General features: G+C 35.2%; 5 protein-coding genes and 2 long non-coding RNA genes across 21 annotated transcripts in view; 2 read left to right on the forward strand and 5 right to left on the reverse strand.

Annotated features, from left to right (window-relative positions):
- Positions 1-737, reverse strand: part of LOC105167445 (uncharacterized) — a 1233-nt gene extending 496 nt beyond the window's left edge. Inside the window, exon 1 of the mRNA XM_011087164.3 lies at positions 1-737. This exon is cut by the window's left edge and continues 496 nt beyond it. Within this exon, the coding sequence (XP_011085466.1) occupies positions 1-737 (737 nt within the window).
- A 2134-nt stretch (positions 738-2871) lies between these two features.
- Positions 2872-15366, reverse strand: LOC105167446 (histone acetyltransferase HAC1). 8 transcript variants are annotated; one of them, XM_088883323.1, is made up of 19 exons: positions 14707-14766; positions 13783-13860; positions 13534-13690; positions 12709-12820; positions 12216-12492; positions 11586-12104; positions 11073-11431; positions 9600-10928; positions 8770-9066; positions 8410-8688; positions 7637-7765; positions 6982-7182; positions 6729-6871; positions 6318-6630; positions 5900-6039; positions 4929-5007; positions 4430-4819; positions 3649-3866; positions 2872-3514 (listed from the first exon to the last, which is right to left on the reverse strand). In XM_088883323.1, exons 1-19 carry the CDS (start codon positions 14750-14752, stop codon positions 3403-3405), a joined length of 5178 nt encoding a protein of 1725 aa, XP_088739449.1. In that variant the 5' UTR covers positions 14753-14766; the 3' UTR covers positions 2872-3402. The 8 variants fall into 8 exon arrangements, with proteins under 8 accessions (XP_088739449.1, XP_020552151.1, XP_088739448.1 ...); XM_020696492.2 differs by lacking the exon at positions 14707-14766 and adding an exon at positions 15215-15366 and having other exon boundaries at positions 9600-11431; XM_088883322.1 differs by having other exon boundaries at positions 9600-11431.
- Positions 15367-18461: 3095 nt separating this feature from the next.
- LOC148787099 (uncharacterized) lies at positions 18462-21335 on the reverse strand. Its single transcript, XR_016066676.1, has 2 exons — positions 21004-21335; positions 18462-20883 (listed from the first exon to the last, which is right to left on the reverse strand). It is a non-coding gene; the product is annotated as an uncharacterized LOC148787099 (long non-coding RNA).
- A 2117-nt stretch (positions 21336-23452) lies between these two features.
- On the forward strand, positions 23453-32148 carry IBR5 (indole-3-butyric acid response 5). Its single transcript, XM_011087176.3, has 5 exons — positions 23453-24040; positions 27599-27698; positions 28544-28601; positions 28959-29065; positions 31469-32148. Exons 1-5 carry the CDS (start codon positions 23795-23797, stop codon positions 31789-31791), a joined length of 834 nt encoding a protein of 277 aa, XP_011085478.1. The 5' UTR covers positions 23453-23794; the 3' UTR covers positions 31792-32148.
- A 271-nt stretch (positions 32149-32419) lies between these two features.
- LOC105167449 (zinc metalloproteinase-like protein) lies at positions 32420-39140 on the reverse strand. 6 transcript variants are annotated; one of them, XM_011087180.3, is made up of 12 exons: positions 38982-39140; positions 37989-38251; positions 36538-36747; positions 35448-35528; positions 35254-35340; positions 35022-35117; positions 34848-34901; positions 34399-34629; positions 33675-34288; positions 33516-33564; positions 33406-33445; positions 32420-32721 (listed from the first exon to the last, which is right to left on the reverse strand). In XM_011087180.3, the coding sequence occupies exons 2-12, from the start codon at positions 38223-38225 to the stop codon at positions 32573-32575; spliced, it is 1848 nt and encodes a 615-aa protein (XP_011085482.1). In that variant the 5' UTR covers positions 38226-38251; positions 38982-39140; the 3' UTR covers positions 32420-32572. The 6 variants fall into 6 exon arrangements, with proteins under 6 accessions (XP_011085482.1, XP_011085479.1, XP_011085481.1 ...); XM_011087177.3 differs by having other exon boundaries at positions 33675-34324; XM_011087179.3 differs by having other exon boundaries at positions 33675-34324; positions 37989-38228; positions 38982-39133.
- A 19103-nt stretch (positions 39141-58243) lies between these two features.
- Positions 58244-62980, forward strand: LOC148787100 (uncharacterized). Its single transcript, XR_016066681.1, has 3 exons — positions 58244-58586; positions 61338-61431; positions 61537-62980. It is a non-coding gene; the product is annotated as an uncharacterized LOC148787100 (long non-coding RNA).
- A 203-nt stretch (positions 62981-63183) lies between these two features.
- Positions 63184-67071, reverse strand: LOC110012402 (G2/mitotic-specific cyclin S13-6-like). Of its 3 annotated transcripts, none has more exons than XR_016066689.1 (5): positions 66793-67071; positions 65239-65371; positions 65078-65137; positions 64815-64953; positions 63184-64177 (listed from the first exon to the last, which is right to left on the reverse strand). XR_016066689.1 is itself a non-coding variant. In XM_020695799.2 (4 exons), exons 1-4 carry the CDS (start codon positions 66827-66829, stop codon positions 64902-64904), a joined length of 282 nt encoding a protein of 93 aa, XP_020551458.1. In that variant the 5' UTR covers positions 66830-67071; the 3' UTR covers positions 64682-64901. The 3 variants fall into 3 exon arrangements, 1 of the variants encoding a protein (XP_020551458.1); XR_016066690.1 differs by lacking the exon at positions 63184-64177 and adding an exon at positions 64520-64691; XM_020695799.2 differs by lacking the exon at positions 63184-64177 and having other exon boundaries at positions 64682-64953.
- Between the last annotated feature and the right edge of the window lie 4313 nt (positions 67072-71384).

The following is a 71384-nucleotide window of genomic DNA, read 5'->3' on the forward strand; positions in this document are numbered from 1 at the left end:
TGCGCTTTTGGCGGTGGTGGTGGTGGACATGGTGTTTCTGGTGGTGGTTCTGGCACAGGTGGTGGCGGTGATGGTGGTGTTATTGACGGTGGAGATGGTACTACAGGAGGCGTGGGAGTGATGGGAGGATTGGGAATGACTGGAGGGTAAAAAACAGGAGGTTTGGGTACTGGTGGAGGATTGGGAATAATTGGAGGGTACACGATAGGAGGTTTGGGCATGGGAGGATTAGGTGTGGGCGGAGGGTGCACAATAGGAGGATTCGGCACATGAGGTGGCTTCACTATAGGTGGTTTGGGAATAGTTGGAGGGCGCACGATGGGAGGTTTGGGAGGGTGCACGATCGGAGGTTTGGGGACGTGGGGTGGTTTGGGGGTGACAGGAGGATGCACGATGGGAGGTTTGGGAATAGTTGGAGGGCGCACAACGGGAGGTTTGGGAGTGTAGGGTGGCTTAACTACGGGAGGTTTGGGGATGTGGGGTGGTTTGGGGATGACAGGAGGATGCACGACGGGAGGTTTGGGTGCGTGTCGTGGTGGTTTTACAACCGGAGGCTTTGTCGGGGGACAAGGTGGCTCTACCTTTGGTGGAAATTTGTGGGGTGGTTTGAGTTTTGGTGGTTTGGGAGGAGGGGTTGGGTATGGACAATATGGACATGCTATAGAAATTTGCAGTATCCCCAAGTGGAGTAGAAGGATTAGGAGTTGGGTGATGGTATTGAGCTTGCAATTGCCCATCTTATCAGATGTGAGAAATGTGTTTGGAATTGGCCTTTTTATAGAGATGGGCGATGGAGAGTGATTGAGCAAAACTATGTGCTCTCTCCCATGTGGGGATATTTTACTCGGTGTACAATTTCAGAAAAACTAAAATATTTTTTTTCATATTTGATAAACTTACTTAAAAAAAAATAGTTTTAAGTTAGATCATCTGTTTATTTTGGAATGCTGTAAAAATAAAATATAAGAATCTTTACTTAAAACATATAAAATACAATTCATGAATCGGGACAGTTGTTTTATATACGACGTCGTACAATTCAAATTTGATAATCAGCATTAGTCAAACGTTAGCAAAACAAAGTATGTCATCGAGTGTCTGTTAAAGCGCCAAATCCCGCACAAATATTTTCAAAGTATTTTCTCGTTGATACCATAATCCTGCATCGACAATCACCGTTTACCCAAAAATATTATAATTATAATTAATCAACACTATTTTTTTTTTATTTATGTTTTTGGTAAATGATGCATGCCCTAGTGCATAGAGTGATAAGTGGGGTAGGATTGAGCCTTTTAGGCCCCAAAATTTCAAACTTGCAAGGACAATTGGAATGGAGCAAGTTTTTAACATGTAGTGGCTATTTTCACCCGTGATTGGCCCAACATACTTTTCAAACCTGCTGCATGTGAATGTGAATTTAATAAAACTAGAATTCCTCATTGCCCAATCACAAAACATTACAAAGATTTCCTGTCACAAAACAACATATACTTTCACAAAGATTCCTATCTTTGCTCAAAGAATTGCAAATCTAGAGAAATAGGTTGTCGCCTTATATGATTTTGGCTTTGACTAAATCCCAGATAGACTCATCAATGTATGCCCAACTTGCTGTTACAAACATACTCCAAAGTTTCACCTAAATGTTTGACAGCGAATAATATCTGATTTTATCACCGATAATATTCAAATAAGTTCGATGATGAAGCTATTTTTCTGAAGGAACAGGTTTGTATTTAGTTTTATCAGGCAGAAACTACTGCACAAAATTTACTTTTTGACTTGACGATCATTATTTTACGCGATAATTATACTTTCCTATGCTGAAATTTAGTATAATTATACGTATACTTTGTAAAATTACATCTAGTACCATTAATATTTGTTTCTGTAGATTCATCCATCAATAAATTTTTTTTGAATTTGTTGATCTTAACAAAAAAATTAAATGAAACAAATTCAATGAAAATTGATACTTACCCTTACCCTCGATCACTTATGCAAGCCAAAATAATTTTTTCTGACTAAACTACCCTTATAACGTTGAGTATACATCGTCATATGAATTAATATATAAAGATGTATAAGGATAATTTAAACATAAAAAAAAAAATTATTTCGTAATAAACCAATAACAAGTCAACTTGAGGTAAATAAAAACTTTATCCAATTCTTATATTAATATCAGCATATTTGGTGAATTTTAACTAGTGTGATGACTTATTTGTTAGATAAAAACAACCCCCATAAGTACTAAAAGTAATTTTTCAAACCACAAAAATTTTACGTATAATTATACAAACTTTATAGAAGGAAAGTGTCATTATCCCTTATATTAATATGTGATACAACAAAAATTGGTACTACATGCTATTGTTCGATAAATTTGAATATGTACATTCTCCGACAACTTTTTATCAAGAAATTTCGACATTTTTGTAATATATTTATTTCATATGGTACAGTTATCCCAAATGTCATAATCGATGTGAAAGAGACCTAACTAAATGCTATATCCAATGATAGATGTGACTCTACACTATACTCGTACATACACTCAGTAATGTGAAATCATGTTTCTTTCATTTTGACAGAAAACCAACACATGAAATCAAATATGAATGGATTTAGCTATTCACAAAGAACCAAAACTCACCAAGAATTTTCCGTAAACAATAAACATGGAACCTCAAACAAAAGACAACGAACAAGACCACGTTTGTCGCTGTTGGAACGAATAAGCGTTACAGTGGTCCCAGAACAACTATCCTCATCCGCAATATGTGTCGTAAAAAAACATCAAACAGGTGCAGAGAACTGCCAAGTATCAAACACATAATAAGTCGAGAAATGGGAGAGAAATAGATATAGCTAATTCCAAAGGCATATATTCACAAAGACGATGAACGGGACTGAGATGAGAATTTGAGAAAAACTGAGCTTCTCTTGTTACTACTTTGGCAAGAAAAATCTTGACAGGCAAAGGTAACTATAGTACACTCGCCATCAAACATTGATGGCAACAGATGAAATACAAGAAAGAAAATCAAAGAATAACTTATCTAGACGAAGACATAAATTCTGAACCTTTTGCCCCCCTAAATTGTGAGTTCGCCATAGTAGAAGCAAGCAGTGGACCTTCTATCATGAACTTCCCTAGCAAGCTTATCTGGAGAAGTATGAACCCAAAAAAAATGTGTGCCCAGTGATGGTAAAAGCAAAACTCCCACAAATTTGTTTTGTTATGGAGTCCTCCAACCATAGTAAGAAGCCCGACTTCCTTTCTACCACTTGCGAGTTCAAATAATGCATCACTTGTCAAACGATAACTTATCTGGCTCGCTCTGGAACAGTTTTTTCCTCAAAAAGCTGCCACTAGTGTATATATACAACTGGACATCAAGAATTGCCAGCAACCTCTGCAGCGCGTTGCCTCATCATTTCCATAACAGCAGCCCTTCGTCGAGAATCGGACTGCTGTTGCAGCCTTCTCATATGCTCCTTCAAGTCTCTGCACCAAAAATGCTTGAATTGATGAATATGATCATTTCCATGAAAATATTAGTTTTTTTCACGAGGATGAAAGTAAGTTAAGATATGTGGGAAGACGCATTTGTCAAAGTCCAAAGAGATTCCTGAACAAACCTGCATCGTGGGACGCTGCATTCAGATTCCTTGCACGCTCGAGCATGAAGCTGAAGGAGATACCACATTTTCTTACACAGTAGACAACCTCCAGAAGCACGCACTTTGCACAACATACCATGGCGGAAAAGTCCCTTCACCTTGCGGCAATTTGGATATTGACAATGAGGAGAGCGACACTGAGAGGCGTGAACCAGGAGATCAAGCATCTTTCTCAGCTGCAAAACAAATAACGGAAGTCATATCTCATCCAAAGAAGTTGAGCTTCCACAGAAAATGTGTAGTGCTTAGTTCAACGATAAATTATTTGATGGATCATGATCATAACCACGTAAAGAAACGAGCATTCCACTTGGACTGCAATTGTTAATCCACTTCGGATGCCTTTTACATATTAATCATCTTAAAGAATTAAACGTCACTCAGTAGTGCTTTAATTAATTATTTTAATGTAGAAGTGGATTTCAACCAACTGAAAGTTAAAGTAGATGAGTTGTCAGTATTAAATGTTCATCCAATTTACATCTGTACTCCAAAATTATCACAGCCAGCATTTCATGCAAGATGCTGCTTAGAACATCATGGATGAGTATTCTTGAGCAATTAGATTTTTAACCAATTATATACTTTATTACCTTTCTTTGGTTAAGGAGAAAGAGTTATGAAGAAGCAACAAAATAGCAGACTGGAAATCCATATTCTTGAGGGCAAACAGATAAGGTTATAAAAAATAAAAGTGGGCGACCTTAAATGCTTGAAAACAAAGATAAGTACTAGATACCTGCATAACTCGTAATTGCCTGGCTTCTTTGTTCTGTGCATCACGATCATTTGATGGATGATTAGTTAATTTATGAGGATGATCGATTCCTCCATCCTTTTGGTAACATGTGTTGCATACATCATAATCAGGGCATGTCTCGCAGCGCCAACCTTGCCCAGTTTCTATATCAAGGTGACATACATTGCATGTTGTCACAAAAGCTGGGGCAGTAGGATTGTGAAGATGATAGAGGACCATCATGGAGGAATGCTTAGCTCGACGCAGAGTATCATACTGATAATGGTTTCCTTGACAAAGGCTGAGAAACGCCTGTCTGGTGTCAAAGAATTCACTCTCAAGTATCTCATCTTTGTCTTTGGTATCGTCAGGGACACCAGTGATTTCAACCTGCATGTTCATCAATTACTTACTCCAAAAGCTAAATCAATTTGAAACGCACGAGAAATGCAAAATTGCGAAAACCAAGTCAACCAAAATTGTAGTCCTACAGACTTACAGGATAAAGCGTATGTTTATCCTTCTGGTTGATAGGATGTCTTTCTCTGTCCTCGCGTTTTCTCTCAGCATCATAGCACCTGAAACAAAAGATAGGTTTCATTAGTGTACTGCAGGATGTACATATTATTCAAGGACATGACTGATGAAGCCTAGACAAATCTATTTGCTCCATCAACTTTTGATCAGCTAACTTGGAAGAGTTCCATAAACTTTCAAGCAACAAATTATCTTTATATAGTAATATCAACTGTAGCAAGGAAAACTACAAAAAATAACAAGTAGAAAGTACTCAAACATAACAATTATTGCAAGCTGATGCAACTAATCATACTTAACATCATATCATATGCAAAAAGGGGGATTTTTGAAGGCACTGTTTAGCACTTCTCTTTTCATTCTTACCAGCCGTAATTATATTAGAAGCAAAAGGAAATCTATATATAAACAGAAACATGGTCCAATGTGATAGAATTTTACATTTAAGAGAAATAAGTATCGCTAAGGGAGTATCAGAATTCATAATAGTTATTACATGTATAAAGACCGATCCATTTGACCACAATGTTAATCATACTGCGGTGAACTACTAAAAGTTTAACTAGCAACCGTTTCAATTATTTAAAACTCTGCACCTTCGATTCTGTCTCCTAATTCCCTTATCTCATATTGAAGAATCAGCTCACTCGCAAAACCATTAATTGTGAGCAGCTTATAATGGTGCACAAACAACGCAAGAAAAAAGATTCTCTCAAGGATGCATGAAATAATATCGCATGGCATAACCAACTTACTCCACTTCCAGCCAGTCGATGGTTGTCGATTAAACTTAAAAAGCACTACTATTTAATAACATAAAAGCTTGATAACACTACTAAATCACCAAAACTAGAAATAGAATAGTATTTAGGAAAATGACATACACATGAAAAGGATTTACTATGAACCCCAAAAAGTTAGAAGAATCCTTACTTGTCACATAGCTGAAAATTTTTGCATTGTTTGCAAACCCAACGATTTCCAGAGACCATCAGGATGCAGCAATGCGTACATGCATGCTGTAAGTGTACCATGATGAAGTCCTCCTTCATGGGAGATATTGTTTCACCGAGCTACATAAACAAAGTAACCTTGAGAACCAAGAAACGGAAGCAGCAGCAACACTTCTACTTTAATATGTGCCGGGAAGAGAGAAGCACAAAGAATGAAATAAAGGCGTAAGGCGCAACATAATAAACTAAAAATTGTATATGTAGGTAATCCACTTAAACTTGTGATATTGCAGGATAATAACAACAATATCAAAATTGATAGATGCTAAAATAAAATTATCCCTGCTTATAGCACTGGAAAATACAAGCAAACTTTGAGAATTTGACAGCAAAATTACTTTGTGCATTAACAGCAAATCCTTTGATGCATTTCCAGAAAGATCAGTTTGGCCAGATGCCTTCAGAGCTCTTTTCGTGATCGTCTTCTTCATAGTTCCCTTCTTATGCTGTTTTCTCCCGTCCTCTTCTTGCTGTAGTTGATAAATCATGTCCTCTGCAGCACCAGGCCAATAATCTCCATCAAAGTATGGCAACCGAGCTGCAGTTACCTTTGCTTTACATTCGCCGGTAGACACAAAGAAATGGTCATAGAGATTAGTGAGGTCAACTACAATATTTTCCTTTGCAGCTTTTCTTAGCATGGACAAGTACCTGAAACCACCAAAGCGACAATTCAAGTGAAATAGTGGGGCATATTAGCTCAGAACTCATAACCAACAATCTCATAATCAAACAACCACCAAACTTACCACTCCCTAAGTTTATCTGACTTTGGTGTCTTCTGAATTTCTGGGTGGCAATACAAAATGTAGTCTTCCCCTTTCAATGGAGGGCAAGCCCATATATAACAGCTAGTGAAACCACGTTTTTTGCAGTATTCTAAGTATCCAATCTGAAAATAGAAGAATATTATGGATACTTGCACCAGAAATTGCAACTCAATATCTTGCCAATACAGAGGATGATAGCAATAGCAAAAGAGCAATGGGTCCAGAAACTTGCCAAAATTTCATGGTACACAAATGTCCGCAGAGCTTCTCCAGTCACTGCTTTAACCTCCGGCCTGAAATACTTAACTGAGTCCAGGTAAGATAGGTAGACTCGGCGATGATTAGGCTGCTGACATTCGGATCCAAATTCTTGAACATACATCCCAAATAGGCAGACTTCAACACCTTCAATTTTCTGAAATAATAGTACTACCTGGAAGATAGAAACCATTTGTACTATTACATAAACTAGATTTCCTTTGTTAAACACAAGATATCTAAGGAGGCATTTTAAGAGAACAAATCTCCAGTTAACTATTTACTGTTTGGTTACTCAATCTTCTGCAAACCTCTACCCACCCCATGACAATAGATAACAATATAAACGACAAGAATACTAATAATAAGAGGCCCAACCGGGAGACCTGATAAAGTTCAACTCAGTTTGTCTAGACTTCAATTCTCAAATAGAATCACAAATTAACAGCTTCCCCATTGATACAACTTTTGATATGCAGGTTCACATTTTTTTCTAGAATTAGAAGCAGCACCAAATGTAACTTATTCACACTAAGACTCTTCTAGATTCTTTCACATAAAATAAACTGAATGAGGTACTAGACTTCCAAGTTTGGTGGTCTTAATTGATATATGCACATAAGACGGACCTTAGATTTATATGGGTATTCTGCAGGATAATTTTCCTCTTGGAAAATTTCAAGAAACCGCGGTTTAACTTCCAACTTCTTGTCCACTGATGACACCACTCTTATAACAAGTGCTTCTGCTCCTGGCACCTGCCAAAGTTCATATAATAATAACAACAATCACATAAACTACAATACTAAGAATGAAATGAATAACATTACTAAATACGCACAGAATCAGTTAAAAATACTTGGTTACAACGGAAAAATAAATCCCAAAACATCTTATCCAATTTGGTATGCAAATGCACCTGGTATAACCATTTGATTTCTCACCTGTGTCTAGCTTCAATATTATTCGCAACTGGTGGAACTCTTCTTAATAGTTTCAATTCCAAAGTTTTTAAAAAAATGTGAAAATAATTAATGATATAACTTACAAAGTCAATTGCAGAATCCATTAATCATATTTAGGATAGGAAATAGGAAAGAACACAAACTATAATAGTTTGTGTGTAAATATTAAAGGATAAAATAAGAAAACGATACTTCATTAAAAAGCAGCAGACTTGTAAATAATTTTTAAGAAGCGATCCTTCGCAGAATTGGAAATCTTGCAAGTTTTACCACAAAATATCAGCTTATATGTTTCCTTAGCATCTCTCCAACGCATTGATAACAACTCTCAACATTGAAAAGAAACACATCTAAAGCAAACACCTCAGTTGAACTATCCTTCAAGAAGATCACAAAAGGAAAATGCATCACATAGTGCACACGAGTAACGGGGTCACCTCATCATAACTTTTGCCTTGAAGCCTTGCTCTGTCCTGCCTTTCTTGCTTGAGCTTTGCAAATAATCGCTGCTCCATGTGATCACTCAAAATTGTTCTAGGCAAATCCTTTGCTCCTAGAACAGCACTCTGCGGTAATGGCACACGTTCACCTCTCTCAACTTCTTCTATATAACAATTTGGACAAGTGTACTCAGCTTGTCCACCATCATTTCTTCTACCATTGAATAATGCACAAATTTGATGCTGCCACGCTTCACACTTGTCACATTGGACCCACTGCAAGAAAATAAATATTAGTATCTCAGAGGACTATGTGTCATGGGCAAAACAACATCTGTATATGTTAAAGTGGCATACCCATTCTTCAGTTTCCTCATCATTTTTCTTTTTCTCCATCCTTGCCTTTGGAAGAGCACTTCCATCAACTACAATGGTGTCGCCACGAGCCTCATTATAGCACGGAATGCAAAAGTAATGACGAGTTTCACCAGCTCCAACGGTATAATACATAGCATTCCTTTTAATGCGAGCACCACAAGGTGTACAATATATAGGGGGTGGTTCAAAGGTAAGCTTCTCGACTGCACATAACTGGCAAGAGTTTTCACTCATTGAATGCTCCATCGCTTGATTCTTTTCTGCTTTTGCTTTGCTCTGTGTAATACAACATGTAAATTTCATCAAAACGGTGAATCATACCTAAGAAGTGACTTTCTTGTACATCAAGCTTCATGAGAAGGTGAAGGCATAACTAGAGAGATAAAAAGAACCCAAAAGGAGCTTAAGCAAGAGAAGAAAGAAAATAGATAAATCATAACATAAAATGCTCCAACAACTTTCAGGAAATAATATAAAAATAAAAATGCCTGCTCGCTTCTACATCTATCAACTCAGTTATGTAAAAGCCAGAAAATGAAACTTGACTAAATTTAATGTGAGTTCATAAATTGTCTAGCTTTCTGGAAACAAATGCTTCACTCCAAATTTTCCATTCCTGGTCGGCTGCATGTTAGACTTATAGTTTATGTTGATGATAAAAATATTTGATGAAGATGCTTTCACTTTCACATGCAAATACTAACATACGGGGCCTTCTATGGCCATGAACTGCATACATGCATGTCCTTATCAATCAGAACAAAAATGCAGCCATCAACCCCATAAAATAAACAACACATAATGCTAACCTGGCCTACCCACTGTCTAAGACCTGTAATATGCTGCCGGACTTGTTCAGGAGTGAACAACTCTGTCAATGATACTCCCTTTATTTTCGGCTTGCCAGACTTGGACGTGTTCTCAGAATGTAATGGTGGATTTTCCATCTTAGACTGTCCCATTTCCTTCTCGGCTTTAATGACTTCCTGTATTCCAAATCCAGTAGAGTTTAGTTTTGCAGTAGGATCACCTTCTGGCCTCTGGATGTAGGCATCTTCCAAGCTATCCTTCTTCATTTCAATCATTTTGGAACTTAATTGTCCAACACTTCCTGAAACTTCCATTTTCACTTCATTAATTTCAGATTTTCTTGGAATATGAGGATCATGATGCTGTTCAGAATGCTGGGCATCCTGGATTGGAGGTTCTTTTATAGTGGACTTCAGTGCAACAGAAGCTCCACTTTCAGAGACAACAGACTGAGCTCCCTGTTCAATTTTCATGCGTTTAATAGAAGGCTGTAGATCTTCAGGAGTTTCAGCTATCATTTGGCTCGTCTTCGGGGTTGATCTTCCAGAAATTTCAGCATTCTCATATGATTTACAGGAACCATTGACAGAACCAGGCAACCCTGAACTGAAATCAGGACGAGCAAGTGCCTTTAATTGCGCCTGTTGCACATAATTCTTAACTGGAATACAAACAGGGCAGCTACCATCACGACAGCGCCTATGATGATTTACTAAAACTCTAGTAGCGCAGCAACGAGGATAAGAACACTGAAATACATTGCAATGTTCCATATGTCTCAATAGTTTTTGAACCGTCAAGCAGTTCGGCTCTTGGCATTTCCCTTCTGGAGCAGGACATCGACGAGCATGCCGCAAAAACAAGAGCCACCGCTGTTGGTTCTTGAACTGCCTTTCACGATTAAGGTTATTAGATCGAGATATGGCATTACTTGTTTTCGGAGCTTCTGCTGATCTGGGAGCATCTGATTGACCAATTACTGATTCTTCAGAGGATAAATTATTTAGCTGAGCTCCATCTTGCCCTTGCCCTGTTAATCTGTGATGAAATTCATCTTGCACATTTTGATCATGTGGGAGTCTCCCTGATACAAGAGATACATCTTGGGAATACCATTGACCACGCAATGTGTCATCTGGTTGCATGCCACTAGCAAGACCGCCAAAATCACTTTGAGGGTTACCAACAAATTGTTGCGGATGCAACAACTGTTGCATCTGATCTGAAGTCTGAGTTAGTGATGAACTCACATCCTGTGGACCAACTGGATGCGGCAGCAACTGAGTACCTCTTGACCGGTCCTCCATAGGGTTCTGTTGGAACTGACTCTGCATATCAGAGAACTGGAAGGGGTCAGAGACTTGTGAATGTAGAATTTCATCACGATGCTCAATCCCATGGGCAGACTTTGCCTCAGAAACTATATTGGATGACAGCTGAGATTGACCAAATGTATCATTCTTTAAGAAAACCTGGTTTTGAGTTTGCTGCCTTTGTGGGACCTGGTGCTGGACAAGTTGCTGGCGCTGAAACTGGTGAGACGGCTGTTGAAATTGTTGTTGTTGATGAGGTTGTACAAGATTTTCTCTCACTGAATACTGAGGGTGATAATTCATTTTGTCTGATTGATCAATTGGTTGAGGCTTCATAGTCGTTACAGAGTGTACATTAGGCTGATTATTAATCATCAAGGGTGAGGTTGCTTTTTGCATAGATTGCATTGATATCACATTCAAGCTCTGATTGTTCATCAGAGACCCAACAGATGTCGCAGAAGCATACAAGTTTCCAGACCCTGAAGCATCGGCAGCACCCATTCCATATCCATCACCTGTAAAGTAGAACAACTCCAGTAAAAATAAAATGTAAAAACCTCCATTGACATAAAATACACATATTATTGCACATTGTCTATTCTGCATTTGCATTTGCAACCACACACATGCACAGAAGAAAGGTTAGGGTCTTCAAGAAAGAATCAGTACCCTGCATTACTGGTCGCTGATGCTGGTCAAAGTGTTGATGCAACGGTTTGGTGGAGTTTCCATACATTGTTCCAGATAAATAGCCTTCGGTTGTTCCTGGACCATTCATCATGGACATATTGTTTCCCACCATTCCCAGCCCTCCGTTCAAGGGCCCATTTGATAATCCATAAGACTTTTGCTGCAATGTAGATCTTATTTCACCACCCATATGCCCACCAATATTGTGTAACATACGACTGTTTTGACCACCAACGTGCTGCTTTTGTTGCATAGGCTGTGATACAATTGAAGAGTCAACAGCTGGAAATGCACCAACATTACTGGATGACTCCATATTCATGAATGACTGGTTATCAGCATTGTTATTTACGTCATTATTACTAGAACTACTAAATCCAGGAGTAGGGATCATCTGACTTGTCATTCTCTGTCCACCCATGGATGTCATCATGTTATTTCCACCAGAATTGACTGAGAAAGCAGAAGATGAGTGCTGATATCCACCGGCCAAAGCTCCTGAAAGAGATATTCGTGAGGCAAGAGAGGAAGGGCAAATCTAATCAATGCCACAGCAGAAGACTAAAAACCTACTATCAGATGAACTAAAAGAACCCCCATATACATTACCAGAAGACCCATTTCCTGTAGGCAAGAAGTTCCCTGAATTCGCTGTGGAGGACGCAATTGTGTTTGAGCTATTATTGACAACCAAAGAGCTGTCCACAGATGGAGTCCCAACAAGGCTAGAATTTCCAGTTTGTTGCAATCCAGGGGTCGGAATCATTGTACCAATAGACACAGAGGGGTTAGCATGTGAGAACTGCTGGTTGTGATTACTCATAGGTAGACGTTTAATTAGAACATGCAAGCGACTTTCGAGAGTTGCCAGGTTTAGATACTCCTCCTGGTAAAAGAAAAATCAAACCAAGTAAGGGCCTGATGGAAAGTAATCCTTTAATACGACTGTCTGTTATAAGCACTTCAACAATCCTATAGAATTATAAAGCTAGACCTCATGAAAAAGTATAAATTCAATTAGAAACACTTTTATGTATACGTTCTAGAAAAAGAGCATATCTTATTCATAAAAGTAGAATAACAGAATGAAAATCTATCACACCGTTGTCGTGGCACTCTTGAACAAAGCCTCTTCTAGACGTTTTACTAAATCAATCATTTTTTTGTTGGGCACCTCATGAGATTGTTGGCGCCGCTGCATAAGAAATTCCCATCTGCAAAACAGCAAAGGTAAAACTTTAGCAGCATTTACCACATATGCAATCATAATAAAAGCAGTGCTTCTATGAAGTATGGCAGGCACTTAATTCCTGAAATATCAAAAACTTTACAAAAGAAAGATAGAGAAGAGGGAAGTTAAAAAAAATTCAACCAGGATAGCAACAGAGGAATGTTATATATAAAGCTGCAGAACTTGGATGCACATATGCTATATCGTGTTTTATAATTGACAAAAAATGTCTTAGTATGGTAATTACATAAAAGGAATGCCAAAACAAGGGTAGACAAGTCAAAGCTTACCATGAACAGGACTTGATAGTACATCAGGTATTTTATTCCTTAATATTGTTAGTAACAAAGAAAAGGTGATTATATTAAGGTCAAGCAAGACAAGTCAAAGCTTTCTAATTAATGTAACTTGGTGCCCTTTCAACATCCAGTTTTGTGTAACTTCAATTGAATTAGACAAGAAGAACACATAAATCCTTTTAAAGCGGAGAAACTACCAGGAGAAATAAATACTACTGCATCTTTAAACATAGATTTTTACAGAACTTGGTTTGCATTAATTTTTTCCTTTTTCTATTACATAGGAAATCGTAAATATGGCTGAAAAAGAAGAATCATGAATTAGTTATCTATAACAATCATCACATGACCATATGCCATTGAAGGCCATAAATAACAAGAAGACAAGAAGTCGTACATCTTTTCTTGCATATATCTGCGTGTTTTAACGTATTCAGGGTCAGTATTCAGGACACCACGATGGATACTGGGATTTTGCATGGGATTTCCATTCTGCTGCGGCAGCCCAGGCAACATAGTACCAGCTTGGTTTGGTACTTGTCCAGATATCTGCCCTGAATGGTGCGTTTGCAAATTCATTTTTAATGTGCGGTAGCAAACATGCACTTCGCAAATTTGAAATCAAACTTCCACCATGTAGACGTACAAACCAAATTAGCTGGACCAGTACGTCTCCATCCAGTCAAGTCCTGCCCAAAGTGCACAGGGAAAATGGTCCAAATACCTGTAAAGGCAAACCATAAAATATGAAAAAGAAGGAAGTTAGAATGAGAATCCACATTCAACTGAAAATTTCGCAAATTTCATTATGCATGCAGGCTTCTTCTGAATGTTCTGGGCAGAAAAGGCAGCAGGACAGTTTTACTGAATATGTTTAAACCAAAGGGACACTGATGCTAAATTGCAAATTTAAACATAATCGCATACTCTTTAGTCTGATGTGCACTGTTCAATTAGCTAGTCTCATATTTCCAACTGTCAAAGGTCGCACAAAATCTCTGTAAGATGAGAATTCCACCAATCATCCATAGAAAATTTCCCACTTTAGTTTCAAGCAACTCTTGTCATTCCGTTTCCAGGAAAAATACTAACTATACCATTCTCTGCCTCGTATCAAAGAAACACAGGATGTTACAATACGAAGTCGTATTTGAAGAAAGATTTTAATTTGAGGTAATATTCATCTGAGACCAGCTTCAGACAAGGTAAACCCACATTCATATGTTCCAAACAAAATAGAATGCTTCTAGGTGTCAGAACTCAAATAATAGCCACAGAATCAAACAGAAAACCAATCCTATCAAATCATTCTTAACAAACTGCTAACTACAAGCCCTACAAGTTCCACTGTCAACTCATCATATCCTCTCACCAGTCAGAAGTACAAAAAACAAACTCCCTAACTTAATATAGAAAAGACAGGTGATTTTGAAGAATATGGGACATTGGACTAAAAATGCAGTTCACAGGCATAAATGCAAATCCTGCCAGCACATTAGCAGCTACATCAGTTACACTGTCGAAGGATCAATGAAATAACAACAAATACTCCAAAAAGTTTTCACTTTACCAAGCAGGTCTGATGTCCATCTATTTCTGAGCAAACGAACTAGCATTTGATCTCCAAAAACTACACAATAAGAATACAAAAGAGTGCTAATTTCCTTACTAGAATCCTACATTTTAACTTGTCCAACATAAAACGAATACTAAACCAAAATGCTCATAGCATTGAATCACCGAGAATCTTGATCACATGCATAGCAAAATATAGAGAGTGCAATCAAGCCCGCCCACAAAATGTGCTGGGTGAAACTAATTGCACAAACGCGATCAACCCAAAATCGTGTAAATTTAAACATGCTAGGGTTCCATCAAATTGGGGGAATTCAATCTAAGGCATCATCAGTTCAGATTAAATACAAGTTGGATTCTCAAATGGGGCTAAAAAAAATTCAATTAAGGATTGAATCAAACCAAAAGGGCAAAATCCAGTGACCCACACAAATCAAAGACAGCCCAAAACTGAAAAGCGCAACGAATAGGCACCGAGATGAGCAGAACGAGTCAGGAACGACCAATAGATAAGCCGTGAAGAGCTCAGCAGGCAGCTAATGGCGGCGCCGAAGCTTGAACGGCGTCGTAAGCAGTTCTCGTTGGAGAACGATGATTTGCAGAAGGAACGGGGTTGATTTAGGAATTGGGCGTTTTGTTAATTTCTGAGTATAGTGGACCGTATTTAACTTGTCTTCTTTTCCCCTTTATTTTTAGTATACACTTTTGTAATTTCAATTATTACCAATGTAACACCTTTATATTGAAGAAATAATTATACTTCCTTCCCTTAAGGTTTGGTATAATTATACGTAAACTCTGTGTAATTTAAAAAATTACATTTAGCATTTTTGAAATTTGCTCTAATATAACAAATAAGTCCCTTCATTAATCAGGAACTTGAGGATATTAACAAAAAACCCGAAAAAATATATAAATATTAACTTCTGATTAATTTATACTGACTTATTACAAGTCAAATAAAATTTTTTTATAACCAAATTACCCTTATACATCTTCACACGTTAATGCATGTGAAAAGGCATATTTTCACCTAAAGGTAGTTTAATCCAAAAATAAATTACTTAACCAGCAATAAGTTAATAATCAGTCAATTGATGGTAAATATCAATTTTTTTGTTAATATCAGTAAACTCAGTGAATTTTGACTAACGGAGAGACTTATTTGCTAGGCGAAAACGCTATATGTAATTTCTCAAACTACAAGGAGTTTATGTGTAATGACACGAATTTTAGGATAGTTGAGTGTAACTATCCCTATTATGAATTGGCCCCAAATTTGAGAACTTATATCATTTTGACCCCTTTAAATCTCTATACATATTTTCAAATGCCCCCAATGTTGAGACACTTTTTTTAGTTTTACCCCCCATAAATCTAACAAACAAATTATCCCCCCCTCCCCCCTCCTCAATTATAGAGATTGACAAGTTCTCTCAATATGTAAGCTGAATCAAATAAAATCGTATAATAAAATCATCTTTCAATTATAGTCGAGTAAATTGATTTTGTTTAGGTATACATTATATTTGTCGTTCTCTTTTTATATATATTAGGCTCAAAAGTGTTCGAACTTTTGCTTAAAGCTCGAGCGTCATTTGAATACTTGGAGTTAAGTTTGAGTATACTCAAATTATAATTTTCAAGAAAATAAATAGTATAAAATCTATGGCTCAGTTGATGCCACCCATTCGAGTGCCCACCTAACTCGATGGGTGCTTGACATGTGGTAAAAGCGCACTTTAATTTTACTTTTACCTTTTTTTCTTCTTTATTGTTCTTCAGCCACAATAATAAACTTTTTATTCCAAACTAAACTAGTAAGTTTCTACGATTTAAATTTGTTTTTTTATATATATATATCTTATATCCATATTTTGTTTATATATTTAACTTTTCACAATGAAGACACATATTTATTTTTACCTAACACATAAATTATCTCTATTTTTTATTACCAAAATTTCACCAATGGAAGTTATATCATTTATTTTATGGTGCGTAAAATATATTATTTTTTTATGATGAGGAATTATTAAAATTGATAAAATACTTCATATGCATTTATTAAATTCCACTGAATATTTCAATAAAATATTACAAACTCCTTAAAAGTTATTTTAACTTGATTTCTTATCTAAAAAGATAAAATAAAAAGGAAAGAAAAATTAAGAAGACTCTCAGTTTCTTTTTTCTTAATCTTATTTTCTTTTTAATTTTGGATAAAAATAATGGATACAAAATATAGATATAAGATATATATATATATATGTATACAAATTAAATATTAAAATCAAAACTTTACTTCTTGTTTGTTATTTTAAATTATTGATAAGTAACAGAAAAAAAATAGTACAAAATTAATCAATAAATACATGTATGTAAAAATAATATTTTTGTATTTTAGGTACAATTTGGTAATTGGAAGCCAAAAATCGAAAATGAATTGAATACCAAATGGGATATTTTCACTTTTCATATTCGAAGTATATACCCCCTTTTCAATTTTAATACCCCATGTTTTCAAATCATCAGATTTGTTACCCAAAGTATTTTATTTTCATCCACCTGAGTATCCCCGTTTATTTTATTAAACCCAATTTTGGATGAAAAATTTAGGCGAGACCTCGCCTATGTAAAGACATGTTTGGCTTTCATTTTATTCAATACACAAACAAAATTCTATTTTGATTCATTTCGATTTTAATTTTATAATTGAGGACAATAATTTAAAAACGATACATATTTAATTGAATTTCTATAAAAAGTTACCAATTTTACTGGAAAAAGCACATGTTTTATTTTTCTCTTTTCTTTTTGCATGGGCACAACCCAAATATTGTCATACTCAATTTATCGAGGGTTTACGATATAATTTTTCATACTTTTCTTTTAATCATTTTAACAAATGATTTTTTTTTTTGGCTTTTTTTGATACAAGTTTTTTTTTTCATGAATGAACTACAGTGGCCTATTTATAACTTTAAATTTTGGGATGAACCAATTGAATATAACGCAAGACCGAACAGAAGCCAAAAAATGGTAATAAAACGAATTAATTGAATCAAGAATATTATTTCTGGTATTCTCATTCAATTTTCAGAGGCAGATATCTCTGACGAAAGTCGTAATAAACAACTTTCGATAGCAAGCTAAAAATAATACTAGAAAGAAAATAAGGAGATACTAGATTTGTAGCGAAACAGACCACCTTGCAAATAGTTGCAAAAACAAAAAGCTAAGAGATTAAAAAACAAGATTATTTAATTAGAGGAAGAAAAAAAAGAAAATATAATTAATATAATATTTTCGAAAGAAAAAGAATCCTAATCAGAAGGGCAACCTGAGGAAAAGTCTAACTTCCAAGATAAACTTAAAAATATCGAAGAATATTTTGAATATTCATCAACCTCTTTTTAATCGGAAGAAGAAGAACACTCTTGTTCATGTAAACAGGAAAAAACTAAGAAAAATCCACATCAAGAATTTTATGAATTAACGTCTAAATTCAAAGAAATGAGAACGATTCATTGATAATCATATTATTGAGTTACTTAGACAAATCAAAGATCCTGAACTCAAGTAATATATCCATGACATCCAAAAAGTTGTATTACTTTTTCCTCATTATCAAGTGCAATAGATTTTTTAGTAGTTTTTACTATCTACTTAATTTTCCAAAAGTCAAATCTTCCAAAATTATAAATTAGTCAGGGATTTACTTTAGGAATTATTCATTTATTTTTTAGATGCAACAATAAAAAAATTATAAATAACCAAAAATTGTCAGAAAACCATCCCTCATAACAAACAGAGCACTAGCTTAACTTATACCAATAGAATTAAAGCAAGAATCCTGATGAGCTTGAAACGAACCTTCCAACACCAAAATAGCTTGGGCCTCTGGCGAAAAGTTCCCCTCCATGCTCCATACCCGTTCAAGGATTTCCTGAGCTGAAGTAGAAGAATTTTCGAATAACAACCTATTACGTGCCCCCCCCCCCCCATAAAAACCAACAAATAAGCAACGCATGGACGAAGCCCAAATCATCAAAATTTCGATACAGACCACGAAAGCAGGCCTTAGGATCAAACTGATCGACAAATATCACGGACTAAGGGAGATGTGAGAGGGCCCAGACAAGGCGGGTGAAATGGCATCGTAGTAGCAAATGAAGTAAGTCAATGCCCTCAACTCAACACCAAAGATACACCACGCCTTTAGAAACAACTTGTCGTTCGAGGTTGGAGGACGTAGGAAGCGAATCTCGACATACCCTCCAACCAAACAACTTGACTTTTGGGGGTACGACACCGCTCCAAATGAATCGCCAACTATCAGATTGTAGTTTCGATACATACGGGCAAAAATAAGAGTACGCGCTTTTAATCGAATATCGCCCTTGCTTCTCATAGTGCCAACACAATTGGTCTGAGTTACCATCGGCTCTGGTGATCCTCGACAATAGCCTCAACATCATCAACCCAAAAACAGTGTGAATCAAGAGCACAATCCATCACCCATCCACGTCCAATAATGTATCCACCATAGTTTCCTCGCGTGGAGTATTGGGCGTGGGAATCACCTAGAAAGACAGGGTCCGTAGAATCCACCTATCCTTCCAAATGCGAATGTTGCGGCCAAACCCAGGATATCACCTTGACCCTGCTACAATCAAATCTCACGCCTCAAGGATGCTACGCTAGGTGAACGAACTCCTTGGACCTGCCACCGCGTTAAGAACATCTGTAGAGGGGAAGTATTTTTGCTTAAGCATAGAGTCCGGATTCATGATAATTCTCCGCAATTGTTTAGCCAACATTGCTCGATTAAAATCCCCCAATACCTAAACCCAAGACCTCCCTCATTCTTACTAGCACATAACTTCTCCCATGAAATCCAGTGAACCTTCCTAGAATCTCTATTATGCCATAGAAAATCAGCCATCATGCTCCCAAGCTCTTGACAGACGATCGCGGGGATGAGAAAACAACCCATCACAAATGTTGGCATAGCCTACACCATGGATTTAAGCAAGCCCACCTTTCATCTTGCCATAGATTCTTGCACCGCCAACTCATTGCCCACACTTTATCTTTAAGATTTTCAAAAACTTCTTTTTTGGAACATCTAGACCCCAAGGATGCTAGCAAGGTCTTCTTGAAGTTCACCAAGGACGTTGCCATTAATACAATCGAGGACTTTTCAAACTCACCATCAAACCCAAAGCCGCCTCAAAGTCCCTCAGGATCCGCCCCACACATTGCATGGCATCATGTGTAGCTTGGCAAAAAAAAAAAAAAAAATAACGTATCATTAGTGAAGAGTAGATGAGACACTCTAAGGTCACGCTGACCGGCAGCTACACTACGGATCTCCCCAAGCGTTATTGCCGCGGAAATGAGGTGACTGAGAGCCTCTGCACAAAAAAAGAACAAATATGGGGAAAGGGATCCCTTTGACGGAGGCCCCGTTGGGGGTGAAGATAGCCAAACTTTTGACCATTAAGTATAAAAGGATAAGACACAGTAGACACACACAAATGAATAAGAGAAATAAACCAAGTGTGGAAGCCTAATTTAGCTAGATCCCTATCAAGGAAAGTCCATTCCACGCGGTTATAAGCTTTGCTGAGATCCAACTTGAGCGATGCATGACCCTTCCATACCCATATCTTGTATGTGAGGTAGTGATTCAACTCGTAGACCACAAGCACGCTATCAGTAATGAGCCTACCAGGAATAAATGTTGACTAGGACTCGGATATAATATTAGGGAGAATAGGTTTCAATATATTAGCAAGCATTTTAGAGGCAATCTTATAAGTAATATTACAGAGGCTAATAGCGCAAAAAGTGGCTCATATTTTCAGGAAAAACACACTTAGGAATCAGATAATATAAGTGTAATTAAACTTGTCATCAAAGCGCCCATGATTCAAGAAGTCAAGAACAAAGGAAATAACCTCCGGCCCTACAATATGCCAATATTTCTGATAAAGGATTGGGGACATCCTGTCAGGCCCTGGAGATTTATAAGAGTACATTTCAGAGATAGCAAGCTTTACCTCTTTAGGTGAGAAGGGTTGGATAAGCGTCTCATTCATATTCTCGCTAACTCTCATCGTCCCCCTAAAACCTTGTCAATAGCCTCCTCTAATGGCTTAGACATCTGGAATAAATCAAGAAAATAAGAAGAGATAATATGTTGAATACCTTACCAAGAGCAGCACTGGTTACCATCCTGATTTTGAATATGAGAGATGGAATTCTTTCGTTTCCTAGCACTCACCCTCGCATGGAAATAAGGAGTGTTCATATCCCTCTCATTAAGCCACTGAGCCTTTGGTTGCTGTTTCCATAGAATTTCCTCTCGCGTTAATAGCTCTTCTAACTTACGATGCAAGCGCCCCCAAATGACTCCATCCCCTTCATAATTTCATTAAACGGATCCTTAGTAAGAGTCGCTAATCGTGTTTCAAACTCATTGACACATCTGCTCACATGGCCGAATCTCATTTTGTCCCACCTAATTAGCTCCTCAAGTACTCCTCGCAAGCGCTGCAAGATTCTAGCCCCAACATCTCCTGTTACCTCACGGCTCCAAAGGTCTTGGATGAAGGGCCTCACATGTTCTAATGGTGAAATTTTGATTTAACAAGTCATCTTGAAATTTTAGCAGCAGAATAAATATGTTGTAATGGTGAATTCTTCATTTAACAAGTCATCCTGAAATTTTAAAACACATTTAACAATGGCAAGAACTTCTTTTGCAACAGTAGCATAATTTCGTTGGGCTACCTTCCATTTTCATGAATGAAGTCTAACTAAACATTCTTGTTTATTTCATCAATTTATTTTAGTACTCCCCCAAATCCTATTTCATAGGCATCTATTTTTATTATTTTCTTTCAATTAGGATTAGCGAGTGTTAAGCATGGTAATGATTTAACTTTTTGTTTGATCAACTTAACTGCTTTAGTATGTGCATTAGTTCATTCTGGTGGATTCTTTTTAAGTCTATTATACATTAATGGCTAAAATTCATAAAACCCTCTCGTGTTTTTAAAAATCGGCTAAAAACTCATTTTTGTTTTAAAAATAGGCTAAAAATCCCCGTGTTTCTTAAACGTAGCTTAATCGCCCCATTTCCGTTAAAGCTAACTAATGCCGTTCATTTTTTTTATAAAATGACCGTTATACCCTTACTTAATATATATTATTTCTTAGTTTAATGATCGTTGGATCTTCATTGATCAAATATTGATCGTTAGATCTAATTAATTAATCTCAACCGTTGAATTTTCAAAATGAAAGGTCTAGATTCAACTAATTATTTAACTTATATTATATGTAAATAGTTTAAACTTAAAAATATATTATTTGTATATAAAAGAAACTAACTACCCACCCCAACCTAACCCCACCCCCCTTATCCCCTGCTGCCCCCACCCCCACCATCATTTCCATCGCGGCGGTGGATTTTTTAAACCATTAGATCTCCCCAAATGCTTTATCAAAACGAGTGAGGCCAGTCTCATTAGAATCGTCTTGAAGAAACAATTTTGATGGTGGTGGTTTGCGATCGAGATTTGACCGAACGACGATGAATTGACGCAAACATGTTCGGCGGCCGTGGCTTGAGCCCAGTTTTTCTGATTGACGAAAATTCAAATTGAAGGTATGAAAATATTTTCTTGAAAAGAGAATTAGAATGGTACCACTGCGGTCGAAAAACTCATTTGGACGGCCCCAGAAACTTAAAGACAAGTTTCCGGTGAAAAAGGGGGCCACTTCAGTTTTTTTATTTTTTTTAATTTTAATAAATTTAATCAAAATATATTTTAGTTAATTAAGAATATTTTAAATAATTATAATAATTAAATATTTTAATTAATTAAGAATAATTATAATAACAATGATTGTAATTAAATATATATTTTAATGAACTAAAAATAATTTTAGATTTAACAATTAACAATTATAAATTTAAATATAATTTAATTTAATATTTAATATTAAATAAATTAAATATAACTTAGTATTTCAATTTAAATTATAAAAAATACACAAATAAAATAAAAATGAAAAGGATATTTTAGTAAAAAACCTTAAGAAAAAGATAAAAAATAGTTTATAAAATACCCCCACATACAAAAAGCACGTGTAATGCACCTTTCATTAATTATTAACGATGTGTTTTTGGTTGAGTTTTATAAAACCTATGTTATACCCCATCAACCATACGTTGCTTACAGGGTTTTTTACGTAGTACCCATTGCTATAATCCATATGTTGGCACCGAAAATCTTACACACAATTATTTTACTGAAAAATAGTTCGTTCTTACCACTTACATTAATATATAAAAATTGCAACAATAACACATCCCATAAAAGATTAGATATTGTCATGATCAACATGGCTGATGTCACTCAAAGTATGTAATGACAGTTCTGCCCTTGCAATTGTGAGTCAATGGCAACTCTCATCATTGCAGATTCATCTGCTTAAACATCAAGTTCTTTATTTAGCAATACACACATACACATACATGTATATATACGTCCATGTATATACACATATGTGAATGTGTATCCATATTATACATATCATATATCGTCACGTCATTAACCATATGATCCATTTACGCTCCTGTATTTTAGTAAAATAGTATAAAATCCCTTTATATTTTATAAAATACAGCAAAAAATCCCCTCTTCATTAACATACTCGCCTTTCGTACGAGTTGGCTTCATTTCTTGCCTTAGTGAGGATTATACTTACGTATACATGAAGCTGTGTATACAAATATGTAGAATAAATTATAGGCATACATGAATTATGTACATAAATACATACATACATACATATATGTAGTATATCTATAAACACATACATATTAATCACCGAAAATTATTCAGTTTGCTCAGAGTATAGCCGGATTCCCATCTCTAAATTACTTCAGAAAATTCCCACAAATCCCAGTATTATTCCCAATCAAACCCTTTCCGACGTCAAGATTCCAATAAAAGAGCTTTGATTGAACAGTAAGCAGAGTTGATTCATCAAAACAGTCAATCATGAGGAAGAGGGAGAGGGAGAATCCATGTGGGGTTTGTGGGCACTACCACAAATACGAGGAGGGGGAGGTGTGCGGCGTCTGCGGCCACCGCATGCCCGCTGTCTCCGATAAATCCGCCGCGTCCTCCGTCCAATTCAGCGCCTTCCCGTCGGAGATCTTGCCCGAGTTCCTTTACTTGGGCAGCTACGACAATGCTGCCCGCGCTGAGCTTCTCAAGACTCAGGGCATCACCCGGGTCCTCAATGTAAAAGGATTCTCTCTGTGTTTGTGTGTGATTATATGTTTTTTCCCTTAATAATTTTTGGTACTTCAAAGCTTAAACATTTATTGATTCGGTTTATTTCCGTCAATTTGTCTTGGTAATGTTTAAACGTGTATGATTGAGTGTAGTAGCATATGAAATTTATTTCATATTGTGTAGCAGAGTATAATGACAGGATCGAGTCTTAAGTTGAATTCTGATTTTTCTGAAGTGAGGAAGTTGACGATTGGACTGCTTGTACAGATTTAAAGTTGTTCACTTTTTTTCTTGCAAGCAAAGAAAAGGAAAAAGAAAAATCAATTGGTGCAGAGCTCCTAAATTAGGCTTTTACTTGGAAATACAATAAAATAGCTGCTGAATAGTGGAAGCTTCTGAACTTTCTGTTGTCATTTTGGCGCTGTTCTATTGTTTTTCTCCATCTATTATAGTAATAACCTCTGGGTAAGATTCAAGTCAAGGCTTAAGGCGTTCGCATTTTGACTTTAACAGGAGTTTTGACTTGCATGAGAATGATTTCTTTGGACAAAGAACTATGTTATGGGTAATCCATAGTATTGTGCCTTATTTGCATTTCAGAAGAATGTTTGGGGAATGCGACAGAGAAAGGTTGTAACTTTTGTAGTCCCATTTTCATAGAGGATGTGCACAACCATTTACGAGCTATGTGAATATTTTACTCGAGACATCTTTTAATTATCTGCTTGGATTTTTTTCATAATATTATTTGTCTTGTCTTCTTTAGACATTGAAAAGTTTCCATAAATGATGCAATAGAAGTGATACGGAGTATCTTTCTCTCCGTGGAGAATTTGTGTTGTACTCTAGTGATGACTTAATTCGTTATTCACCAAGAAATAAGCTTTACTTCTGTTCTTTTTGTTTTTGTCCCATGCTTTGATCTCAGTCTAGTTTCTGTTTTGCCCCTTTTCGGTTTTTTCCTCTTTTATTGGAGCGGCGAGGTGAGCGTTAGGGAGCAGGGTGGTAGGTTACTAGGTGAGGAGAGTGATGATTAGATTACTTAGCAGAAGAATACACCTGTGATAAGGAAGATGGGATAGAATATGGATGACGCATAAATTGTATTCTCTGTGTCTTTTTCAGCAAGCATTACAGTTCATTGCACTCCACAATAAAAAATGCAGCTGGTCATATTTCTTTCTGGTTTTTCTTTTCTGATATCAAGTGACAAGTCCACAATTCCTGAGACCTCAATGCTTAATTTACATGCAGCATATTGGTTGTTTGTCGAGGAAACTTCAGGAAAAGACTTGACATGGGTAAAAGGAAGAATGGTAGGTAAGCGAACAAAATGCAGATTAAAAATTGTTACTATTCTCCAATAACATGTGCACTCCTGCAATAGTTCCCGTCTCAGTCTCCTGACCGTGGTCATTATCGATGTAAGCATTAGAGACTTTTGTAGAGTAGTGGTCTGCGTGGATTTTCAATGACCATGTTGCTTTCACTGAACTGGAGTTATTGGACACACTATTAATCTAAAAGTAACGTTATCACTGCTTAGTTGAAAGTTCAAAACATTCAGGATTGAACATAAATAAAGGATTCTTGGAAAATGGTGCTCTCTGAAATCCAAGATAGAAGAGCATGCTTAGAGAGTAGTTGTCTCTGACATTCTGTGTTTGTCAGATTGGAATATCTAAAATGGAGAAGCAGGACTGAGAAACTCTGCTAATAGGGTCTGTTTCAAAGTTTCATGCAAGAAACTTAGGCTAGTATTTATTGTCTGTGATATGCTTGGTGTCTGGGGAGTGCAAGAGTGTTATATGTTAAGTCTTTTCCTGTCAATAAGTGATGAAAATAACAGAGAGAAAATTGTGAGCATTCTTGTAGCATACTGTTCTATTCTCTACTAACTCCAATAGTCCTGTGATAGCCGTGGTTTCTGCCTTTGCAATATTCAAATAAGGATCAGAGGCTTTTCTTGAAATTGGATTTGCCGCCTGCAACGGTTTGCTATTAAGGTTCGTTGCACTAGGCTGGAGTTCTTGTACATGCTATGAAGACCTTTCAGAATTGCTGGTTTGTAGAAGTAATTTGATTTAGTGTAAGGTTGATAAGTCAAAAGATTTGGGATTTGAGATAATAAAGGGTGATTTGTAGGTAGTTCTCTCTGAAATTCAAGATGGTGCAAGGCACTTAAAAAGGTATTTTTCTTTCTGATTTTCTTAGGTTTCATCAGATTGAATTATTTAAAACGTGAAAGCCTGGCCAGGTGCAGAGAATCTTAGTCAGGTACATTATTGACTGTGATATGCTTGGTCCGGAAGAAATATATAAAGTACTAGACATGGAACTTTTTCTTGGCAAAGATGGTAGTGAATAGTTTTGGAGTTGTGTATGGGAGTGCACTCTGAAGGCCGTCTATGGGCATACTGGAAGCTGCCTGTTTCTTGCCACGCCATAATTGTAGTGAGCAAGCAAATAATCAGGCCTTTTCAGATAAGCAGTGGTTACCATAGGTAGTTGAGATGTGAATTTAACCTTATCAAGTGACTTGGGGGAATTTTACCTTATCAGAGTGATGTGAGAAGTACACCATTTTTAAAGTTTGGTATCTATTAAAATTACCAAGGAGGACCCTGGTACATTAGTCCATTTACTATTTGAATAACATGTGTCCTCTCTAATCTTGTTAAGTTTGTTTAACTGATTGACTAGTGTAACATGTAATGGCAATCATAATATTTTTATCTGATGGGGGGGCCCTTATGTTTGCCTGGTTGGCTATCGTTTTAATCATGTCAGTTTTCTCTTTGCTGATTTTCCTAGTCTTTTACACTACCTAAACTTAAACAACATGGTAGTTACAGGTCTACGTCTTGTTTCTGAACTATTTAAGGGACAATACTTCTCTTATGATGCTTATACCCTGTTAAAAGAAAGATTACATTTAATGGGACTTCCTTTTCTTTCTTCTGTTAAAGTTACGAATTTATCTGCAATGAGGTAAACAAGTCTCTTATTCATGTAAAGACTCACATTAGTGCACTTATTTTTGTGTAACCTTTCACTTTCATGAGAAAACTGGTTGGTGTTAGATTCACATCGAGACTTGTGTTTATTGGTGGAAACTCCTAATTTTCTTTATTTTGCTAGCATGTGACTGAAGATGTAATTACCCAACTGCATGGAATTTTCATGTAAACTTTCTTGATTTGGTGAAAAGTGCGCATGATCAATCTTTTCAGAGTCAACATTAGAAATACTTAATCACTTGTTCTCTATTCTGAACCATGGAAGAAGACATCTTTTTGAATATTAATGCTTAAATATTTCCCTCTGGTTAGTATCTCCAAATCTTCCAGATTAATGGGAAGGAAGCTTAATCGGAATAATAATACAATTGGATTTACTTTTACTTTTGAAAATTGACTTCCCTTATTCAACTAGTAGTTGCGAATGTATGCAGCCCTTGAAATCTTACTCCTATCCACCAACTTGCCACCAATTTGCTGTGACTAAGTTGATCATTTCTTATAAGGATTTTTCATTCCTTTAACAGAAGTTTATTTGGTGCAGACTGTGCCTGCTTGTCAAAATTTGTACAAAAACTCGTTTACATACCACTGTCTCCAATATGAACAAAAATTGCCATTTGATGATGCAATTCAATTTCTTGGTGAGTCCTTCAACTTTAATACTAATACATGTCTGCATTTTTTCTTCTTTCTTCAGAGTTTATTTCCTGCCTTTTAGAAGGTTAACTTTGTTAATTATTCTGATACACTGTTCTTGCGTTATTGATGGCACAAAGAGTCCAGGAATGAAAAGTTTCATTCGTACTCTTTTTAAATGCTTTTGATTTTTGCTGAAATGGTGCAGTAAATTCCTTAACAGCACAAGTTGCCATGCTCTTAAATTTTATTTGTGTTGTAAGCAACAGATGTCTTCATTATTATTATTGTGTTTCTTCTCATTCTTCTTAGTCATCTTCTTATTCTTGTCTTGCTTTGATGAGTTTCATCTATATATTTTCTTTTATGTCTCTGTATGCTGCAAAATCTTGCAAAACACAGCATTTCAGTTCTCTCTCTCTCTCTCTCTCTATATATATATATATATATATTATTATCATAATTAATAAGGCTGACACAGAAAATATGTTTCATGGATATCTACTTCATCAAACACATGTCAAATCACTCGAAGTACCAGAAATAGTGATGAATGATGTATCTAGCGTAAAAAATTAAGGAAACTGATAAGGATCGACTCGAACCTGAAAATGATTTTCTTTTATAGAAATAAATGGCTACAGGATATGCTGGCTCTGTTTTGTTTCAGACCAGATGTTTATGTTTCTTTTCTGTGCCTCTTACAGTTGCACATCATATATTCAAAAGATGCCACAGGGTCTTGATGTAATGCATCATTTGTGGGTGGACTTGATATTCACTAAATGACATCAAGTCACATTCTCTATGTATCATTATTCACCTTATTTTGCTGGCATGCGTTGTGCAGAACAATGCGAAAAAGATAGGGCTCGGGTGCTCGTGCACTGCATGTCTGGCAAAAACAGGTGAATTTATTATCACAATCTGGGGCTCATGTCTGCTTTATTTTGCTCTTTCTTTTTTGGTTAGTCATTTCTGTTTGATTGTTAGTTACTGTTTTCTCATGGGGATTGGTGTATTTGCAAAGGTCAGATCATTTTCTTGTATAGTATTTAAGACTGCAATAGTATGCTGGCCAATCGTTATCTAGTAGGCGAGGCAATGACCCCAGTGGCATGCTGTCAACAGGGAAAAAAGGATCTAGTTAATTGCAAGAAACTTGTATACTTGCAATAATCTCTATTTCTAGGTGCTATAATTCAACTTTTCTGAATGAAGATCATCATCAGTTCCTTTAATGTGCATTTATTGTTTTTTGATAGGTCGCCTGCTATAGTAATGGCTTACTTGATGAAAAGCAAAGGTTGGAAACTTGCCGAGAGTTATCGATGGGTGAAAGAACGCAGACCTTCAGTTGAACTAAATCAAGGTTTAGTCAAACTCTGCCTTGCTAGTTTGTATAAGCTCCAATCATCTATAATCTAACCATCAAAGAATTTATTTTACTGAATAGTAATTGCTTAAAGTGGTTACAACAATCCTACAGTTGGATGGAAGAGGTTGATCAGTGAAATGTCAATCCATATTCTTTGAGCTGTTAGGTCCTAGGATTTGAAGAATAGGTGATTTTAACAGTAGCGGGTGTGCTGAGTAATTTGCCAAAGGATTTTAGACTGGTAGATTACCATGTAGTTGAAGTTAAGTTCCTTCTTCAAAGAACTGAGATAGCAAATACAGTTCAGGATCCATAAATGGGGTCTAACTTGGACCACTGGGTTTGTCTACTATTATCTCTGAGGATCTAATTTGGTTAGATTTATCTGAAATAAATGCAGTGATATCCGGCTATACAGATTAAATGGAATTCAGAAATCAATTTCCATTCATATATCTGCTATCAAACTGAGTCAAAAATTATACACTCACAGGGAATCACAAAATAACATGAATACCATACCCTTAAAAGTTAAATAAAAAGATCTTCCTAATTAAACCTCAGAATTGTCACCCTCCTCCTTGGTTGTCAATCGAACAAAAACTAAGGTTCAGTATGATTTAGAGGGAAAGAAGGAGAAGAACGTGAGATTAGTACATGCTCCATTTTGTTTCCACTGAAGAGTGGAATAGATTGGAATCCAATCCCTTTTAGATTGTCTGCCAAATTTACCAGCTGTATAATTCACCATCAAAATAGAGTTCCATCTTCAGAATTGTGATTGGTCGAGCAGCCTTATATTGGGCTTGGCTAGAGTTTAGTGCAAGACATCAGAAAGGGTAGGGGTGTGCCTCCAAGTTGAGGTAAAATATTGTTTCTCTCTCTAATACTCTTAGGTCTAGGTCTTTCCCATTTCTTTTACATCAGCCAGAACTGAATTGCCCACAGTTCTTTTTCTTTTTCACACTATTTACCATGAATAGAATAAGTCAGAGAAAAATAAAAAAGAACAAACTATATAAAGAGGTTAGTGTATGTGAATCACACACACACAACAAATGAACACGCTTGACAGACCATCATGTGAATTCAGCACACTGAGGTTATGACTTGGAGCTGGGTTCAAACCTTCCCCAAATATGTAAAACATAGATCAACATTCCAGCCACTAATTTATAGATCATTGTATTGGGTGGTGAGGAAGGACACCTGTTGCCAGGGCAAATTGATTGGGCCAGTTCTGTAAGGAGAATGTTAATTGGAAACAGTTTTTGGGCCTGCGGGACTTTGTGGTGGTTATTAGATCTGGTGAGTGTAAACCACTTTGGGAGTTGAAGCTGGGTAAGATCTTGGGACTTGGTACCGTATTCTGTTTTGCTCTTGTTTTAGTGGTGGAAGTCTATTTGATACAAATGAAAAACTAAACCACTGTTGTGAAGAGCAAAATTATGAGGCAATTTTGTTTTTGTGTCAAAAATTAACTGGCAGCGCTCTTATTCAAACTTTAGGATGATGACTCTAATTAGCATTTTGACTTTGGTATTAAGGATGTATTGCTATGATGCTTTAACTAACTTTATTTTCTGAATATTGTATGCTGGATCATTTTCCTTAAATAATTAATAGGCCAGTAAAATCATTTTGAAAGGACTCAAATATGAATTGGCTACTCTGGATGTTTTACATGTATGTTTCCATGAGTAACCGTTTCTCCAATAATGGAAAATATTAGAGTATTTATGCACATGTATGTATATATATGCTATTTGATTTAATACTTTATTTATTCATACTTAGTATCCTATCTGTAAAGTATCCCATGTTTTTCGAAAATTATCGCATCGAATTTCCACATTGCATCACATATGTTGATGTGATGGTGCATAAAGTGTATGGTGGTGATACTGACAGTTGTGAGAAGGACATCATGGAGTGGTGGAAAAGGTTGTGGTGGTGGCCATAGGCAGTGGGAATGGTTAGTGGGTGGTGGAAGACGATGATTGTAGCCAGCAAGTAATGGATAGGGATGGGAGATAGAGAATTCTGTGGTGGCGGATATGTTAATGCAGCTGAAAGATAGTTAAGAGTGTAAATATTTTTAATAACTTTTCTTCAAAACTGTGAAATTGTTAACCCAATAAAATATGTCAGAAGCTAGTTATTTGGATTAATACATTCATTAGATGAGGATTAATTATAAATAGTTGATTGGATGTATTTCCAGCTTTGCATATAACAGTCATGATGCTTACGCTATCCTGCATCAAAATGTTGTCTCAGATGAGATTGAGATGGATGGACTTCTTTTAACCATAGCTGCATTCATCACAATTGTAGTTGCAATTTCTGTCCTGCATAATTTAAACCCCTGACATGTTTCTCTTTGATGCCTTTCAGACGTCTACCAGCAATTACAAGCATATGAGCAAAAGATTTTTGGTTCAATCGAGAACAGCGGTATCGGCATGCCGAACCTATCGCCTTCCAGTCTGGGATCCTTCAGCTTTGGCTTCTCAAGGCCAAACGATCCACCAATTCCTGTTCCTGTTTTCAGTAATATTGGCGGTGCCTCAATATTTTCCCGTCCCCAACTTGATATCCCTCCTCAGGAATTTACTTTTGGAGCTGGGCCAACTCAGAAGAACACTTCAGATGATGCTTCTTTTAAAACCAACACAAATACTCCTGCTGTTAACGATATCACCATGGATGGTTCTTGACGATTTAGCTTCTGATCCTACATTCCATTAAAACAGAGTCATTGGTTGAAGGTCAGGTTCGTCTCCAGCCCTTAAGTTTCTACATGAAAGCTTATGCAAGGTGGAAATACTGATCGCCGAGGTCCCGTGGAGCCTGTGATGTACTGGAGTGTATTAGACAACACCACACCTCATTCCTGAGTCTATATACATGCAATCCCTTCAGGATTTGTGTTAATGAATTTGAGTTGTTCAATGATGTTTGTTTGGACAGTATAAAGGACCAGCTACAATGCCTTGCCTCCCTTACTCAAGTGAACTATTTCTGGATGACTATCAGTATTATCTCATAAGCTTATAAATTTCCTCCTACTATAATTATCGGCATCAGATAATCAGCTATTACCTGTTTCATGAATGACAGAATACGTCGTCTCCACCGGTGGATTGTCTAGATATAAATCGTTCACATTTTTGTAATGACTAGCAGACATTTCTGCAGCATCTGGTTTCTTACTGAAAATTTCGTGGCAAGAATTTTACATATGAGGATGCTATTGGGCAGTTTTGGCTGAGATAAAATTTGATCTACTTGGTTTGAATGAAACTCTAAAAATCAGATTTCTAACAGTCCATAGAAGGAAAACAGTGAAGTTACTTAAAGATCACTATATTTGAAATTACAGATAGTATCAAACCAGTGTGCACATATTACAACCTCAGACCGCAAAGTCCAATCTCTTTATTTGCTGCTGTTGTGTGCATTGACAGTGTTATTCCATTTCTATTCAAAAGTCATGCATCATGTAGCATATGTTTCAAGCGATGATTTGGCGAGCCACAACAAGCCTGGATCGTTTCGCTTTAACATCAGGAAGGCTTCAGCCTTTCCCCATTCGTCCATAATTACATCTTCAGAGAAGCCAATCAGTCTGAGAATGTCAACAGCCGCTGCAAGAAGTGAATTTGCTATTTAAAAGGCTGATAGTCAGAGAGACGGTGTGCGAATAAATCACTTTCTAAATCCACTCAAATTCCCGGAGAAATGATATTGGCAATACCATGAAATCAAAATGCCGGGCTGTCGCACCCTTATACACAAGTTGAAGATACAGAAAACTTTCCATAGTCAACAAAATCAAACGTGCATAGTAGACATACTAATGCAGAACAATGCATGGAACAAAGAATTAAAGAGTCATCATCGCATAGATGCACCAATAAGGGTAAGCTTCAGATATCTTAAACGAGTGTGTTGTAATGCTGTTGTAGTCTATTTAGCCCAGGGTTCAGATACCAAGAGTTGGTTGAGACCAACCTATTTCTCATGCTTCCTTTTTAAGGTCTAGCTTTTCGAAAGTAATTATTGCTCTAGAGGCTCTGAGGATGTTTTGCTCTTGTAATTATTATTAAGCGATCTCCAACACCTGAATCCTACACCAAGTGGAACTTTTAAAGCGTTTCACCCTTCCACACGGAAATTTAATATGCATGGTTCCGGAGAGTTGAGAGTTGCCAGAAATGACAAACATGCAGACTCACTATCGCGGCAATATTATTATTATGGTTATCCAACAAGAATCCAGATATGCTATGGAAAGTGAGTGATATCCAAATTCCAGGTGAAATCAATACCTTTGTAAGTAATAATGTTCCTTTGTATCATTGGGTTGGCCTGCAGCAAGCTAAGAACAAAGTTAGAAGGTACCTGGAAAGTATGGAATTAGAAAACTGCCATACCGTACCTTTCTCAGTTTTTTGAACTTCACTTCATCCGGGTGTTCAATCACATTACTGCAGGCATTTAGAAAAAGGGAGTTTTATGTAAAGCTTTCAATGCAAAAAGTACATAAACAAAAGTCAAATGAAGAACTAAAAATAACTAACTCAGATACAAGGTCTACCGTATTATCTTAATCAAAGTTTGTAGGACGGTTCCAGTCTCGGAGGGCTTAACTTCGGATTTTAGTGATTGAATTGCACTTTGCAGGCGACCACAAAACAAAGTAACAGGGTCTTGGATTATCTGCAGCTCTGTATCATCAGGATCAGGTTCGACATTTTGGATCCTTGGTATTGCCTTGCCAGGATCATACTCTGTCTGCATCTCTTCTGCAAGATAATCATTTGAATGAGGTTCACCAGGAGCACTACTGATGTGACTAGGCAACTCCGTACTTGTGGGCATAAGGAAGTCCACTTGATCAACTCGAGCTTTGTTCTGAAATCTCAGATCATTTGGTTCTTCTCCAGAATCGTCAAGTTCAGGTTCCAGAATGGCAACACTTCTTTGTATTTCCCCATTGGAATTTGGTCCAATAGGACTAAACCCTGAATTCTCAGGATTAGATACTTCATATCTCTCAATTTCTAAAGCAGTATCTGTTAACATATGGCTGTCCCTGGACTCCACAGAAGGCTCGAGAACCATAGATTCATGATCCTCGCAGTCATCAGGATCAGGCTCAGCGATTTTCTGATTGACATGGACCACAGGATCTGGCACAGCAGTCAGTTCCTGCACCCCATCTGTACCGTAAGAGTCTACCCTCTCCTTCAAGGTTATAATTAAATTAGGCTTTGGGCAAACCAAACAATGATCATCAGAGTTTCGTTGCTTTCACGTACCTCAGATGAACTTGACAGCATGGTAGATGTATTGGCTAAACGTTCCAAAGCTGCATTTACTGAAGCAGCACGAGCATTTTGAAGAATATGAGCCTGTCCTCCAAGCTTTTGTGATGAAGTTACATGGCTCCTGATGCCGAGCTCTTCCTCATAATATCGTGAATGGGTGATCCCACTCAAAGTATGGCCTTTTGATTTAGACCAATCAAGGGTAGCAGCTTCTTCGTTAAGCTGTTAAATCAAAATATACATCAACTGTGACCCTGAGTGCATACTTCAACTTACGACAGAGTGTTTCCAGAAGATAGCTCATTGAGAAACAAGCAGTTGCGCGAGCATACACAGACACACGTAAAAATGCACAACTTATATACACATACACAGACATGTGTTCACATATATATCCTAGATCTACGCAGATGGGATATAGAAAGGATAATAAGCATTACCTGTTTATCCAGAGCATAGAAGTTTGCATCATGCTCACCGAACACCATGTGTGCCTAGAAAGATGATAAAATTTGAATGATATTCAGCTCTTTTGGAAGTAGTAGCTGTTAACATGAGGAAGATAAAGACAAACACCTCATTCTTTTTGGTAGAGTAAATTTAAGTAAACGTACTAGCTCATGCAAAAGAGTCTTCTTAATGCTTTCATATTTCCGGAAACCCTTGAGGTCATCAGTTCGAAGTCTCAGTGATATCTCTTCTCCATGATTCTACACATAATCATCCACAAATAACTTGAGAAAGAAATGATAACTGAAAAAGGATACAGGAGATTTGAGGAGAGCACCTAAAGGGACACGTGAAGATTATTTGCAATAGAATGAAACATTTTCTCAAGAACCTCACCTTGTTGAAACCAAGGATGCACTTAGGACTCACTCCAACATAACCAACTGGTGCCATCTCAGTCAAAATTCCCACCCGCCAACGATGCTTTAAGAAGTCCAATGAAAAGAGAACTTATCACGACTGGTAAAAAGTTCAAAAAGAGGTTTGTCACACAAATTACAAACAAATAATAGAAATACATTTGGATATACCTTATTCATAATTGCAACAATTCCTGGATCTGAAGCAAGCCTATGCAGCAATTCTAGGGCCCTTGATGCAGGAGGATTTAACTGCCATCGCCAGACAAGGTCAAGGTCAGTTCGTTAATATTCGCATTCTCAAGTGTAATTACTTTTCTCATTGATGGATAGTGGGGTGATTCTATAATGTGCTGGATGCTAAAAGAAAAAGTGGATCAGTTAGCATAATAATGAGGCCAGTAGCATGGAGAAGTTAAGATCTGGTTGATGTATCACAGAAAACTTTTACCAACCTTTTAAGAGCAAGATACAACCCAGACCTTCAGCATAACAAGGAAATTAAGAGAATCCTAGCCTGGACCTCCGATAAACTAAACATGCCAAGATATGAGAGTCCTATATTTTTTCATGATTATCTAAGCACAAAACAAATTTGTTTTCTAAATCATGCATGAAGACCCAGAAGAATTTAAAAATAGTTTCCCAAATTCTCAAGATTAATTCATGTTTCCATGTTTGTGATATTGGGTGAAAGTAAACGAAGCAGAAATTCGAAGGTGAAAACAATGAATAACATCTCTAGGTCCTGTCTGTGAACTGTGAAGTGCATAAATCCCAACTAACACGCAACTTCCATGTTGTGGATTGCATTTTCTATTATCAAATCATTTACATCTTTGAAACAGAAGTATATAGCGAGAGAGAGTCTTCCTAGATGAACCACAATTCTGAGAATCATCAAAACACAGATTGGGTTTATGTAGACTTCTTCGAGCGGATTAAGCTGGAAACAGAGACGCTATTTAAGCAGGTTAAGAGAACTAGAAAACTTTAATCTCACATTTTCCCCCTCAATGCTATGTAAGTATGGAGGTACTCATGCCAACACATCTCCCAGCCAAAACTACAAATTTGATATTATCAGAAGAGTTGTTTGCACCACTGAAGGAAGTTCGGACAGAAAGAATAACATCACTAGAGTCCAATAAACTTGTGAACCAAGGTTCCATCCAATGGTCCACGATAGCATAATTAAACTAGTGAAAGTCGATTATGTAATAAATAAAATAGCAAATGAAGGAGATTTCTAAAACTTTACCTCTACTCCAGGAAGACTAAGTGTTCGGAAATCACCAAAAATATAAGGTCCTTGAGGAAGTCTTGGCAAGGCATAGGACCCATCTCCATTTCTCTGCTTTAATCTTTTCTCTTCTTCATCAAATCCAGCAATCCTGAGATCCACCTTTGCATTTTCTAGGACTTCATCCACCTCATTTTTGGGCACTCCCATCATTCTAATAGACCTTCCCTGAAAGAAAAAGCAAATAACTAACTGTTATGAAAGCAAAGGTCAGTTGCAAGAGAACGCAAATCGTGGGACTCCCTTCAGGTCTTTAATTGTGTCTCAATAAATAAGTTTAACATTTGCTTAATCAATATGAAAAAACTGTAAGAGAAATTAATGGCAAACTGTGTTATCAGCCAAAGTGGTACCACAGTACATATACATGATCTGTTCTAGATACATGCAATTTCACACTTCCATGTATTAATGCTAATAACTTATTGTTCACTATAAGAACATAATCATTCAACAAGACTCCACTTATTGCAGAACCTGGAAGTGGTAAGACAATTAGTCCCAAGCATCCTAAACCAAGATCCAAGAAGTTACCTACATGAACCTATGGCTTCCATGTCATCATATCAATTCTTGATGCGGCTACTGCTGTACTATGGTAACAAACTTTCTTAGAAGATTATATGCTGGAAAACTAGACATTCAGATACCAATTCTTGCTTGTTGAATTAGGTATTTCGATTCGGCCCAGTAAAACTGGAATTTTGTGGAGGGGAATATACTTTAGACCAGTCTGTTCCACCAAATATACCAAGTTTTACCAGGGGACAACACTTTGGTACATAACCAGTTAAAAGTTAAAAATATTTTCTATCCCATCTTTTTGGACTTACTATACAAATTATAAACTGCGAACAGTAACTCATCCAACAATTGTGTTTTAGGAGTGAAGAATTGAGATAAAATTCACAGCTATTGGACTAGCAAAGTGCATTAAACTGAGGAAATCTAATCTGAAAGTGAAAATTTTCCATGCATACCTCATTTCAGGGAGAAAATTCCAAAATTTTGGCAGAAAATTATTAAAACTTACAACTCAGAACCAATTAGTTAAAATTAATTATTAGTTCATTTGTTTTGGCTTTCAACATCTGATTTAACTCAGTGGCCAAAATACGAAAATGACATGCAAGCCAATATTAAATTAATGGTACAGTTCATGTTTCACACTCTGCACTTTTTCCAACAATTTTCTCATCTTTTCAGCACTGTTCCTCTACGCTAGAGTGCCGCTCGTCAAGCTACCTTTGTGCATTGTCCTCAGACACTTACCAAATCAATTGTGAATTCACGATTAAAGGTGTTCAGCTATGGAAAGCTAAAACCTAGTCGAGCGCATATTAGACAAATTAAGAGTTCATCAATAAGATGTTACAGATGGCATATGGAGTATGGATAAGTTCTGGAACCTTAAGAACTGATGCTGAATCCAAGCTTAAACAAGAGTGCTCATTAGAAAAAGGATATAGCAATTTCGAACTTTTCTCCATGCGAACAAGTAGCCGCAAAGTATCGGCCTTGACATTTGTGAGTTCTTGTAACTTTTCACCCAACTCTTTCAGAGGAGCACTTGGATTCATCTCAACAACAAACTTTTGTCCTCTCCATATAACCAAGCAACTATGCAAATCCTGCTGCTGCTCCATGCTCTGTCTAAACAACCAGGCGGGGCCTAAGGCAATGAATCAAAAAGCTGAAGTGTATTACTACAGTAAAAGAGCTTCTCCTTTTCACAACAATATACAAGTAGCAACCGTCACCCCCACCCACCCAAGAAAATAATTGAAAACAAGCCAGTAATCTTTACAACAACCAACAGTAGGTTTTAGGATCATCAATCCATAACTATTGATTCTACTCAATTACTTCATTAGATTATTATTTCTTATGTGCATAGAGTTATCCATACTCTACTAGAGATAATAGAGCTTTAATCTTTGAAAAATCCGATCAGTAAAAACAAGACAAAATCACAACTTGCAGTCAACTCACTTTTCGAAATTGAAATGCTACTGGCTCAACTTCAAAACCTAGAACAAATTCGAATTTCTCCAGTTGAAAGGAAAACGAGTCAAAACCTTCAAAAAAAAAAAAAAAGGAAATAACATCGCCAAAATTTAACACAGAGAACAATACAACACAGAATTCAAGATCAAACACCTCAATCAAGTAATTTACTAGACAATCAACAACTCATAAAATCACATTCGACCAAAAAATCTAGAGAATTCACCTCGATTTCGCAACCAGAATTTTCACAAGAAATGATATCATAAAAAATTCAACCCAGAGAACTGTACAACAGAGAATTCAAGATCAAATTTTCACACCTTAATAGCAATTCCCCAGACAATCAACAACTCAGTAATTCATTTTCTATTAAAAAGGTCGAAAGAATTCACCTCAATCTCGACTATCTGATGATTTCTTCTTTCTCAAGACAGAGAATCAGCGGGTTTACAATAAGAGCGAAGAGGAAACCAAATATGGGAAACAAAATATCAAAAATGAAATATATATAGACAAGAGATGGGACGCGTACATTAGCATGACCAGGCAGAGAGGCTACTAACGTAAGCGATTGGCGCTCATGTAAATGTGTGGGCTGACGCAATGGTTGGGGAACAATCTGGAATCTAAACCAATAGGACTAAACATTTAGAAATAATTACACTTTTCTCCCCTAAATTTAGTATAATTACATATACATTTTTTGTGGTTTGAAAAATTAAATCTAACACTCTTCAGATTTGCTTTCATTTAGGTGTAATTTTTCAAACCACAGGAAGTCTAAGTGTAATTATCCCAAAAGATTATAAACGTTGCTAAGAACATATTAACATACTTATTTATCTTTATTTTTCTCTATTTACTTTTATAAAACACAACAAGACACTAAGAAATCCGAACTCTATGATTGCTTTTTATTTTTGTTTCTAATAAAAGGTTGCAAATTATATTTAAAATTAGAGGTAAAAGATGAGTCAAATCGATTTACAAGCAGTTCGAACTACAGTTGAGATGAATTTTCTTGGTCCTCTACAACTACATTAGCCTAAGTTAAGAGAATTCATTTTGGGCCTTTATGTTAGCCTAAATCATTTTTAGTATCCCATGTTCTAACCTCATCAATTTTGGTCCCTAAATTTTTTTAAAATGATCAAAGTTGGGATAATTGCAATTTTGATCCTCATAAACAATAACTTATGCATTTTTAGTCCTCAAATAATTTGAGGTTACAGTTTTAGTTTTCAAACTATTATATCTTTCGGCATTTTTGGTCTTTCCTCTAGTAAAGTCGTTAAAATTGGTGGAAATTTTCATTGGAAGGGGAAAAATAATAATTTTTCTCCCTTTTCAAGATTTGGTCTAATGCATCCATTTTTTTTTTTCAAGTTTCAAGAGAGAAAAGGCCAAAAAAATACAAATTTTCTATATAATTTTAACAAAATATTGGCAGTAACTTGTTTTGTGTATAACACAGTACCTATAATATATGTATAATGCAAAAAAAAAAAAAAAAAAAATCCATACTGATATATCTTAGAATTTTCGAAAATATTTTTTACGGACCAATATGCCCTATGAATGATTTACTTTACCCATTCTCGAATTTAAAATTATTTTCATACGTCTTTTTCTTTAAATCAGCATGGTTAAAGTAGTAATTTTCAGTGAAATAACAAAAGAGATCACCGGACTCATTGGATTTGCTGGAGGCGTAAAGGTGCTGGTGGCTTGGGGTTTCGGCAGCTCATAACTTTTAATGATGCCTTGTTAGCCAAACAGGCGTGGCCTATTGTGTAGCACCCGCTATTCGGATGTCTAACTCTCCAGCAGAGCTGAAAGTTTCTTCACTCATTGATCATGATCCTAAAGAAGGGAATTCAGAGCATTATCTCTGAGCTTTTCCACCCATCGGATTCTTGACTGATTCTAGCTACTCCCCTGGCAGACATGATAGACTAATTTGGCACTCGGACTCCAGAGGCTGTTTGACGGTGAACAACGGCCACCATCTTGAATGTAAACTTTCAAAATCAGGTGCACCTTCCTCGTTGGGCGGATTTCCTTCGGATTGGCATAGCAAAGTTCCTAATAAAGTGAAGATATTCAGCTGGAAATCATGTGCTCTGCCGACTTTGAACAACTGGTGAGTAGTAGAGTTGAGGTCTCTGATCACTGCCGCCTTTGTACCCGAGCTGGTGAGTCTCCTGATCACATCTTAGTTACCTGCTCATGCGGCTGACAAGTCGCATTATCCTTTCTATCGTGGAGGATCGTTTCTGCGAGATATAGTTGCTTGCACATCTAGCCTGCACTACCTTGTCCCCGAAAGAATCAGACTGGTTTCTGCTGATCTGTTGGGCAATTTGGAAGAATAAAACAAGTTGCTAAAGGAAGGAAAAGGCCAACAGGTTTCGGTTATCGTGCTTTTGGCTAACATATGTTTTTCCGAATTTAAAGAGTTTAGTGCTAGACTAGTTCCTTTGACATCGCCCCAGCGTAACAAATCTCGTTGGCATGCTCCTCCTAGCGAGTTTGTCAAAATCAACTTTGACGTTGCTGTTTCTCAAACAGTGATGGGGGGGGGGGGGGAGGGGAGATTGTCGCCAAGAATTTTGAGGTTGTGTTTTTAGCTTAGAGGACTTGTTGTTTTATCCATGCTGCTGGTGCTGGTCGGGCTGAATGTTGGGGTAGATCATGAGGTGTTTGTTTGGCGTATAGGAGGGCTAACAGAATGTCATCTTGAGAAAAGACTGCATGAATATAATCTCAAGGCTGAATCGTGATGAGTTGGATAATACAGTGCTTGGACTGATTGTGTGATGTGCCACACTTACCAATACTATTATATATTGTTGACCAGCACCCTTTTCGTGTTCTTAGATTGAAATCATATAAGCCCAACTGACAAAAAGATCCAAACTTTAAGCACAAAACATGAATTTGCTAGCAGACAAGGTATCAGTATATTGGAACAACAATAGTTACTGTAAAATGTTATCACCAAAAAGTTATATAGTGTTTGGTTTTATTTTTGGCCCATCTCGAAAAACATGGTAAATGTTTGCGTTGATTTGTTTTGGAAGTTTTGGTGGTGTTTTGAGATGTTTTGAAACAGTGCCTCATTTGTTTTTGGTCAACAAAAGTCTACACCAATTATAGGACATACAACTAAAAAAATTATATACATACTCATACATATATATAAATATATATAAAAGAGACATGATGTGACAATGAACAGCATTTTTTGTCTCCCACTAAACAACATCAAACATACCATACTTATTTTATAGGACAAAATGCATAAAACCCCCTGTGTTTTAAAAAGTCTGCAAAAAAAAACTCTTGTTGTAAGAATAGGTTAACAGCCCCTCTGTGTTTTGTAAAACTCAACTCAATTTTCCCTCTCCGTTAAATCCAACTACCGGTGTTAAATTTTTTAGAAAATGACCGTTATACCCTTACATATTATATATTATTTTTCTTATTTTCATGACCGTTTGATTTTCTTTGATCAAATACTGATCGTTAGATCTAATAAATTAATCTCAACCGTTAGATTTTAAAAAAATAAAAGGTCTTGATTCAACAAATTATTTAACTTATATTATATATAAATAATTTAAAAATTTAAAAGTATATTATTATTATATATTTTAAAAAAAAATAACTACCCCACCCCACAACCCCGGCTCCCCCCCCCCCCCCCAATTCGCGTCGCCGGCGGCGCTTATTTGTTAAAATCCTCGTGTCTCCGTAAATTCTTTATCAAATTGAGTGAGACGGTCTCGTTAGAAGCGTCTGGAAGAGATGAGTCTGATGGTGGTGGTTTGAGATGGAGATTCGACCGGACGAAGACGAATCGACGACAAACATGTTCGATGGTCGTGACTTGAGCCCACTCTCTATGATTGACGAAAATTCAAATTGAAGGTATGTAAATGTTCGTCTTGAAGAGAGGATTCGAATGGTACCATTGGCCGTAGGAAATTCGTTCGGACGACAAGTTTTCAGCGAAAAAGGGGCGAAATTGCAGTTTTTCTTTCTTTTTTTTAATTTTTTAATTAATTTTGATTATATTAATTAAAATATATTTTAGTTAATTAAGAATATAAATAATGATAATAATTAAATATTTTGGCTAATTAATACTAATTATAATAATAATTATTGTAATTAAATATATATTTTAATTAATTAAAAATAATTTTAGATTTAATAATTAACCAATTATAAAATTATTTGAATTTAAATATAATTTAGTTTAATATTTAATATTAAAAAAATTAAATATAATTTAATATTTTAATTTAAATTTAATATGGCAAAATTTAATACTTGTTTTTTAAGGTGAGAAATGACAAAAGAAACACACAAAATAAGCCAAAAAGCCCTTTGTATGTTATATAGACCTATAAAACGGTATTTTAGTCCAAAGTGTCATTAAATATGAACCTAAACTGCAAAAAATGACTACTAAACGCAGCAGACGCGCGTCTCCTCCACTTCCCGTTAGTTGCTAACAGAATGGGGATTTTTTGCTGACTAAAACAAAATAGGAGGGGGTTTTTAGCCTATTATGAAAACAAGAGGGTGTTTTTTGCATATTTTCTAAAACATAGGAGGGTTTTATGCATTTTGTCCTTATTTTATATTATCTCCAAGAATAAATCCAAACATACACACTATCTCTAACACATACGTATTTATCTTTATTTTTCTCTCTATCTCCACAGAACACACCAAAACAAGTTAAAAATAAACCCAAACATATTGGTAGTGTTTCAAAAATTTACTCGATTAATCTCTCCTTACTGGTATTCCATCCCGGATCTTGGTTCATTGTAGACATCTTACTACATTTGTTGTTGAATGAGCCAAGTACTTGTTAACCATCTATTGTAGTAGTGTGGTTAGAAGAAATCTATAAAATCGAGAGTTCGAAACCGGAGGTCAAAATAGGGTATGAAATATATAGAGGCTTAATTTTATTTCAAAAATATGTTAGGTCTGATTAAGAGCATGTGATAGGATGATCAACTTTTATCATAAAAGGTGAAAATGGTCAAATTGTACTTAAGGATCAAAATTGCTGCTATTTTGAAAGATAGAGGATTAAAATCGCTATATCCATTAAAGGACCAAATTGCCAACCCGTAAAGATATAGGACCAAAATTATAATTAAAAGTTTCAATTTGGACCGTCAAAATATCAAATTCACCGAAAGCCATAATTTAAGTGCCGACATCACTGATGACATAAAATTTTTCGCCAAATGGTTGGAAAGTACTAAAATCACTATAATTTTTAACGTTATAGGATCAAATTACAAATTTTAATTTGAACAAGACCAAAATTGCCACCCGTTTTAACTTATAGGACTAAATTATATTTTTTTATATTCATCATAATTTTTAATTATAATTAATAATTTAACCTCACATACAAAAACAATAGCAAATAACGGAACTAATTGATTCATTGGACTACTCGACCTGTTTAGGTTATCCAATTATATGCTGATCTTATATGGTCAAAAAAATGTTTAACAATATTTCCATTTAGTTCCCCTGGCATAGGATTCGCTAAATTCCAAAAATACCCTGATCTAATAGCTAGAAAGCATTTTACACAACTTTTATATTTGGATGAAAAGATTTGAATTTAAAAAAAAAAAAAAAGAAAATTGGTGAACTGATTTCAGATAATTTTATATAAAAAAAAATTAAAATTCATCAATATTTTACAAAATAAAATTCAAAATAAGAGTTGAAAAATTTAAAATACTTTGCCATACTGAATTATCCAAACAAATCACATGATTCTTATCAGGGATTTGAAATCCCTAATTTTATACTAAAATTTATAGCTAAAAAATTAACAAACATTCGCTTCTTACTTTTTCAAACATTTGATTACATATTAATTTTATTTTTTGATAACAAACAACCGAAAAAATGATTGCGGGTGTGGAGCGTGGCGCGACCAATGAAAAAAGAAAAAGAAAATGCATGAATCGAATAAGAAGAAATATATTATTGATTTTAAATAAAAAATTTAGATAATTATCCTGTTTGTAGGATAAATATATACAAGTAAATGACTTGCTCTCTTACAATGATGATATCGCCAATATCACGTCACAACCCGTCATACTCATAGATGTTTTTCAGATCGAATGATTTTCTCACGTCACAACCCATCATACTCATAGATGTTTTTCAGACCGGCAACGATGGATCGGCGAGCAACCTCTTTGGTAAGAATTTGCAGGGGTTGGGCCTCTTGAGCCAGAATTTTCATGGACTGCGGTCACCTTCTTATTGGGGTCACCATGTGCAGGAAATTCAAAATTGATGGTTCTGCCCTCAATTGTTGTTGGGAGAAAAGTGCTTACCACAAGAAATAGCATCAAGAAGCTCACCACCTGCATCCTTGCCATGCTTGCTACCTCCTTTCAAGATTAACAAAAAGTTATATATATAGAAAGTAGAGGGTTTTCTTTTTATTTAATTACTTCTTTGTGCTTTGTTTATAGCAAAATATATAAGTTGGGATGCAAACGGAACGTTTAAGTTTGTCCACTAAAATATGACAAATTAGAAGTTTATGAGGAACCACTCATTTATGTTTATTTATTGAGAGCCTTCCAAATATTTGTAATTGAAATTTTCAAATGTATTTGATTTAAATTGGTCTAGTGAAATTGTTTAGAGAATAAAAGAACAATAAGATAAAGATATGACTTCATTATTTTCATCTTGCTAATTTGGCATATATCTTATTACATAATAATATTTTATTCCTTTTGTAACATATATATACACAAGCGGAAAATGATTTTGTATTCCTAAATTTAGTAATTGCTATTTTGCTAAATTTATTTAAAAGATTTTATTAACTTATATATCTTATAAAATGTAGAATTTATTTTAATAATTTATGAAGTGTTTAGATAAAATAAGATTATGGAGCTTAAAAGATGTTAGTAATGATAAATTTTTAAATAATTTGAAGAAAATATTTAAAATTTTAGAAATAAGTTAGCAACTCCATACTTTACTTTAAAGAGCTTACACTATAAAAAAAGACGGGATTTGGGTTTGATTTCTGAACGGTTATTTTTTTTTTTTTTGTCGTTGGAACGATTTTCAGGATACAAATTTGGAGCTAATTTTGGAATGGTCTTGGAATGGATAAAAATATGTCTTTGCAATCGGCGTTACAGAAATATATGAATGGTAATTGTAACTGTTTTTGAAAATCGGTCCTAATGCTGAATTTATTCAATTTTTTATTTTTCGATTGAAACGGTTAGGGGCGGGTTTTGGAATGGATAGATTAATTTTCCATGGGCGGGTTTCGGCCATCATGAGCTCAAGGCGACCAATGCGATCCTCCATGGTCGGATTTGACGGTGGCGGTGGTGATGGTGGTGGTGTTTGTGGGGGTGGCGATGGTAATGTGAATGTGCTACTGAAGATGTGACCCTCAGAACCAAGGCTGAATACTCAGTCCTTGTTCTTGCCCCTGATTGCAGCCAGCCACATCTGTTGCTCTGTCATTACCACTAAAGCCTCCGATTCGGCGAGGGCGTCGTGGTCCTCAGCTGTGGGCTGAGGCTGACAATCCTCTAGCATCTTCTAGAACGTCTCCTGCAAAACAAACAAAATTATTAGCGTTTTTAATGAATAATTAATTATTAAAAAAAATTAAAAGTAATAATTTAGGTACTTACCGCCACCTCCATCGCCCTTGGCCCGCTCCAGCCGTCGTCCTCTTTTTCTTTATAGCACCGCTCGGATAATTCCATCTGCTTGGATGGTCGATCGTGCTCTGTCTCCTATAGAAGAAAAAAATAGTTAACATCAATTTTTAAAAATAATGATAAAGCATCGTATTTACTTACCAACTTTCTCTTGTGCATGCCGACTGAGGAGACCCCCCGGTACACATTCGAGGATGCCGTGGGGTTTGCCTTATTCTTCAAGAACTTCTGTTGGAAGTCCTCGCTGGCCCAATACGCCTGGAGCTGGAGCCGCACCTCGTTTTCCAGCTAGAGTGGCCTGATCAGGCTGGACTGGGCAACGAAAAAAGTCTTTCAAAAGTACTTTTCAATCCCACATGTAGAAGACCCCAAACATGGACTCATCGTCACAGTCCCACAAGTAGTTCATTTGCAGTAATAAAATTAAACAAAACATATGAATGTTTCTGATGGTTCTGCCCCTCATTGACAATATGAGAATTCTTGTCGGCTAGTTATCATTACACCATACAACATTCCTCTAGAAATGTGTATGAAATTTGAGTATATGTTTTTATCATTAGTTATTCCTGGTACTGCTAATCCCAAACAACATTTGATGTATACTTGCAGCCTTTGATTGAGGAGTTGATATAATTGTGGTAAGTAGGTGCACAACGTATGATGCATCTAGAAAAAAAAATTCATGATGAGGCACTCATGTGGACTGTTACTGACTTTCCAGCTTATGGGATGTTGTCGAGTTAGAATTAAACTAATTTAGCTAAGTTACCTATCAACTTAGAAGGTTCAATTAAGCTAATTTAGCCAGGTTTCTTATCAACTTAAAAGTTTCAACTAAACTAATTTAACTTAGTTAACTATCAACTTAAAAGCTTCAATCAAAATAATTTAACTAAACTAATTATGAACTTTAAAGTTACAACTAAACTAATTTAGCTAAGTTAACTATCAACTTAAAAGCTTCAACTAAACTAATTTCACTTAGGTAAGTATCAACTTAATAGTTTTAATTAAACTAATCTAACTAAGCTAACTATGAACTGTAAAGTTTCAACTAAATTAATTTAACCAAGTTAATTTCTAGTTTAAAAGCTGAAATGAGACTAATTTAACTGAGCTAACCATGAATTCAAAAGTTTCAATTAAACTAACTTAACTAAGAATTTAAAAACTTGAAAAAAAGAAAACATAAAAACGAAGTTCTTACTTGGTGCATTTTTTGGATTCCTTGCAATTTTGTTTTCCTATTTCTGGTGGTACCAAAAAGCCACTATGTCGGGATATCTTATATGTCTCTCCAGGAAAATGGATATCTCCAGAAAAGATTTTGAGTTCAATTATTTTTTTATAAACTATTTCAACTTAGTTAACTCAAACTAAATGTTTCAATTAAACTAATTTAAGTAAGCTAACTATGAACTTAAATGATACAACTAAACTAATAAGACTCAAGTTAGTTTTTTTTATTTTTATTTATTCTATTTATGTAGATATGGTATATGGAGGACTAGGGGAGGTAGGGGTTATAGGATTGCAATGTCATCTACTCCACAACCTATTCCACCTTCTCCTATAGCCCGAGAAACACCCTCCTCATCCCCTCCGCATGTAGCTCCATCACCATCACCATCAGCTGCAGTATCCTCATTAGCAGCACCGCCACGACCGCCACCATCTACATCCATATATGAAGTTGCATCAAACATTGCCCCTTCGATAACTACTCCATCAAATATCATTACCCCGAAGTTCATCTAGTAAGATAATTTAAATGTTGGATTGTTTGTAAAAGTTTTATAAGTCTTATATTATATTTGTTATTAGTAATTATTTATTTGTTACTTTGTAGGGATTCAGATGTAATGAAGATCATTACGCCCCTTATTACAGGCTACTATTTAGGAGCATGGCCTTGCTTCAAAGATATTCCACAAGAGATTAAGGATTTTTGGATTCGAACCTTTAGTGTAAGATTTAAATTTTTAATTTTTAGTTTATTTTGTTATTAATTAAAATTTTGGTTATGTTATCATATTGATGTATTATACCTTGTAGGCACACTACACATGGAGTCCAATTGATGCAGCCCAAATTTGCAGTAATCTTAGTTTTAAGATCAAAAAATGGACTAGGGAGGTAATGGGGTGATGTAGGAAGAAAAAATAAGAAAGTCGATCGAATGTTCGATGAAGTTTGGGGGGTGGGTGTGGGGGGTTGCAAGTGTGTGGACCGATTAGAAGTTTCAGGCTATCTCACAAATTAATAAGACAAATCGCCAAAAAAAATATTGCATCTATATCTACCATCTCTCGAGGTTGTTTTGCTTCTATTTCAAATCACAAATGAAAGTTGGTAAACTGTAAGAGTTTACTTTTATTTTTTAGATTATAGTAGATTTTTACTCAATTTAATATTTTTTTTAATGAGTCGGAAAATCAAGTACACGCAATTCGCAAATAAATTTGGTATGACGTTGGAATATGTGAATGATCAGAAGATGACTCCAGTGACAATGACCCACCATCCCGATCTGGTCAACCATCTTTAGATGATTGTGAAAATGATGATGACCCCACATATTGCATATTGGATATTTGAAACTTTTAAATTTTTGTTTAGTGGACATGTACTGAATTATCTTTTTATATTTGATTTTGATTAAATTTTTCGTTATGTTTGAATTTTATAAATTGTTAGTTGTAAATTAAATATAAGTTTTATTGAAAAATTTATAATAAACATTTGCTACGGATTTTTTAGCAAAAACTATTGTTGCAAAATCTGTTGCAAAATGTACAACAGATTGAAGTTCGCTGCACAATTTGCAACGATTGTTATTTGCAAATAATGCATTGCAATTACGTAAACGAAATTTTGTTGCAAAATATCATTGCAATGAAATTACTGCAAATTTTGGACCAGAAATATTATCACTAAGTCGTTGCAAAATATTGAAAAACTAATTGCAAATATCGTTGCAAAATTCATTAAAAGTCAAAACTTTGGCAACATAATTTGCAACGGTTTATTAAAACATACAATTATCTGCTGCAAATTTTTCCACGGACAGAAAATCAATGGAACTATAGCAGTAGTATATCTCTAGCAACAGAAAAGTTTCCGTTGCATTTATCCATGGCAAAACTATTTTGCAGGGATTTTATGCAAATCTCGTCACAAAAATCCATTGCTATAACATTGTTTTTTTGTAGTGGCTACCTTGAACAAATGCTTCAACCCTTTGGGATCAAGAATATTTGTTAAGAAAAAATTGCTTGTACTATTACAATATTCCAATAGGTAGCCTGTCTGCCAGATGTTGGTGCATGTTACTTCAATTTAATGGCACGGGCAATGTCGTTTTTGAGCTCTTTTTCAGAAAACCGACGACAATGCAGACTTCGTTCGCAATTCCTCGTGTAGGGGCTTGCAGCTGCCGGAGGCGATGTATGCTTCGGAGTACCGTTAGATGCAAGACCACTGTAGTTGATACTTTTGCTGTCCACTGTTGATGAAAGCAAAACACTTACCACAAGCAATACAACCAACATCTTTGCCATTCTTGATTGATGATCCAGAAAAAGGATCAATTGATATATTATAATATATTTATATATTATAATATATATATATATATATATTATGTTTGGACAGACTTGTTTTTGTTTGTCTGTCTTTACAAACTCCTATGTTTATATAGCGGGAGACAGCGAAGGAAACATAGATTTGGTTCATTGAAATCTAATGGATGAAACTAGTAGTTTAGGAAAATCATTCATTGAAATCTTGAGTAACTAGAGCCTTTCAAAAATTATAGCTACTTGCAAAATTAAAGGCTGTCAGGGTTTCAAGGGCACCTTTTATTTCCATTCACACTGAACATTCATGGGATGATTTCACTTTTGGTCCTTGAGTTAGTCGTTATATCATTTTGGTATCCTATATTCTAACTATATCAATTTTGGATATCAAGTTTTTCTAAAGTGATCAATGTCAATCATCACTATTTCTTGGTCACTGTCTAGAGTACTAAAGGAGGGGTCTTTTTTGCTCAGGACTAAGTTGATAGTCTTGATCATTTTCCGAAATTTTGGGGACCAAAATTGATGATGTTGGAATATAAAGTACCAAAAGTGATTTAGTGACCAACTTAAGGGACCAAAAGTGTATTTCTCTTAATTTTGACTATTTTCAACCAAAATTGTGCCTCACACCTATTTTCCCTATGGCATGTAAGGGGCTGTTAATATTTGGCTTTTATTGTTGGTTTGTTACCTTTTTTATCCTCCAAAAAGGTCCTTACACTATTTTAAATGGTTAACAAATGGTCTCGACGTCTAACTTTAAAAAAAATGAGGACCAATTTGATAAGATTGGAATATGGGATACCGAAAATAATTCAGCGATTAATTATTTTAAGGGACCAAAAATGAAATTATCCAGAACATTGACTGAAGAACTAAAAGATCTAAGGATAAAATCATGTGTGTGTGTGTGTTTTTTGAGGATTTGTTAAATGTAATAATATAAATTGATTATATAAATGCAGTAGCAATTAATGTGAGTACGTAGGATAAAATCAGCATGTGGTTCGTTTATTACATCTTCTTTTTTCCTTTACATGGTTGCAGAATATATACTTCATTAGATATAGCTTGGTTATATTGTAATTACTAGTTCAATATAGAGAAAACTTATACTTTTAGTCCCTAAATAATAACATTTATTTGATTTTAGTTTCATATCAAGAAAAATAACACTTTCGATTCTTGGACTGATACTTTTTTGTTCACCATGCTTTGGATCATTTCTGTTAGTTGACCATTTAAACATTAGATAGAAATGATCTCGTTTTTCGCCTCATTCCTCGCCTCATGTGTGTGACACACGACTCCTTTGGTTTGATTTAACGGCCAATTGGCTGAAATGGCTAGTAAAAAAAAGATTTTTTTGTTTACGGACATCATTCCTAGCCTCATGTGTATGACACATGATTCCTTTTCGTTTGATTTTTGACGGACAATTGGCTGAAATGACTAGTAAGAAAAAGATTTTTTTGTTTACGGACCAAAAGATTATTTAAGGATTTAAATCAAGTAAGGGTGGCCAATCCATATTGATGCTGAACGTGTTTCGATGTTCACAACAGGATGTCTAAAACCTACTTTGAATATTAATTTTTGTCGAAGAAGTCTTTAATAGAAGCTCTATTCCACAGCTATAATAAGCTTTTTTTTCTTTTTTTTTTTTTCTCTAAGAGCAATATATTTACACACCCAAATTTGAGAAAAATGGGCTATGGTTTCTCAAAGGTTCTTTCTTTATTTGTTTTTCACTCTAAATATCTTCATCTCCCTCTTTTCAGGTTGCTTGTTATCAATTCTAGTGAAAATTAATGGTTGTTTTGCTGCCTATCTTTTCTTCAAAATGGTTCAATTGTTAATTTTTAAACTTTTCCATATTTATAGCCTAATGCTTTTCCAATATGGGACAATGAGCCACTTTTAAAAGCCAATACAAGTTTTCTTCCCGTCTTCTTCTTCATCTACTTCTTTCTCCTCAATCTTTTTTGAGCTTTTTTATTATTAAAAATTTAGAGACACCAATTGCTACGTTTATTTGATCCAAACGGGGAAGCAACAAAGCGTTAAAGCTTCAATAGTTTGTGGGCTTTTTAGATTTTAAAATTTTTGTTAGTTTGGATTTTGATTTAATTTGTTTCCTCCAAGAGATTTGTTGGTTTTTTATTTTTAATTTGTTAAAGATTGTATTTATTTATAAATTATACATTTTTTTTTATTAATTTTGTTATAAATTGAATTTATTTAACAATTTGATCATATATAATGTATTGATATGCTGCAAAAATATACATGTATATAATATATTTCGAGTTAATCGATCTTTTCAATATGGTCTGATCAATCCAATGATTCGATAATTTATCAAATTTAATCACTGGTCCAGTTTTCAAACATCGATTGAATGTGGTAGAAATTAACTTAGAGATACTGAAGTGAAGGTGTGGAAGTAGCTATAAATGATGGAGTTGGCGGGAACTTGTAATTTGTTCTTTCTTGAGAACCGGTAAGATTACTAGAAGGACTATGCTATTTTTGTTTGTTTCCTCTTGAGAAGTAGTTGTGAACTTATAACTAGCAGAACTAATCCAAAATCTAAACTAGTCGAATTTCTTTGTGCGCTTTATAATGGAAAAAATTATAATTTTAGTCCTGTAAGTATATAGGGTGCCAATTTTGATCTTACTTAAATCAATTTTAATAATTTGGTCATGTAATTAAAGAAAATTTGCAATTTAAAGACTAATGCCGAAAATTCATAAATTCTGCAAATTGTAACAACTTTTGTGACTAATTTTCTAGGATCATTAGTATTACAAGACAACCGTTGCAAATTTTGTCGCAAACCATGACGAATGTTTGCGACAACAATTTGTTCTCAAATGTTTGCAACCTGGTTGGGCAGCAATATCATTGCAACTTGTTACAAATACTGTCGCTAATTTGAGCAAATGAGATTCATTGCAACCTTGGCACAACAATAGTCACGGTATTGTTTTGCCACAATTCAGTGACAAATGCAGCGACTTTATTATTTTTTCTTTCATTATAAAGACAACCCAAATTAATGATGGTGGAACATATAGAGGCGGATTATATTGCGAAATCAAATTATGATATTAACATGTAAAACAATATATAAGATAAACTTTACGAAAAAATTGCAATTTTTATGCCACATAATAGGGGCGGTCTACTCATTTAGTTTTGAGCTCGCACTAAATCTAAAATGGTCCTAAACTTGGCTTCTTTGACACATTCAACATTATCTCCTAATGTCCGTAACAAATAGATGGCAACACACACATGACATGCGTGGCTGCCAGTGTTTGACGAAAAATGAATTTGGGACCAAAAGTGTTGGATCCTCTATCCCGTGGGATTAAAAATACAATTTATTTTTAATTAATTTCCTTATTTTTTTATTTAATCATGAAATACCACCTTTTATTAAATCTTCAATTGATGGTCTCAATGTAAATAATCTTAAACAACAATATCTATCTATAACTCTTTTAGAAGTCGAATTAAGTTTATTTCAGTAAAGTGGATCTTATTAGTCGTGGTGGAAAACTATTAATCTCATATATCTTTCAGTGTTTAAAACAAAACTTGTGACTATTAATTGTGTTTTGGCCATTATATATATCTAAAAATATATGTACATAATTTTGGGATATTCATAGTGGCATGTAAAATTAATTATCACAAGCTTTTCATTAGGCTACACATTTAAGAAATTAAGCTTAACTTCAAGATTAAAGGATCAAAATAATTTGCACAAGGCATGATATGTAGACCTTTTTAACTCGAGACAAGTAATTGATGTAAAACGAACAAAGAGTCAACGAATAAAGCCTATGTTTGGAACAATTGTATTTTTCATCCCACAAGATAAATGGTCACCACATTTGGTCCAACAAAATAGTCAACAAAATGATCAATGCGCTACCGCGCGAAGTATTATTCGCTCTGGCTTCTTATGAGCCTTACGGGTTTGTCCTGAAAAAGCGCCTCACTAGGAAAAGGATGTCTTGGGGCTTATAAGCTACTCAATCTCTTCGCTTGCAACCAATATGCTAGGCTTTTGCCTACATCATCAGATTGTTTGCGAACTTACAACAATATTTGTGATGACGAACTTTTCTTGGAATACCACAGTTGCTTTTTAATTTATGACGATTCAATATTTTTACATTCTTCAGAAAGATATAGCAATTTAACAACAACATTAGCGACAAACAGGACAACTATAGCAAATATGTGTAATTTTCTGATTTTATTGCTAACTACCACTTGCAAAAACATTTATGATGACCCTAATTTTCATTTTGTCACAAATGGTAGGACGACTAGATTGAATTAAAGTGGGTTGCTGATACTTTGCGGTGAAGTTTGCCATGGAAGCTCGCTTTCATCACAAAATGTGTGGTCTGACTAAATACAATTGTTTGTCTCTGGTGCATCTTCAACGGATACTTCTGTAGCAGAAAAATCGAGCACCTCAATATGTAGGTATTAGGAAGGAGTCTTATGGTCTAGATGATTTCATAACTTGGGAAAAAAAAATAAAAGTGCATACTTAGATGAGGAAAAGATTTGAACTCTGTGTGGTAAGTATAAAAACCATAAGTTTAAAGACTGATTCCGCTGATGAGGTTAAAATACGACTTTTTAGAAGGATTCATCAAACTTACAATAACTGAACATCATTCAGTGAGCCATAGTAGTTAGATTGTGTTAGTATATATTGCATTTTGATATTTAAATTATAACATATGTCTCTTCATATTCCATGCATTAATGTTGAGGTTAGTGGTGTTGGTAGATGATTATGGCCATCATATTTGTAACCTTTCTTCTTAAAGATCGAAAAAGAGTCAAGTTCATTACCTCTGTTGGCCCATTTTGTTATGTAGCAATGCCGTTAGGCTTAAAAAATAAAGGAGCCACCTATTAATTTAGAAGATAAGATATTTCGACCACAACTAGGGAAAAACATCGAAGTCTACATGGACGACGTGTGAGTAACGAGTAAAAAGACTGAAGACCACATTGTAGATTTGGAGGAAACATTCTCAATCTTAAGAAAATATAGACTAAAGTTCAATCCAGGAAAATGCACATTCAAAGTAAGGGGAGGGCATTTCCTGGGATTCATGGTGACATAAAGAGGCACTGAAGCCAACCCCCTCAAGGTTAGGGTTATTCTTGACATAATGGCATCAACCAATGTTAATGAGGTACAACAGTTGACTAGAAAGATAGCTGCACTCAATCGCTGTATCTTAAAGATGTAGAGAAAAGTTTGCCCTTCTTCAAAATATTTAAGGAAAGCAAAGAACTTCGAGTGAGATATTGGTTGTCAACAGGCCTTTAAGAAACTTAAGGAGTATTTGGTAGGGCTCTCCATGTTGGTAAAATCTTCACCTGGGGACACCCTCTACTTTATCTTTCTTATACTCAAGCAGTTAGATCTGTCCTCATTCGAGAGGTCGAGGAAAAATAGATGAATATATACTATGCCTGAAAGGTACTCAATATAGCAGAGAGACGATGTATCCCCATAAAAAAGATGGCCCTAGCGTTAGTAATCACAGCTAGGAGGTTACGCCCTTACTTCCTTCATACCCGATGGGGGTAAGGATAAATCTACAATTAAAGCAAACCTTGGGTAAGCCAAATACCTCAGGACGATTGGTAAAATGCGCGATAGTAATTAAGCGAATATGAAATTTCATAGTTACCATGAACAGCTATTAAAGCCCAAGCTTTGACGGACTTTGTCTTCGAGATGACAGGGACACTCTTGGAAGACACTCCAAAGACAGAAATATGGTTACTCCATGTAGATAGATCAACCACAATACAAGAAAGTGGTGCAGGCATAGTCATTACCTCGCCTAAAGGAGAAGATATCGAGTTCGCTATCAAATTCAAATTCAAGGCCTTTAATAATGAAGTCGAATATGAGGCAATCGTGGTAGGCATGAGGATGGCATACGAAGTTGGAGCTAGAGACCTTGTAGCGTACTCAGACTCACTATTACTAGTTAAACAACTACAAGGACCTTACGAAGCTAAACGAGAGAGCATGGTGCAGTATTTGAGGCAAATAACATAGCTAAAAAAGCAAGGATTGAAAGCTTCTAGCTTATACAAATCCAAAGGGAAGAAAATCTTAAGGTTGATTGCCCCTCCAAACTAGCAAGCACCTTGGAAGATTGTAAAACCAGACAAATTACTATATAACACCTACTAGAGCCAAAGGCTTCCTTGAATGTCCAAGTTATTTGCCTAGTGGAGGATTGCTGAATTTTTATTGGACGGTTGGAAAGGGGACGCCTTCTTGAGAATAGGTGGGACGTAGCCAGGCTTAAAGTTCGACCCACTCTTTTCTTAATGTAGGGAGGTACTTTGTATAAGAAATCATTTACACACCCCATGCTCCGTTGTTTATCTCAACAAGTAGGAGCACACATGCTTAAGATACATAGTGGTTGTTGTAAAGCGCAATCTTTCCAATCTTTGTTCTTTCTCTTTTGGTTTTGGTGAAGTGGGTGTGCAGATAATAGAAAAACTTTATGCGGGAATTACCAACATGTGTTATTATGTATTCATCCAACGACTCATAACTCGTATGATACAAATTTGCATAGGTAGAATCACTAGCAACAGATAGTATCATTGTAATTATAAACAGAATAATTGGATCAATGTTCATAACTCAATCATGATTGAAACTACTTTGACATGATACCCCTGAATTACTAATTTCGAATGCTGCAGTCTTATTTCCGGTTTATCACATCCACTTCCTTGGGACACAATAAACTCTAACATGTTTAATTTATGTTTTATCTTAATATTGAATTTCGATTTTTATATTCCATAGTGCTATATTTTTTTAATATTTTTCGTATTGCGTATTTTAATTTTATGAGAATACAGTAAAACCTCTATAAATTAATACTCTATAAATTAATAAACTCTCTAAAATAATAAAATCTTCCGGTCCTGACTTGGGCCTTTGTAAAAAATCATCAAATTCGATAAGATAATAAAATAATAATTTTTTGGAAAATTCCTTTATAAATATTAGGTCCCATTAAAACTCTAAATTAATAATTCATCAATATTACAATTATAAATATTATGGTAATTTACTAAAATGTGAAGTCTGTAATGCTTTACGCATTTGATCATTCATGGATGATTTTGCGATGCCTTTTAGATGAGAAGACATGGTGTGATGAATTATTTTATTATCATATTGAGATTTATGTAGTATATGTTTCATTCATCATGCATGAATATATTTAATTGGGTATAATAGTTATTTAAGTGCAGCGAATTAATGTAAACATGTATATTTAAGTTATACCAATGAATTGATACATGTGTCTATGAATATAATAGTTAATTGTAAATAATGAATTGATATTATACATGAATATATTTAATTAGTTATAAAAAATTAATTGATGCATGAATATAATCAATGAAACATATATGAATTCATTTATTTTCAATACATATGTACTAAATTTGTTGAATTTAAAAGAATCTCTCTTTTAATTAATAAAATATTAATTTATCGATAAATTAATATCTCTCTAAATTAATAAAATTTCATGGTCCCATGATTATTAATTTATAGAGGTTTTACTGTATAGAGTTGTGCCAGTGTCTTTTACGTACTCTAAATTTTTGAGATTTTAGATTTTTTGTATGACTTGTGTCTATATAGATGTATCCGTCCATCATAGTCTTTAATTTTTCAAATTGAGAAACCCTCCATCCATAACTAACTAATATACTTATCTGAGTCAATCCAGTTATCAATTCCGTTATGGCTTAGAATTTTAAAAAAAGTTTGTCTGAACGAAAAGTTCAAGGCAACGTCATAATTTTAAAAAGAGTTTGTTTGAATGAAAAGTTGAAGACAACAGTCGAAAAGACAAAAGTAACGTGTGATTGAAAGATACATAATATAACGGTGCAAAGCTAGATATAACTCAACAGTGATGAGAATGGCTGTAAATAGCTATCCAAGAACAGCACAGCAAGAGATTGCTTTGAAGTTTGAACGATGATGAATAACAGACAGAAGACTAAGGATGGAAGAAGTTGATATTATTATTCTAAATGACACTAACAACTTCTTTAGTCAAAGAACGTTTCTTCACAAAGTTGTATTTTTCTTTTCTTCGTTCTTGGTTAGTAGTCGCACTTGTGTACTTTACTAGCCGTTGGGAGGCAGTTAATAAATTGCTCCTTCTTCCCTTTGTATATACAGAGTGAAATTTGTTTCTTGAATCATGAATTTAGAAAATCCATTCTTCTCTTCTTCTTGACAAATAAGAACCATCTTTTCCCTAACGGTCGAAAAGACAAATCAAGAAAATCTCGCAAAGAAGGGCCGTTGTTACCCACTCCGATGGTCAATCCTCAAACTCCTCTCCAAGAAGGAAGAGGAGAGTGGTGGGGGTGGGAGAATGATGAAAGTTGAAGAAGAAAAGGGCTTTGTGAGAAGAAGAGAAAGAAAGTGTTAGGGGGCGGAAGGAATGTGAAGCGAAAAGGGTTCAAGAAATGAAGGTGGAGTAAAGGATGAGTCGGCCTTCAGTTCATACATCCTCTACAGGTTTGTTCTTTAATTCTCACTGCTAATCTGTTTCCACATTGTCTTGGGATTGTTTGCTTGGACTTTTTGGTGAATCTCCAAGAAAACTGAGTGTGATTATTAATTGCTTTGATTAAGTATATGTTGGGTTGGCGATGCTGCTTTTTAACTGTGACTTGTTTGTTTCCTTCAATTTTATGTTTCTTAAAAATTTGTCACCACCAACCAACTTGGTCATGTTTGATCGTGTGTGCTCTTGAGAAACGTTGTCTAAGACAAATGTGTAATTTAATGCCCACAATTTGAAGTCTAACAAAATCTGAGGCAAAAGAAAAGAACCCTTAATTAGCTTGTCACTTGAGAAATTTGTTTACTACTACAGATCAAATGGTTACATAAATTAGTTTCTTGAAAATTAGTGTGCTGGTGGTTGTGAAAATGTTATACATGTGCATCAGTATGTAATGTGGCTGATCAGCCGCCTTCATTATTTTACTGTCCCTTTGTATAAGGCAGGAGATAGATATCTATATAGAATAGAGTCGAAATCTATCAGCATTTGGTCGACTTCCGAACCAACGAATTATTTTGCGTACTAAAATTATAGCTTGTGAAGCTGAAATCATCGAAAAAGTTTGATCGTGCACTTGTGATTTTTTCAAGAAAATAATCCTTCTATAAGCTTGTCTTTTCAATTTCGTGACACGAATTTTCTTTTATTTTGTTGAATGAATCAGAACATAATTTCTTTAGCAAGATTTCCTCTTCGTCTTAAGTTTTTCTTTGTTGATGCCCTTGCTGTGTTTTTGAGACAACTCAAAATCTGGTGTTTGTGCTCCTGAGCTGGGTGCATGACAGAAAATAGACTTGACAGGTTTAGCAGGGAATGTAGGCTTCTCCAGGTGGCCCTCATTCTGCAAGTTAAGGGCCAACCTTTCTGATTGCACTTGTGTATTTTTATAAGACATGTTTTTTTCAGTACCTTTTTCATAAACACCATGTAGTACAGTGCCAGCCATCTGCAGAAGCTTTACAAAAGAAGTAGAGCTGGTGAACGGATTTGTTTTATCCCCAGCGGGTGGTTCTTCTTCTGAGGTGCTCGGTAGCAAGAATCACTTCTTTCAATGGTTTTGTGCAATTGGGGAATCTGCAGAGTTCTGAGAAGAAATCTCTGCAGTATGAGAAGAAAGTGTGTCTTCTGTGTCTCTTCCATCCTCAGTCAAACTTATTGACTTGTTTGCGATTGTTTCACGTGATATAACCAGATCATCTTTAGAGGTATGGCCTCTTAAGTTGTCTTTTGGGATAAATGCATTCCAGAGGATTTCACGCTGTTCACTTCTCTAATACCATCATCTTCAAATTCCTGAACCATTTTAGTATCCTCTCCACATACCAACTGATTCAAGATCTCCTTGTTTAGTCCAAATGTCTCCTCAGGATCCAGCTCACATACTTCAGGTTCTTTACTTGATCTCCTTGATTTTCAGATTTGATTCAATTCCCTTCAATATTGGAACTTGTATGTTCTGCCATTATTTACTTGAATGTCTTTCTGCTACTAGTTGAAATGATCGAGAGAGTCAGGTTCTGTTTCTTTCAACCTCTTGGGTGCTCTACTTGCTTGTTCCTATATTTTGCATCTTGAATGAACAAAAAATATTGTTTCTCTAAAATTTCTTTTCCTCGACTGCTTATTCTCCTTATTTTCTTGTTCATTTTTCTTTGATATTTCCTATTGGTCTTAAGTTTTCCTATTGATATTTCTTTTTTCTCTATCACGACTTGCTATTCTAAATAATGTTCCATATATAATTTTTGTGTACTACTTAATCTTCATCTAATTACTCCTATTTTTTTGTAATAATCCATCTTTTCTTAATCCTCTCTTTTTCCGTTAAAGATAACAAAAGATGAAATTCATTTATCACATCTTTTTTTTTCTATCAAATGACGGAAACATTATTCTTTTCCTATTCATTTTATGATTTTCTTTCTTTTTAAGTTTTTCTTTCTACAAGCCTTCCGTTTCAAAATTATTAGGGTCGTTATTGTTATACAAAAATTTTAGCTAAGTTTACACTTTGTGTTGAACAACAGATGTATTTTATTTATTAAAACTTGTTCCATCCTTACGAATTAATGCATTATATAGATTTTGAAGGATATCTTCTTATAGGGGTTCTTCCTATGCATCTTGCATCTGTTCGTCTAGATCCTTGGGATGAAGCCGTTCTCTGTCCAAATTTATATGTTCTAACTTTGGACTTAGACCACCATGATCTCTGCCGGGAAAAGGTTCTTCTTGAACTCCTGGGGTAGGAGTCATTATTTTGCTTCCTCCTTTTTCTTGGCTCGCTTGATTCTCCTATAATAGTTGAAAAAACATTGTTTTCACAATAGAGAGGAGTTCGTTTTGATTTTACCTTTCAGTCTTTTCATGTTCTTCTGGATGAATGCTTGATAACACCAATCTCAGTTTGTCTTTTGGAAAGACATTCTTCGTGCCACTGAGTCTAGTTGTCCTTCAGGTACTTTGTATGACTGGATCAACATATTTTCCTACATGGACTGCATATCATTGCGAAGAACATTGGAGACTCCACTCGAAAAGAAATACTTGCGAAACCAATGGATATATTCGTCTACTATGCAAATACTTTTTAGTTCAAGGCTGAAGAGAGCGTGTCCATATTCTCTATCCTTTTCTGCTCTACTTCCTTCGAAGTATCCATCTCCGATGAAGTGTATTTTGATAAGTCTTCCTAACAGGTCTACAATCGCACCTTTCGAATCTCCGGCAAGGATGCTGGCTTTGGTATCTTCTAGTGTATTATCCCATCCAATCTACATGGATTCCTCTAAGGTCAACTCTATAAACTTTATGGTTTTCCTTGTCGAGCTCTAGGGTAGTTGTTGCTATCTTGGCTGCAAACCATTTCTCAGTGTTTTGAAAATCGATACTATGCAGGCTCAGTATAGCGTCATATGGATGTAAGGGCTGAAGCATGGTCCCTGCCCAAGGTGTATCTTGATGGCTGCAACCCATTTCTTAGTATTTCGAAAATCGATAATATCCAGGTTCAGTATAGCGACATATAGATGTAAGGGCTGGAGCATGGTCCTTGCCCAAGGTGTATTTTTCGGCACTCTCTTTGGATTTCTATCTGGATTTTTCTTCATGGTTCCCACAAATGTTGGAGTGGCATTAGTGTGGAAAGTCACATTTTCTCTTATCGATTGGTCCTGTGGAGGATCATTAGAACATGTACTTCCCTCCGGCGGTGGTAGCGTTGGAGTGATTTCATTGGTTCGTATATTAACTAAATCCACAATCTTGGGAATAGGATTTCGCCAATTCTTATAGATATGATAGATCCGCTCTTTTTATAAATATGATAGATGTGATAATTAGATCTTGTCTGGAATCTCCGTGGCCTTCGCCTTCTAATGTAGAAGAAGTATTGTTCTAAGGGCATCCCTGATTTTTTGGTCTCTTTAGATTTGCAATTTCTGCCTTCAAATCTGTGTGGTCTTTGTGTAGATCGGGAAGAATCTTAAGAACCTCGTCTATGCCCAAGGATTCTATTTTTATAGGTCTATAGTCTTGAACTGTCTTTTGTATCTCGCTCAGCTCGAGTTCTTTCCAATCACTCATAATTAGAACTAAAATTATGTAGGAATTTACCCGTTCCGCTTCTCCTGGCTGGGATTCTACCATGTATTTCAATGTAGTGTAGACGCTTCACTGCATTTCCTAGTAGCACTTGTCAAACTTCAAAATTTCTCTTTTGGATCAATCCGCTTGGTGCCATTGTAACACTTGTCAAGAATTTTCATGAGAAATTCTCTTCTCTGTATTTCCAGAATCTAGAAATATTTTTTATTTTCATAGTAACTCGAACTTTCGGTTCCATTTTCTGTCAAAGGATCTCCTCTATTAGTGGAATCATATATTTTTTCAATAAACCAGGCTCTGATACTATTTTGGCGAGCATGGATGAAAAATTAGAATTTTAGTGTAAATGGACTAAAACAGTTCTTTTAAAATCCGCACAGGGGTAAAAGTGTCCAAAATTCCATCTGTGGTCCTAATTTAAGCGATTCTGCAAGTTACTATACTTAATTGGAAAATGCTTAAACATAACGGACTAAAATTGAACGCGAGGAAACTTATTGGACCAAATTAATCTTTTTCCCATATATCAATTTTAGCTACTAAAACATATATAAATAAACCTCAAAAAATCAAGTGACACAAAAAAAAATTAACAAATTTGATAGCAAAAAATATATATATTACTACAACCTACACAGTCAAAATATGTTTTTCATGAAATTCTTCATAGAAAAATCAAAATTCAAATTATTCAATAATAGCATAAAAATGGTTGACTTAAGTATAGGAAAATAAACAAAGGCAAGACAAAAAAAAAATTGAGAAATAGAAGAACAAAACTCATAAACAATGAAATAAAATTATATATTCATTAAGAACATTTTATAAAAAAATCTTAATAATTGTAGTTATTATAAGACATATAATAATTATTTTGTTAATACTTAATAAATTATTACTAAATTTTATATTCTACAACAATTTAAAATTTGTAACATGGTTAATAAAAGATAAATTACTGCCCAAAACTTTTCAAAATCCAAATTGGCGTAATTGCAAAAATAGTCCTGTAAGTAAGGGGGGGGGGGGGGGGCGTTCTTGGTCCCGTAACTTTACGATTGGCAATTTTAGTCCTGTAAATTTCAAAAAGGTCGTAATTTTAGTCCTTCGCACAAATCTGGCCAATTTTCGGATAATTTTACCCTTTTCTAGCTTTAAAATGAGCAGTTTATTTTAATCTCAATTATTTTGCATTCTAATGCATATTTTTGTACATGCTCGCTTAGAATGGTATTAGAGCCTAGGTTGATTGAAAAAATATATGATTATATTACATTTTGAAATTATTTATCCACTAATGTAGGTGACTCTTTGAGAGAAAATGGAACCGAACGAAAGTTCGAGTTACAATGATAACAAGGAATATTTCAAGATTCTAGAAATACAAAGAAAAAAAAAAAGAATGGGTGAGAAATTTTGAAGTTCGACAAGTGCTACCAGGAAATGCAGTGAGGCGTCTACACTCCACTGAAATCCATGGTAGAATCCCAACCAGTAGAAACAGAATAGATAAATTCCTACATATGACACTATACTAAACCTCAGGTTTTCGAAATACCGAGAAATTAATAAACGAATGGGTTGCAGCCATCAAGATAGCAGCAGCTACCCTAGAGCTCGATATAAAGCTTGCAAGTTGAGATCCTTGACAGAGATTCGAAAGACGCGAATGCAAACCGACTATGAAGACTTATCAAAATACACTTCATCGGAGATGGATACTTCGAAGGAAGTAGAGCAGAAAAGGCTAGAGAATATGGACAGGCTGTCATCAGCCTTGAACTCAGAAATATTTGCGCAGTAGATGAATATATTTATTGGTTTCACAAATATTTCTTTCAGAGTGGCGTAACAACAGAAGTAGCAGCTCCAATGTTCTTCACAAACATATGCAGTCCATGGAGGAGAATGTTGATCCAATCATACAAAGTACCTGAAGGACAGCTAGATTCAATGGTGCGAAAAATGTCTTTTCTTAAAGACAATTTGAATGATTTGGTGTTAGAAGAAAATGAAAAGACTGAGAGGTTAAATCAAACGAACTCCTCTATTTTCCAACTATTATAGGAGAATCAAGTGAGTCAAGGAAGAGGAAGAAGCAAAATAGTAACTCCCACCCTGGAGTTCCAGAAGAACCTTTTCCCAGCAGAGGTCATGTTGGTCCAAGTCCAAAGTCAGAACATACAAATCTAGACAGAGATTAGGACCAACAAAGACTTCATCCCAAGAATCTAGACGAACAGATACAAGAAAGTCAATGGAGACCTATGTGGACGACATGCTCGTAAAGAGTTTGAGATCCAACGATCATTTGATGCACCTGAATCAAGCGTTCGCTATAAGGAGGACTAATGGGATGAAGTTGAACACGTCTAAGTGCATGTTTGGAGTAGGTAGCGGAAAATTCTTTAGCTACATGGTTAGAAAACGAGGGATAGAGGCGAACCCTGAAAAGATAGAGGCTATCATGAAGCTAAAATCGCCGACAACAATCAAAGAGCTCCAAAAACTAACGGGTAAGATCGCATCTCCCTACCAATTTATTTTTAGGTCAGCAAATCAAAATCTACCTTTCTTTAATGTGTTGAGGAAAGCCAAGTAATTTTAGTTAGCCTCCTTCAGCTTCAAGGATTCCTTCTTATGAGGTACGGCTGGTTTCACAGCACCATCTTTTCCGGCCAAATCATCAACAATTTCTGCCAGTAGCTTCTGCATAGTTATTGCAAAATTTTGTTATCTCACAAATGCTGTAAAGGGCAGTACTCAAGAAAATTAAAAAGACAATGTTGGCAGCTTTGATCAATTGGAGTTCTTTCTATTTTTTTTCTTCAACCTTGCTGTTGTTTTTCTCTTTGCAGCTTGTGCATTTGCCAGTAATTGTGCGCCAAAACTCCTGAAATCAGAAATGGTGGTTAATTCTTCTGCTACTTTTATCTTTTAACAAAACAAGAACACACAAACACACATGTGTGAGTGGGTGTACAGAAGTGAAACCTTGTTATGGGGCGGGCGATCTGATTTTGAGGTTTCCCCTCAACAGTTGGTGCAGTTACGAAGTTTCCAAAATCTCCGAGAACTCGTCGATTTCTGCCTTCGGCATGACCGTTCTTTTGCTTCCTTCCTCCAACTGATCAAACACGTTATCCAAGAAGCAGAAGTTCCAAGGACTAATTATGCATCAAATGAAAACTAAAACATTGTATCTTGTAATAATTCAGATTGGAACACAGAAGAATCAAGGAAGTCAACAATTCTACTCTATCCCCAGGAGAAGAAAATTATCAAGAAAGGCAATGTTGATAGCCCAAATAGAAGTCTAGAACTCTGTTCTTGCCGTAAGGATCACAAAACAAGTATATACGCAGCAAATCCATGAATAATTCACGAAATGCCTGGTACGAATTAATATCAACGGATCATGAACTATTAGAGGAAATTCATGCATAAACCTCAATTTAAATCTCCGCAAAATACATGGAAAGGAAGCTGAAGCTATGAACTTTTGAGCATTGATCAAACCTGATGAACAGAATACAAGCATATCATGGAACGAAACAAAATGAAGAGAAATTCTTTACAATAATATGCAAATATCATCTTTAGAGCTCTTTCTTCACACAAATTATAGCAGCCTAGTTAGTAAAATCATTCTGCTTTTCTTTCCCCCCAAAGGAAGAGGGAGGCAAAAATAATAGCCCCGCAAACAAAAAGAACTACTTATCGAGAACGGTTTTTATGTTTAAAAGAGCAAGAATTTTGTAGGATCAAAAGCTTTCCATGTCATAAAGAAGTATTTCATCTTTGCCAAAGTTCAAAACAAGAAATGAGACACAGCTGCTCTTCACCATCGATAGATAGTAATAGACGAATCAGCAATGGAATAAACAAACAAAATTCAGCAACCCGCAAGATAGTCTTTGCACTGTAAAGAAAAGAAACCCCACTAGAATCCCTTCAAGAATCACATTGAAACACCCTTCAATTCTAACACAAAAATGGATCAGAGAGCCCAAAAACCCAGAAATGGATCAAAACCTGTTGAACAGAAAAAACACAGAAATCTATCTTCAAGATTCTAAATAAGAACTAAATAAGCAATGGAATAAACACACAAAATTCAGCAACCCGCAAGATAGTCTCTGCACTGTAAAGAAAAAAAAACCCCACTAGAATCCCTTCAAGAATCACAGTGAAACACCCTTCAATTCTAACACAAAAATAGATCAGAGAGCCGAAAAACCCAAAATGGATCAAACCTGAGGAACAGAAAAAACACAAAAACCCTCTTCAAGATTCTAAACAGGAACTGAATAAGCAATGGAATAAACACACAAAATTCAGCAACCCCCAAGATAGTCTTTGCATGTAAAGAAAAGAAACCCCATTTGAATCCTTTCAAGAATCACACTGAAGCACCCTTAAATTCTAACAAAAGATGGATCAGAGAGACCAAAAAGATTACACAAACAAAGAAAATATTGAAAGAAAATTATAGTGGCGCGTGCTAACATATATCATTCAAAGATAAGCATTAATCCTCCGTTCTACCTCTATCTTGCTCCGGAACTACAGCTCTAGAAGCCATCACATAACCTGATTCCTCTTCTTTCTCCAACCCTTATTCTTTTGATCGTTGATTTCGGGAACCCCTCCAAGAAAGACGATAGAAACACCAAGAGATCACCGCTGTTCGTCTCACCTTTCTTATGGGTTTTCAATCACCATAATTCACAAACAGCGCCTCCCTTCTCTCTCTCTAGAATTCCCTCTTTCTCTCTCCAAGATTATCTTTTTCTCTACCTTTTCTGTTCGTTCTTGTCAGAAAATAGTGATGAAGAGGAGACGGAGTAAAGGCGGAAGAGCGTAGTATATAAAATGTGGGCGAAGTGGCGGGACGCCTCTCTGGCGTTAACGGTCATATTCTCCAGATTTGAATAGGATCCGTTGGATTACTGAGAATGAATGGTTCTGATCAGGTTTCTAGTTCAGTTTTATGGGTTTGTATAAACCTTTACTAGCCGTTAGAAGGGAGAAAAATAGTCCTTTTAAATTCTTTTAGTTTTAATATTTGTTTCTAATGTTATTAGTCATTTTTTTTCACTTTAAATTCTCTTAATATGTTGTTATCCATCAATTTGATATTCTTTTTTTTATCTTTGGGACTAAGTTAATAGAAAGAAACTTCAAATAATGGCCATATTTTTCATCAAAAAGTGGTCAATAAATTAATTTTGAAACAAAATTTAAAATTCGGAAATGCTACCTTGAGAAATGTAAAATCAAAAAATTTAGGGTATTGCAAGTTTCTATAAAAATAAAAAGATAAGGTCATAAGCACTTAAATTTGTAACATTTTATATATTTAATGGTTCAACTAAAAGATTATATTTCACAACTCATATATTAATAGTTTTACTTTTAAAATTTTCACTAGAAATTGACCTAAAAATGGTTAAAGTACAACATACTCTTAGGCCATGTTTACTTTATTGTATGGAATAAATAGTGAATTTATGATTATGTTGTGAATTAGTTGGTGATTGATTTATTTGTAAGTCTTTTAATGGTTCCAGAATTCTTTTGATTATTCTATCGAAAAGAAAAAATCTTTTGATTATATATATCACAGTTACTCATTTGTGTTTAGTAGAGACTTGGACAAATTAATAGATAGTGTTACCAAATGACTTATTATCCCAATATAAGATAAAATGGAATGTCCTGTCAATTAATCAACTTTTTAATTTATATAAAGCTCCATTCTTCATTTCCATGGCTTAATTCTTCGCTCAAAGTTGGATTTCCTGGCAACAAAATATTTCGATTGCTTTCTTTGCCTGAGGCAAGAAAGATCGAGAATTCTTTCCCATATAGAAGTGATGTAATTATGGTTCAAGTGTGCTGGTGATCATCTATTATTTCTGTGTTGCGTTTATATTTTGACCCTTATAGACATTTTCCATTCTTGGTGTTGAGCCTAACTTTTAATTTTTTTTCTCTACATGAGCGATGATTTTTTTTCTTTTCCTTTTAAGAAATGGAGAGGAAAAGAAAATCATTATGAAGAAGAACCAACACCATAGAGACCAACAAACAATACCTGAAGAAAGGAGGAAAGCACTCTGTTGTTTTGTAGAGTTGTTGCAACCATTTAAATTAGTGTCTCATGTGTGTGTGTGTGTGTGTGTTTTGTGAGGATTTGTTAAATGTAATAATATAAATTGATTATATATATGTGGTTCGTTTATTACATCTTCTTTTTTCCTTTACATGGTTGCAGAATATATACTTCATTAGATATAGCTTGGTTATATTATAATTACTAGTTCAATATAGAGAAAAATTATACTTTTAGTCCCTAAATAATAACATTTATTTGATTTTAGTTTCATATCAAGAAAAATAACACTTTTAATTCTTGGACTGACCATGCTTTTGATCATTTTTGTTAGTTGACCATTTAAACATCAGATAGAAATGATCTCGTTTTTCGCCTCATGTGTGTGACACACGACTCCTTTCGTTTGATTTAAAGGTCAATTGGCTGAAATGGCTAGTAAAAAAAAGATTTTTTTGTTTACGAACATCATTCCTAGCCTCATGTGTGTGACACATGATTCCTTTTCGTTTGATTTTTAACGGCTAATAGAAGTTTTCTTCCCGTCTTCTTCTTCATCTACTTCTTTCTCCCCAAGCTTCTCCAATCTTTTGTATTATTAAAAATTTGGAGACACCAATTGCTACATTTATTTGATCCAAATGGGGAAGCAACAAAGCGTTAAAGCTTCAATAGTTTGTAGGTTTTTTAGATTTTAAAATTTTTGTTAGTTTGGATTTTGATTTAATTTGTTTCCTCCAAGAGATTTGTTGGTTTTTTATTTTTAATTTGTTAAAGATTGTAAATTATACATTTTTTTATTAATTTTGTTATAAATTGAATTTATTTAACAATTTGATCATATATAATGTATTGATATGCTGCAAAAATATACATGTATATGATATATTTCGAGTTAATCAATCTTTTCAATATGGTCTGATCAATCCAATGATTCAATAATTTAATCACTGGTCCAGTTTTCAAAACATCGATTGAATGTGGTAGAAATCAAGTTAGAGATACTGAAGTGAAGGTGTGGAAGTAGCTATAAATGATGGAGTTGGCGGGAACTTGTAATTAGTTCTTTCTTGAGAACCGGTAAGATTACTAGAAGGACTATGCTATTTTTGTTTGTTTCCTCTTGAGAAGTAGTTGTGAACTTATAACTAGCACAACTATCCAAAATCTAAACTAGTCGAATTTCTTTGTGCACTTTATAATGGAAAAAATTATAATTTTAGTCCTGTAAGTATATGGGGTGGCATTTTTTATCTTACTTAAATCAATTTTAATAATTTAGTCATGTAATTAAAGAAAATTTGCAATTTAAAGACTAATGCCGAAAATTCAATTCAACAAATTGTAACAACTTTTGTGACTAATTTTCTAGGATCATTAGTATTACAAGACAGCCGTTGCAAATTTTGTCGCAAACCATGACGAATGTTTGCGAGAACAATTTGTTCTCAAATGTTTGCAACCTTGTTGGGCAGCAATATCATTGCATCTTGTTACAAATACTGTCGCTAATTTGAGCAAATGAGATTCATTACAACCTTGACACAACAATAGTCACGGTATTGTTTTGCCACAATTCAGTGACAAATGCAACGACTTTATTATTTTTTCTTTCATTATAAAGACAACCCAAATTAATGATGGCGGAACATATATAGACGGATTATATTGCAAAATCAAATTATGATATTAACATGTAAAACAATATATAAGATAAACTTTACGAAAAAATTGCAACTTTTATGCCACATAATAGGGGCGGTCTACTCATTTAGTTCTGAGCTCGCACTAAATCTAAAATGGTCCTAAACTTGACTTCTATGACACATTCAACATTATCTCCTAATGTCCGTAACAAATAGATGGCAACACACACATGACATGCGTGGCTGCCAGTGTTTGACGAAAAATGAATTTGGGACCAAAAGTGTTCGATCCTCTATCCTGTGGGATTAAAAATACAATTTATTTTTAATTAATTTCCTTAATTTTTATTTAATCATGAAATACCACCTTTTATTAAATCTTCAATTGATGGTCGCAATGTAAATAATCTTATCTATAACTCTTTTAGAAGTCGAATTAAGTTTATTTCAGTAAAGTGGATCTTATTAGTCGTGGTGGAAAACTATTAATCTCATATATCTTTCGGTGTTTAAAACAAAACTTGTGACTATATATGTACATAATTTTGGGATATTCATAGTGGCATGTAAAATTAATTATCACAAGCTTTTCATTAGGCTACACATTTAAGAAATTAAGCTTAACTTCAAGATTAAAGGATCAAAATAATTTGCACAAGGCATGATATCTAGACCTTATTATCTCGAGACAAGTAATTGATGTAAAACGAACAAAGAGTCAACGATTAAAGCCTATGTTTGGAACAATTGTCTTTTTCATCCCACAAGATAAATGGTCACCACATTTGGTCCAACAAAATAGTCAACAAAATGATCAATGTGCTACCGCGCGAAGTATTATCCGCTCTGGCTTCTTATGAGCCTTACGGGTTTGTCCTGAAAAAGCGCCTCGCTAGGAAAAGGATGTCTTGGGGCTTAAAAGCTACTAAATCTCTTCGTTTGCAACCAATATGCTATGCTTTTGCCTACATCATCAGATTGTTTGCAAACTTACAACAATATTTGTGATGATGAACTTTTCTTGAAATACCACAGTTGCTTTTTAATTTATGACGATTCAATATTTTTACATTCTTCCGAAAGATATAGCAATTTAACAACAACATTAGCGACAAACAGGACAACTGTAGCAAATATGTGTAATTTTCTGATTTTATTGCTAACTACCACTTGCAAAAACATTTATGATGACCTTAATTTTCATTTTGTCACAAATGGTAGGACGACTAGATTGAATTAAAGTGGGTTGCTGATACTTTGCGGTGAAGTTTGCCATGGAAGCTCGCTTTCATCACAAAATGTGTGGTCTGACTAAATACAATTGTTGGTCTCTGGTGCATCTTCAATGGATACTTCTGTAGCAGAAAAATCGAGCA

This window comes from Sesamum indicum, linkage group LG8, assembly GCF_026168435.1.
Source record: "Sesamum indicum cultivar Baizhima isolate 11 linkage group LG8, ASM2616843v1, whole genome shotgun sequence".
Taxonomy (NCBI): domain Eukaryota; kingdom Viridiplantae; phylum Streptophyta; class Magnoliopsida; order Lamiales; family Pedaliaceae; genus Sesamum; species Sesamum indicum.

Excerpts from the sequence above, each read along its gene's own strand:
- IBR5 (XM_011087176.3), top strand. The coding sequence starts at position 23,795 with ATGAGGAAGAGGGAGAGGGAGAATCCATGTGGGGTTTGTGGGCACTAC. Across the intron at positions 24,041-27,598 it reads GCATCACCCGGGTCCTCAAT|ACTGTGCCTGCTTGTCAAAA; the intron begins GTAAAAGGATTC and ends TATTTGGTGCAG. Across the intron at positions 27,699-28,543 it reads TGATGCAATTCAATTTCTTG|AACAATGCGAAAAAGATAGG; the intron begins GTGAGTCCTTCA and ends TGCGTTGTGCAG.
- LOC105167446 (XM_088883322.1), bottom strand. The coding sequence starts at position 14,752 with ATGCTAGTTCGTTTGCTCAGAAATAGATGGACATCAGACCTGCTTG. Across the intron at positions 12,105-12,215 it reads TACAGGAAATGGGTCTTCTG|GAGCTTTGGCCGGTGGATAT; the intron begins GTAATGTATATG and ends TATCTCTTTCAG. Across the intron at positions 3,515-3,648 it reads TGCAGCGTCCCACGATGCAG|AGACTTGAAGGAGCATATGA; the intron begins GTTTGTTCAGGA and ends TTTTTGGTGCAG.
- LOC105167449 (XM_011087177.3), bottom strand. The coding sequence starts at position 38,225 with ATGGAGCAGCAGCAGGATTTGCATAGTTGCTTGGTTATATGGAGAGGA. Across the intron at positions 35,529-36,537 it reads TTAGTCTTCCTGGAGTAGAG|TTAAATCCTCCTGCATCAAG; the intron begins GTAAAGTTTTAG and ends TGGCGATGGCAG. Across the intron at positions 34,630-34,847 it reads TCTATGCTCTGGATAAACAG|CTTAACGAAGAAGCTGCTAC; the intron begins GTAATGCTTATT and ends TTGATTTAACAG.
- LOC110012402 (XM_020695799.2), bottom strand. The coding sequence starts at position 66,829 with ATGGCTTCTAGAGCTGTAGTTCCGGAGCAAGATAGAG. Across the intron at positions 65,138-65,238 it reads ATCGCCCGCCCCATAACAAG|GAGTTTTGGCGCACAATTAC; the intron begins GTTTCACTTCTG and ends TTCTGATTTCAG. Across the intron at positions 64,954-65,077 it reads AAGAGAAAAACAACAGCAAG|AAGCTACTGGCAGAAATTGT; the intron begins GTTGAAGAAAAA and ends ATAACTATGCAG.